Source organism: the organism of the source record quoted next, unplaced genomic scaffold (genome assembly GCF_019419815.1).
Source record: "Pyrus x bretschneideri cultivar Hongxiangsu unplaced genomic scaffold, Pyrus_bretschneideri_v1 Contig18, whole genome shotgun sequence".
In the NCBI taxonomy this organism is placed as follows: domain Eukaryota; kingdom Viridiplantae; phylum Streptophyta; class Magnoliopsida; order Rosales; family Rosaceae; genus Pyrus; species Pyrus x bretschneideri.
Window position 1 is genome coordinate 6,192,691 of NW_025999479.1, and position 71,879 is coordinate 6,264,569.

At 36.1% G+C, this 71,879-nt stretch overlaps 5 protein-coding genes and 1 long non-coding RNA gene across 8 annotated transcripts in view; all 6 read left to right on the forward strand.

Moving 5' to 3' along the window:
* LOC103934186 (lysosomal Pro-X carboxypeptidase) overlaps positions 1–1,080 on the forward strand; it is a 4,003-nt gene extending 2,923 nt beyond the window's left edge. The window contains exons 8-10 of the mRNA XM_048582014.1: positions 323–402; positions 491–540; positions 673–1,080. Coding sequence (XP_048437971.1) covers positions 323–402; positions 491–540; positions 673–812 — 270 coding nt within the window. The 3' untranslated portion in view covers positions 813–1,080. The remainder of the gene's footprint in view (positions 1–322; positions 403–490; positions 541–672) is intronic.
* On the forward strand, positions 776–2,510 carry LOC103934185 (pathogenesis-related protein PRMS-like). The gene is made up of 2 exons (XM_048582015.1): positions 776–915; positions 1,730–2,510. The coding sequence occupies exon 2, from the start codon at positions 1,809–1,811 to the stop codon at positions 2,334–2,336; it is 528 nt and encodes a 175-aa protein (XP_048437972.1). The 5' UTR covers positions 776–915; positions 1,730–1,808; the 3' UTR covers positions 2,337–2,510.
* Positions 2,511–3,476: 966 nt separating this feature from the next.
* LOC103934184 lies at positions 3,477–6,526 on the forward strand. The gene is made up of 3 exons (XR_665236.3): positions 3,477–4,396; positions 6,071–6,182; positions 6,290–6,526. It is a non-coding gene; the product is annotated as an uncharacterized LOC103934184 (long non-coding RNA).
* Positions 6,527–19,786: 13,260 nt separating this feature from the next.
* On the forward strand, positions 19,787–26,241 carry LOC103934181 (protein CROWDED NUCLEI 4-like). The gene is made up of 8 exons (XM_048582016.1): positions 19,787–20,047; positions 20,799–21,008; positions 21,092–21,345; positions 21,716–21,986; positions 22,075–22,158; positions 22,258–24,134; positions 24,265–24,570; positions 25,671–26,241. The coding sequence occupies exons 1-7, from the start codon at positions 19,835–19,837 to the stop codon at positions 24,512–24,514; spliced, it is 3,159 nt and encodes a 1,052-aa protein (XP_048437973.1). The 5' UTR covers positions 19,787–19,834; the 3' UTR covers positions 24,515–24,570; positions 25,671–26,241.
* A 6,138-nt stretch (positions 26,242–32,379) lies between these two features.
* On the forward strand, positions 32,380–37,750 carry LOC103934193 (branched-chain amino acid aminotransferase 2, chloroplastic-like). 2 transcript variants are annotated; one of them, XM_009343921.3, is made up of 10 exons: positions 32,380–32,610; positions 32,725–32,813; positions 33,094–33,271; positions 34,217–34,393; positions 34,483–34,614; positions 35,159–35,257; positions 35,727–35,843; positions 36,546–36,641; positions 36,854–36,966; positions 37,355–37,750. In XM_009343921.3, exons 1-10 carry the CDS (start codon positions 32,482–32,484, stop codon positions 37,467–37,469), a joined length of 1,245 nt encoding a protein of 414 aa, XP_009342196.1. In that variant the 5' UTR covers positions 32,380–32,481; the 3' UTR covers positions 37,470–37,750. The 2 variants fall into 2 exon arrangements, with proteins under 2 accessions (XP_009342196.1, XP_009342198.1); XM_009343923.3 differs by having other exon boundaries at positions 33,097–33,271.
* A 10,103-nt stretch (positions 37,751–47,853) lies between these two features.
* LOC103934194 (transcription factor RAX3) lies at positions 47,854–49,968 on the forward strand. Of its 2 annotated transcripts, XM_048582078.1 has the most exons (4): positions 47,854–48,134; positions 48,309–48,539; positions 48,679–48,808; positions 48,917–49,968. In XM_048582078.1, the coding sequence occupies exons 2-4, from the start codon at positions 48,404–48,406 to the stop codon at positions 49,788–49,790; spliced, it is 1,140 nt and encodes a 379-aa protein (XP_048438035.1). In that variant the 5' UTR covers positions 47,854–48,134; positions 48,309–48,403; the 3' UTR covers positions 49,791–49,968. The 2 variants fall into 2 exon arrangements, with proteins under 2 accessions (XP_048438035.1, XP_009342199.2); XM_009343924.3 differs by having other exon boundaries at positions 47,854–48,539.
* Positions 49,969–71,879: the final 21,911 nt, after the last annotated feature.

The following is a 71,879-nucleotide window of genomic DNA, read 5'->3' on the forward strand; positions in this document are numbered from 1 at the left end:
GAACACCTTGGGTACAGTTTAGATTATATTTATATTACCTATCCAAGAGCAATGATTAACTTCTGATCTGCTGTTTTTAAATTACTTGTTTTCACATTTGTTACAACAATTTTTTGAAAATCTTGATATTAGAAATTTAGAAATTTGAAGCAACTACTTCCTTGAATTTTACCCTTTACACTAGTACACCGGTGCAATGTGCGTATCTGATGTCTGAAGAATGTGGGTTGTTGCATGTACCCGTAGCTACTTAAATAGATGATTTTTATTCCTTCTCAAATTTATAGTTTGATACTGGTACTCTTGGCTATTGAATTTGAAGGATATTAAGGCCACCTTGAAAGCGTTTGGAAGCAACATCATTTTCTCCAATGGCTTATTGGATCCTTGGAGTGGTGGCAGGTAACTCTATTTTTATCTAATTTTGCAATTAGAGCCGTCGAACACTAAATATATGAGTTCTAATGTCTATGAATGATATCTATTACAGTGTCCTGCAAAATGTATCGGAAACTATCGTCGCTCTTGTTGCTGAAGAAGGTATCTTCTACACTCGACAATTGGCTTTACAAAACCATACCTGAGCACTCAGAAAAACAACAGCTTGCTCAACGCCTCTTAACTGTTCTTGCTTCTACTAACAGTACAATTCTTTTGTTTTCTGTTTCTCAGGTGCGCATCACTTAGATCTGCGTTTTTCGACGAAAGACGATCCTAAGTGGTTGATTGAGCAAAGGGAAACTGAAATTAAGCTGATAGAAGGCTGGATCGAAAAATTCTACCAAGAACGGAAAGCGGATTTTGGCATGTAGCACCGCCAATTCAACGTCCTTGAACGAGTTTGGTTTGATGATGTCCATGGAGACATGATTACAGCAGATAAACTTCCTGCAATAACAAGGTTGTATGTGCACGGTTAGTAAAACATGCGTACTCCAATAATTTCGTATGTACTTTCGTAGTGATTAGAGTATAATTTCCGAAGACATTTTAGCCAATAACCACAAACATAATCATAGGAACTGAATCGCCACATGCATTGCCTTTTTTATTCAACAGTCCAACGGATTGGCTTTTCTAGATTGAGAGCATTTTTTGGCTACACCATGTGATTCTTCATGCTAGACCTTAAAAATAGACAATTCGGAATATTGTTGTTGCAATAGACAATTCGGAATATTGTTGTTGCAATACGAATATCATTTGTTTACCGTATAAATTTTATAATAAAAATATTTCATTTTCTTAATTTTTATTTGAATATCATCCTTACGAAAAATCAATAGGAAATTGTTTTGTCATCCAAATTCATCAAATAAATGAACAGTTCATCATGAGTATGTGACTTGATAGTCACTATTGATTTGTCATATAAATTCGGATGCATAAACAATTTCCGATTCAAATGATATTTTGTAGATATGATCTTTAGATGAAAATTAAAAAATTGAAGGGTTCTGATTATGAAATCTATACGATAAAGATATGTTATTTGTACGGCGATGAGAAAAATAATGAAAAATAAAAACAAAATGAATTTCAAACAGTCCACTAATTAACTAAAACTAAGAACACGTAAATTATGTTAATTAGTTATAACACACTAAAACGTTAACGAGTATTGTTAATAAACAAATTAGCTAAACCTTTCCAATATAATATAGGAAACCCATGAAAGACCTCTTCAGAAAACAACTTAACAGTTTTCTGTTGTTTCTCAATGTAACAGTAACCCTGAGAGGCTTCTGATCAGCTTACTTATATAACTTACAAATCAAGGCCAAGAGTAGGTACAATTCCAAAGAAAAATGACATCAATGGGAAGCCGAGTAACTATTTTAGCAACTATCGTATGCATTTTCATTTGTCTTGAGGCCGCACAAGCGCGTCATCGTATTCGCCGTGCTCCAACAGCGAATCCTCATGATTTTCTGAAGGTTCACAACAATTTACGACGGAAAATTGGCCTACCGCCCTTGGTGTGGGACGAAAACCTAGCAACAGTTGCTAGGATTTACACGAAACAGAGAGCGAGCATGGACTGCAGGATGGTACACTCGACGGGGCCTTACGGGGAGAACATCTTCTGGGGCGGCGGGAATCAACCGTGGGGGGCGAGGTTTGCGGCGAAGTCGTGGTCTCACGAGAAGTTGTTCTACAATTACCAGACGGATAGTTGTAAAACCGGGCAGATGTGTGGGCATTATACGCAAATGGTGTGGAAGGACACGAAGCGTCTGGGTTGTGCACGAGAGGTTTGCAGAAATGGAGCTGGGGAGCTCATCATATGTAACTATGATCCGCCAGGAAATTGGGTTGGAGAGAAACCCTATTAGAAATTATGGGATGTGCATGCATGAACTCGTAGCACTTGGAATTGGATTATTGTTTGGATGATTAATTGATCATTACCAATAGTCTAATCACTTTATTAGAGGTCTAATGTAAATTAATTATTACAAGGGGGTTATTTCTGCTTTGCAAATTGCATATATGAGAATGTTTGTACTTGCATTGCTTGTAAAACTAAACGAGAAAAATACCAAGTAAGAAAATTATGAATCCTTGTTGCCCGTTAACCCCACACTTTACAAAACGGAAATTTAACACACATTTTTTGTCTTTGTAATTTCGTTTTTTTATTCTCATTTGATTTGTTTTAATCGAAAAATAAAAAATATACATAAGTGCATAAACTTAAGAGAAAATAGAACGATAACCACAAATGTTTTAGTAAACATTTAAAGCAATGGCCTCCACAACTGAGATAGTAGTGCCATCAAGAATAAAAGCATCCGCACCAACCGGTTTCCCCTCCTCATTCCGTAGAACAAAAGCAGCAGTCGCCATCTCCAAATGACCAAACCTTCAAAGTTAGCTTAAAAAAACCAGGAGGGGGGGAGCCAGGAGGAGGGGGAATCATCAACTTCCACAATTTTCTTCTGTAACTTATGTCTACTTACATCATGATCGTTATGGTTCTGGATCCAAGATGCCAACTTTATTGAGAACTTACCGTTAGCCGAAGATCTCCAAATAAAATAATCACTTCTATTTTGAACAAGAATAATAGTTGTTTTGTGCTGAATATGAAGAATGTCCGCAATGGCAGTCGTATGAGCATTGGTATTACTTGAAAAATAAAGATAAGGCTTATGAAAACTTGTTGTCCTGAGGCTTAGCAAACATATTTAATGTGTTCAGAACATTCCTCGTTCCCTTTGTGGTTGTCTTAGCAAACAATAAACAATCATCTGCAAACGCTAGATTTGAAATTCTAAATCCACTAGGGGATAACAGAGTTCCTACATGCGATTTAGGATTGCTTGCCAAAATATTAAAATGTCTAATTAATGATTCCATGCAAAGAATCACTACAAGAAAATATGGTAATTACGACACCTTTTTTACGACGCGTGGTGTGGCTCTCACGGTAACTACTAATTAATGATTCCATGCAAAGAATCACTACAAGAATAAGTTTCGTCGCACACACCTCTGTTGTGAATAAGTAGAAGAAAAAAAAAACACAACTACACGCTCTCATCTCCTTCTCGCTCTCCGCCTCTCTCATTCTCGTTCTCCACCTATCTCCCTCTCTTCCAAGCATAGATCCTTCTTTGCCACTCTTGCCACAACCACTAATGCTGACACACAATTGAACCCGGTAAGGATTTACTTTTCTTGTTCCTCTCTCAAATCTCCCATTTCCCTAACCCTAATATTTTTTGTCATCTCTTAGTTTTTTCTTTTTGCTGCTAGAAATTCAAATTCAACCTCATCCCTTCTCATTCGGTAGGATTATTTGAGGAATTATCTTCTAATTTGTTTTTTTCTTGGTGTTGTTTCATCATTTTTCCGCAAATTTCAGTCTTATCTATTCTCCATTAGTTCTCCCAATGTTTAGGGGTTTTTTTTTTCTTTTCTATGTTCAATTTCATCATTAATTGCTATGCTGGCTTGGTTTTGTTTATTTATTCTTTAATGCCACTGGTGACTCAATTAGCAAGAGAAGCAGAAATTTGGAGGTGGATTAATTGGAGAAGGATGAGGAAGAAAGCATTGTTGAATGCAGAGACAATAGCAGTGCTTTACTGAAGAAGCACGGCGTGGTCAGAAAAAGGTAAGATTTGTAGAGGAAAGAGGAAGAACTGTTTGGAAAGGAATGGTGAATGATGAGTAGAAGTCAGAGCAAGACGCAACAGAAAATGAAAAGCAGGTCTCTAAGAAAAGTGAGAACGGGGTGTAGTTTAAAGGTAGAAGATGAAGTGGGGCATTCTGATGACATCAATACAAGGAAAGGTTTGCGAAGATGCAAGAGAGTAGGTTATTTTCTTGGGCCATAAAGGATCATACGAAGCAGGAAGAAAGAAAAGTAAATAAGTAGTCCAAGAAAGTAAGCAATTTGTAAATTCTTGGTTTATGTCATTTTTTGTCAATGTTGTGATTTACTCGTTTTCATTAATAAGTTACAACTTAAGTTAGCATCTAAAAGATTACCGAACTGTTTGAACAATCTCTAATTGAAATGTAATGCATTATTTTACAGGTGTTATTATTTCTTGAACCTATTCTATGTAAAAACATCCCTAGAATAGTTCCTGGTAATGGCTCGAAGTCATTTCTAATCTTGAATGTAAGTAAAATGATGTGGGAAGTGCTCAATACGTGTCCTTAGGCTTAGCAAACATATTTAATGTGTTCAGAACATTCCTCGTTTGTGGTTGTCTTAGCAAACAATAAACAATCATCTGCAAACACTAGATTTGAAATTCTAAATCCACTAGGGGATAACGGAGTTCCTACATGCGATTTAGAATTGCTTGCCAAAATATTAAAATGTCTAATTAATGATTCCATGCAAAGAATCACTACAAGAAAATACGGTAATTACGACACCTTTTTTACGACGCGTGGTGCGGCTCTCACAGTAACTATTAAATTTCATTATTTTATGTGCTCTAAACTTTGGCACTATGTTGTTTGTGACAAGAATAAGTTTCGTCACACACACCTCTGTTGTGAATAAGTAGAAGAAAAAAAACACAACTGCACTCTCATCTCCTTCTCGCTCTCCGCCTCTCTTCAAAGCATAGATCCTTCTTTGCCACTCTTGCCACAACCACTAATGCTGACACACAATTGAACTAGGTAAGGATTTACTTTTCTTATTCCTCTCTCAAATCTCCCATTTCCCTAACCCTAATATTTTTTGTCATCTCTTAGCTTTTTCTTTTTGCTGCTAGAAATTCAAATTCAACCTCATCCCTTCTCATTCGGTAGGATTATTTGAGGAATTATCTTCTAATTTGTTTTTTTTCTTGGTGTTGTTTCATCATTTTTCCGCAAATTTCAGTCTTATCTATTCTCCATTAGTTCTCCCAGTGTTTAGGGTTTTTTTTTTTTCTTTTCTATGTTCAATTTCATCATTAATTGCTATGCTGGCTTGGTTTTGTTTATTTATTCTTTAATGCCACTGGTGACTCAATTAGCAAGAGAAAGAAATTTGGAGGTGGATTAATTGGAGAAGGATGAGGAAGAAAGCATTGTTGAATGCAGAGAAAATGGCAGTGCTTTAGTGAAGAAGCATGGCGTGGTCAGAAAAAGGTAAGATTTGTAGAGGAAAGAGGAAGAACTGTTTGGAAAGGAATGGTGAATGATGAGTAGAAGTCAGAGCAAGACGCAGGAGAAAATGGAAAGCATTGTGTATTTGTAGGCATGCCTTTGGCGATTAGTATCGAACCTGATACAGTTGTCAAAGGGCCATGAAAACTTGAAATGGTTTTTGATAAGTAAATCTCAACATTCTAGACCATATGATTATGTTGGTGAAGTAATTTCCCCTTGAATATGGTTTTCTGCTACGCATCTATTTGTTTGTAATGCTAAGTCCCAAAAGGAGTCTCCCCTGTTGCACTTGATGTTTACAATTTCAAAGGGCCTGGTGTGGCCCTTTCTGTGTATAATGCTGATGAGGTTTATGTTACGGCAATGGGCATCGCATAACTTTTTGTTCGTTTAGGCAAATGTGCTGATAAACTCTACTAACAAAACCCTGGTTTTTTGGTAGTCTATTCAAGTGTTTGCCAATTTGTCAATGTCGTTGGCTCTTTCCAAGAAGTGACCATTATACTTAAGCACCAAAAAAACTATTATGAAGAAATAGTGAAGTACGATGGCAGGTAAATTTACCTTTGTTGGAAGAATTATTCAACATTCAACTATCAATTCTATATCATTTGGTTCTATAAGGAAATTATTACAAATGTTGAGTTATCTGACTGCCCAGGTTTAAGTACAGATTTAAGGAGGTTTGTGACAAGAGGTGGAAGCAGAAGTTTGAAGACAATTTTACATTGTTTGTATTATCATGAGGACTTTGACGTAGGAATATAGAACTTATAAACGTTTGGACCATGTATATATGTTTCATTAATGTAAGTGAAATACATTCTTTGATATCTAAGTGTTTCTCATTTTGTGAATTATGAATTGTATTGGTATTGGATTTTATTTTAGTTTGAAATATGTAGTAACATTTCACATGAAACAATTATGGTGAAGCTATTAAAAATAATGTGATTGTGGTGTCCCATTTGACGCCCAATATATTTTTTTTAATACCTGGTGCCAATTATTTGCGACGCGTTACTTGCCGGTGCAAACCCGTAGCAAATAGTATTTGCGACGCGCTGAAAACGTCGCACATAATTGACCAACATTTACGACGCCTATGTATTGCGACGCGTCATTGGCCGTCGCAAGCTCATCTTAAAAAGGGTTGTTGCAACACTTTTTGCTGTTTTTGCAACATGTTTTGACCGTCCCAAAAGGCCTTTTTTTTGGTAGTGAAAATATAAGGTGAGAGGGGATCACCTTAACGTATTCCTTTCTTGGGGTAAAAGCAAAGTTCTAAAAAACGCTAGGCCCTAGTCGGGCGGCGAGCTAGGCGCCTAGGTGGCTAGGCGGGCGCCTTGGCGGCCTAGGCAGATTTAAGTAAATTTTTTGCATATCCTGTGAATAAGTGCATATTAACCCTTTCAAAACAGGTAGAAAATGTACAAAAGAAATATTTCTTTCAACAAATAAAGTAATTCATAATCATATGGTATACTTGAGAACAAGGCAGTGCTTGCAACCACTGAAATGTGATTTCCAATCTTATGTCCAATGAGCATTCTCAAAATTAGACACTGCTTGTAAGTATGGAAGATTAGAACTATGGAAACATTCAAGTCCAACATTAGTACATTACTATGAGTCTATGACACACATACATCTCACAAATTCTACTATCGATGAGTCAAATGTACAAATGATGCACAAACGTTTCACATAATTAACATCAATGAGTACAAATGCTGGGCATACATTTCATAGAATTAACAACAATTAGTCAAATGTTCGAATGCTACACATGCAGACATTGACAGAAAAGAAAATCGAGCTATGAAAGTTACTAGGCATCAAACTCTTCTTCACCATATCCTTCCAAGACCCTCTCCGTGTCGGACTCGAACTCAATTTCTTCATCATCTCCCTCTTCTTCTTCTGTGTCCTCATCCGATATAAAATCTTCTTCATGAAGTTCTCTTACTTCAACATTTTTAGAACTCCTCCTAGGCTCTAGGGAACTACCTACCTCCGATGTCTCTCCAATTCCCAAGCCAAGCTCAAGTTCTTCATCACCACCCTCCACAATCCATCCTTGCGCCATACTAGCTTCACTTGCAAGTAGTATGTCCACTTTGTTCTCCTTCTCTCTTTTCTTCTTATTCATAATCCTTGCATTAAATTGGACATAGACTCAATTATTTAACCTTGTTGTATCTAGTCTATTCTTTTTCTTTGTATGTATACCTTCAAAAGAACTCCAATTTCTTTCATAACCGGATGAACTTGTAGTCAATGAAAGTATCTTTATAGCCATCCTTAGCAAATTAGGCACAACATTTCCATAATTATACCACCATGCAACTAATGAAGAAAAAAACACAAATTAGTAATGAAAAATAAGTAGTAAACTCAAATTTAATAAATAAAATATAAGCATATGTGAATATTCATACCCAGACTATAGTTTTCATCATTCTCAACACATCCAAATTCGGCCAAATGTCTTCCAAATCCACCTTCTTTTACTTTATACTTGTGCATCTCAACATTTATCACTTGGTTTTGAACCTCATAGTTATCGGGGAAGAACTTCTCGACACAAGTAAGAATCCCCTCCATGACAATTGGATCATGTTGTATGCTTTGATCTTTGAAGAAATAATAAGGGTTCAAGAGGTAGCCACCCAAATGCAATGGACTATCAAGCTGCTCACAAGCTTTTTCATCAATAATTTGAAGAATTGGTTGATAGTTGGCCTCACTGTTCTTGAATATCTCTTTAATCTCCATCTTTGCTTTTTGTAGTTCTCCAACAAAAATCTCATTGATGGTTTCTTATCCCCATCCACAATTCGAAGTAGCTTGAATAAAGGTTCAAACACTTTCAAGCAAAGTGAGATCCCACTCCAAAAATATGCACTCACTACGGTAGCATATGCCGATTTCCCCTTTGTAGTCTTGACATGTTTGCATCGTTCCCATTCATCACTAGCAACCATAACCTTCAAGTCTTTTTTCTTATCCATCAAGCTTTGCAATGTGAGGAAAGAAATTGCAAATCTAGTGACTCTGGGCCTTATTATGTCCCTTTTCTTGGTATGTTTCCTCATCGATGCCAAAGTTTTATGATGTGCATAAATGAAGATAGTGAAAGTCTTTGCCTTGTCAATAACTCCTTTGAACCTAGGGAGATTACCAATCCCTTGAAGCTTGAGATTCAAAATATAAGTGGCACATGATGTCCAAAAGATATTCGGCCTCTTTTTCTTCATCATGTTTGCCGCCGCCATATTGTTAGATGCATTATCGGTTACCACTTAAATCACATTTTGAGGCCTAATTTCTTCAACACACTTGTCAACATATTCAAAGATATATTCCCTGGTGTGTGCTTCACTAGAATTCCTTAAAAGAAAGAAACATGGTGCATTCCTTGCAATTGACACATAAATTCATTATGCTTCTTCTTTTTTGGTCATTCCAAGCATCGGTCATGATTGAGCAACCATTCAAAGCCCATTCTTCTTCATGTTTCTTGAGTGACTTTTTTACTCTTTCTGCCTCTTCTTTCAATAATGGCTCCCTTAATTCGTATTAACTTAGAGGTAGCTAACCCGTGCTAAATTGACCAACCGTTTCCATCACACGCTTGAAGCTATCATTATCAAGCATGGAAAGGAATACCAGCTTCATACACCCATCGAGCCACATATTGATCCACTTGATGTGCTATTTCCTTCCAAATTGCATCATAGATGTTTTGTTGCCGAGTCTTCTTACTTCCCTCATTTGAAGAATCGGGGATTGATGGAGGATGGAAACTTATCCATAGGTCCAAGAGTGCGAGACCTTTTCCTTGACCCAATCGCTTCAATGTTTTCTTCTTCTTCTTGAATTTGTTGAAGTTGCACCCCTTCCCTCACTTCCACAATGTGCTTATCCCTTTGTTTCTTCTTATTCTTTGCTTCTTCTAATACAACTCTACATTTGGCTTTATCTTCATCCGATGACTTTGTGCATGCCGCTACATTTCCCCTTATGTTGGCTACATGTTTTAATCTATGTACTCCACCACTAATGATTTTGTTACACAACTTACATTTCACCTTATCTGAGTTTGTAGGATTTGCCAAGATCCCATATTCCCATCCCACATCTTCCGAGCTACGCTTCAACACATTTTCAGATTGGGAGGAACACGACATTGCAGTAGATGCTCTAGAAGATGAAGTACCAATCATCACACAAGAAACAATCCTAAAATTCATATAAAATAAACATTACAAACTTTTAGGTCTTAATCTCCCACAAAAAACTATCACAGTATTTTAACTTATAAGCCAACTCAGATTGTTTTGTTTTTCTATTTTGGTCAAAGCACAACGTTTTAAAGTACCAATCATCACACAAGAAACAATCCTAAAATTCATATAAAATAAACATTACAAACTTTTAGGTCTTAATCTCCCACAAAAAACTATCACAGTATTTTAACTTATAAGCCAACTCAGATTGTTTTGTTTTTCTATTTTGGTCAAAGCACAACGTTTTAAAGTGAGTAAAATGGATCATGCAATGTCAAGATCAATATCTCTATTCAGCAACAGTATAATTAAAGTAGAAAAAAGAAATACTCAACTTCTTAAGCATTCTTTAGTGTCAGAAAAGGAAGTTAAAACATAAAGGAAATGCTAAAAGACAATCAAACTTGTCAAATTCTTATTAATTATTTGCCCCACCTAATGTGCTCAGAGTAAAAAACCTCCCCAATCAAATTAAATGGACGGCCACTTAATTGCCATCATGTCAAACACTCAAACTATTTTTCAACATTTTAGTACTCTTAATAGCTGATGTAGTGTTTCAACATTGTCGGATCATAGAGACAGACCTGAATTTTTACAGAAATTTCGAACAAGAATTTCGAAAAAGTTTCATAGAATCATCTTATCTCAGTACCTTCAGAAGGATGCTCAAATCTAGATTCCAGAGTTGACAATTATTTAATTATGCTTGGAATTGGAAAGAAGGATTTGATAATTAATATATTTTTATTCACAGATAAACATAACCAAATAAAATTAGATGTAGAAGACCAAATGAGGTTACTCGATATCCAGTATCCACAGACAAACATAACCAAATTGGTTTCAAGCATCCGGAGAAAATTATGAGAATTATTAGTAGACAGATAACAGATTCCCCCTCAATCCAATTAGTTTCAAATCCAAAACTCTGTAATTTTTCCAATACCTTAACAAATTCAACATTTACATCGACCTAAATGTAAATAATATTCAATTGCAATCAGAATAGTTCTGCATTACGAGTTGAATTTGAATTACAACAATCATATTCATATGCAAGCAACAGATGATAAGCAATTAGTAGAATAACAAAAAGGTTGAATTTTTAATTCCGATCAACCAAACAACGAATTGAAAAAAAATAAGCAAGCAAATCTGTAAAACAAAAACTCACTAGAATTCCTTAAAAGAAAGAAACATGGTGCATTTCTTGCAATTGACACATAAATTCATTATGCTTCTTCTTTTTTGGTCATTCCAAGCATCGGTCATGATTGAGCAACCATTCAAAGCCCATTCTTCTTCATGTTTCTTGAGTGACTTTTTTACTCTTTCTGCCTCTTCTTTCAATAATGGCTCCCTTAATTCGTATTAACTTAGAGGTAGCTAACCCGTGCTAAATTGACCAACCGTTTCCATCACACGCTTGAAGCTATCATTATCAAGCATGGAAAGGAATACCAGCTTCATACACCCATCGAGCCACATATTGATCCACTTGATGTGCTATTTCCTTCCAAATTGCATCATAGATGTTTTGTTGCCGAGTCTTCTTACTTCCCTCATTTGAAGAATCGGGGATTGATGGAGGATGGAAACTTATCCATAGGTCCAAGAGTGCGAGGCCTTTTCCTTGACCCAATCGCTTCAATGTTTTCTTCTTCTTCTTGAATTTGTTGAAGTTGCACCCCTTCCCTCACTTCCACAATGTGCTTATCCCTTTGTTTCTTCTTATTCTTTGCTTCTTCTAATACAACTCTACATTTGGCTTTATCTTCATCCGATGACTTTGTGCATGCCGCTACATTTCCCCTTATGTTGGCTACATGTTTTAATCTATGTACTCCACCACTAATGATTTTGTTACACAACTTACATTTCACCTTATCTGAGTTTGTAGGATTTGCCAAGATCCCATATTCCCATCCCACATCTTCCGAGCTACGCTTCAACACATTTTCAAATTGGGAGGAACACGACATTGCAGTAGATGCTCCAGAAGATGAAGTACCAATCATCACACAAGAAACAATCCTAAAATTCATATAAAATAAACATTACAAACTTTTAGGTCTTAATCTCCCACAAAAAACTATCACAGTATTTTAACTTATAAGCCAACTCAGATTGTTTTGTTTTTCTATTTTGGTCAAAGCACAACATTTTAAAGTGAGTAAAATGGATCATGCAATGTCAAGATCAATATCTCTATTCAGCAACAGTATAATTAAAGTAGAAAAAAGAAATACTCAACTTCTTAAGCATTCCTTAGTGTCAGAAAAGGAAGTTAAAACATAAAGGAAATGCTAAAAGACAATCAAACTTGTCAAATTCTTATTAATTATTTGCCCCACCTAATGTGCTGAGAGTAAAAAACCTCCCCAATCAAATTAAATGGACGGCCACTTAATTGCCATCATGTCAAACACTCAAACTATTTTTCAACATTTTAGTACTCTTAATAGCTGATGTAGTGTTTCAACATTGTCGGATCATAAAAACAGACCTGAATTTTTACAGAAATTTCGAACAAGAATTTCGAAAAAGTTTCATAGAATCATCTTATCTCAGTACCTTCAGAAGGATGCTCAAATCTAGATTCCAGAGTTGACAATTCTTTAATTATGCTTGGAATTGGAAAGAAGGATTTGATAATTAATATATTTTTATTCACAGATAAACATAACCAAATAAAATTAGATGTAGAAGAGCAAATGAGGTTACTCGATATCCAGTATCCACAGACAAACATAACCAAATTGGTTTCAAGCATCTGGAGAAAATTATGAGAATTATTAGTAGACAGATAACAGATTCCCCTCAATCCAATTAGTTTCAAATCCAAAACTCTGTAATTTTTCCAATACCTTAAAAAATTCAACATTTACATCGACCTAAATGTAAATAATATTCAATTGCAATCAGAATAGTTCTGCATTACGAGTTGAATTTGAATTACAACAATCATATTCATATGCAAGCAACAGATGATAAGCAATTAGTAGAATAACAAAAAGGTTGAATTTTTAATTCCGATCAACCAAACAACGAATTGAAAAAAAATAAGCAAGCAAATCTGTAGAACAAAAACTCACTTTTTGGGGGCTTCGCTATTGACTTTAGCTGCAGAGTCAAGGGGCTTCTCCTCTTCTTCTTCGTAATTGACGAGATCCTCGAAGTCGCAGGCTCATAGGTCGTAGCCAAGCTATGGAGATTAGAGAATCAAGATGCAATGCAAAAGCAGGTGGAGACTGGAGATTGGACTGGAGACTGTGGAAACTGGGATTGGGAGAGACGATCAATGACGATGGCCCAGAAAACCTCTCGAAGTCACAGGTGAGTGCAGTGTAGTTAAGGAAGAAGAGAAGAAGTGGACGAACGACGAAGTGGCTGTCGACGAGAGTCCTTGGTTTCTGAAATTAGGGAGCTGCAGGGCACGGGAAGAAACTTAGAATCTGAATTAGAAGATAGAATAGAATAAACTTAAAAAATAAAAAATAAAAAAAATAAAAACCGCCTAGCACCACCTAGGCCGCCTAGCCAGCCTAGGTGCTGCCTAGAGCCCGACCGATTTGCAAAGAAAACACCTCGGATGGTGCCTGCCTAGCGCCTAAGCGGCCGCCTAGACCTTTTTTTAGAACACTAACTAAATGTAACCGTGAGTAGAGCCATTTATCACAATCAAGAAAGAGATAGATGAGATACATTCCATAATCAGGTTCATCCACATTTTCTCAAAACCGAATCTAAAAAGGACATACGTGAACATACCCAATGAGCTCTGAATTTCGATAATCATATGTTTTCTCCAAATCCAATTTAATCCCCATCACTCCCATCCTACCTTTCTTTGCTTTTAAAATTGGAAAACATATCATAAGCAATGAGAATATTATCATGAATAGAACTCTAGGAGCAAAAGCCCCTTAATTACCCAAAATACAAAGATCAAGAAGAAGTTCGATCTCTTAGTAATAACTTTGGTAATTATCTTATAACTAACATTACAAAGACTGATAGGCCTATAAATATTTACCAGTTCAAGGTTTTCCACTTTGGGATAAGAGCAATGTTATTGTGATTAATAAGCCTTAAGCCTGAATTCTTCTCAAATAAATCCTTAATCATTGGGACAACCGAATCTTTGATTGTATCCTGACATTCATGGAAAAACTTACACTAATTCCATCTAGACTAAGAGCTTTCAAAGCACCAATGCTTTTAAACTCCTCTTAAATTTCCTTATCCTCGACAGTCTTTAGTAATTGACCATTGTGATGATTGTAAATACAAGGGGTGATAATGTCAGCCATGGAAGCAATATTTGCTATATGTGGGGGTAGGGGGGCTATCACAAACACAATTTGAAATTTTGAACAAAATCTTGTTCTAATCAATCCCATAGTTCCACAAAAAGACCACTACTATATTTAACCTTGTCATTTCGCTTTTCTTTTTTTGGAATAGTGCCCCCGTTTGGAAATATCTTGTATTTTTACCCCTAGTTGTAGCCAATTGGCTTTGAGTTTTTGTGCCGACATGGTTTCTTCCTGTTTTAGTATTTTTAGCTCATCACTAAAGCTTCTTCTCCACATGCAGCTCTCTATCAATGATTTGATTCTTCATAATCGTTTCTTGTACCTCACTAAGAGAACTTAGGATCTTTTTCTTGTGTTCATTTAAATTACCAAACGTTATTTTATTCTAGCTTTTCACAAGATACCTAAAAATACCAGCACATGTCCTAAATTTATGAATTGGGGCAAACTCCCCATTACAACGCCATGCATTTTTAACAAAATGCTTGAACTCGGGAAAAAGAAGCCACATTGCTCCAAATTTAAAAGGGAACTTTAACGAAAAGCTTCCGGTACTGTTCACTTTAACAAAAAACCACATTTTTACACTAAAAAGTCAATCTTGGTACTATTCACTTTACCCTTTATTTTGTTCTTATCGTTAAAAATCAAAGTTTTGAAGCCCTTTTCATTAGTTTTCCTAATTTAAAAAGGGCTATTTTTAATTTCATTAATGATGTTGTAGGTTAACAGAATGTGGCCATGATTAGAACCATAAATTGGATAATTATGAAGATTGTAATTAGAGGACTTAGTTAGCCAGTAAAAGTTAGCAATACCTTGATCAAGTTTTTCATAGATTCTAGTACCGTTAGAGTGATCGTTACACCAAGCATAAGGAACTCTCATCACATTCAACGAAATGAGGTTTCCCTTATTCAAGAAGTTAATAAAATTGTTCATGTAAGTCATCGTACTTTGACAACCTCCTCTTTGTTTTTTTTTTTTTGACACATCCACAATATTATTGGAATCACCAATAAGCATAACCCACCAACCCTTTAAGTGGGATTACAACAAAACACCATATCAAAAACCCTGTCATAGAAGTTCCTTGGGATCTTATCCAAATTCATTTTAGCTTCACATAAACAAAAAAGGTACAATACTTCCTTCATGAGTCACTACATTTTGGTGATTAAGCATACAAATACCAGTAAACATATTTAGGCGAGTCAAGTTCCAGCCCTTAGTCAATTGAATCAAAACCAATAACCCTACTCAATTGTCGTTTAATACTCTCAACCATATAGAACCCTAAACACCACAAGGTACACACCTCCCACAATCAGTCAAATTGAAAGACTTATGCACAAGTAGATTGCAGACATCTAAATAACCTGCAAATCCAGAAAGGGCTCATTGCCGACGATTTTCGAAAGCTCAATGGTAGGTTCATGAATAATCCTCTTCGAACTTATGATCGGAGACCATTTAATCCCTTTATTGAACAAAGTCTTTATCTATATATAGGAGCACACACTTTGTGTGTGTGAATAATTTCTCTTAATAAGTGCATATTTTTTCTAATATTACATAATTATTGTTTTGTCCTTCTTATGTAAATATTGTGTATCAAAAGTGAGGGTAAAATTGAAAAAATAAGTATATGATTGTCATTTTATGAAGAAAAAAAAGGGTAAAATAGGAAAAATAGGGATATGATTGTCATTTTGTCAAAAGATACAAAATTACTATTTTGCCCTTCTTTTGTCAATAGTGTGTATTAAAAGTGAGGGCAAAATAGGGAAAAAAGGGGAAAAAGTTGACAATGAGGGTTCTCTTAATAGCATAGACTAGCATATGGGCACACACAAAGTGTGTGAGAAATTTTTTTTATTTTTGTTTTGAAATAGAAGGAGAGAGGAAGAGAGTGATAGAAAATGTGGGAATGGAATTTTTTTTTTTTTTAATTAGAGATATGTTAGGATTACATGTAGTTGAGGCTTTGAAAAAAAAACAGTAAAATTTGATTGTGTGAAGTTACATTTCTGCCTCATATTTCTTATTCATGTTCTATTTTAATTAAAAGGTTAAACTGGTAATTTCATAAGATTTTTGTTGACAAATGAGTATTTTATTAATTAGTAGAGATTCTCTTAATAGTATAGATAGATAAAAGGAGAAACCTAAATAGGTGAAGCATTTCAAAATGCCAAAAAAGCCCCTTTGTTTTCTTCACAATCAAACCCAAAAAAAAAAAAAAAACAGAAAATAAGGACAAACTGGTAAAAAAAACCAAAATGCATCATCCCAAAGGGTAGTTTGATAAAAGCAATTATTGAGTTGAGTTGAGATATAATCTGAAACACACTATAACACGTTCTCACTCTTTCACAACTACCACAGCACGTTCCCACTCTTTCACAACTGCCCGTGCCAGTTACAGTTTGAATCAAACTCCATTCCTCCCTCTTAGCCTGTGGCCAGCATAAAGCTCATCCATTTTCTTCCTCCATTAGTTCTTTAATCATTTCACGTATTCAAATATTATTTTTGTTTTCCTTTTTTTTTTTTTTATTTATTTGGGAAGTTTTTTTAGTCCACTAGATTCTTCTATTGCTACTCAATTCCGAGATCTGATCGTGCTTTTTTGAATTGTAGCATAAAGAGGTGATGAGGCTTTCAACCCATTTACAAAGGATCCCAATGCTATTGGGTGTTTGAGTGGTATTTTCGTTTCTATTGTCGCTGTCTTTTTTATCATATATTCTTTTGTGTTATTATTTTGGAATATTTTGTATGTTGTCACCGGATTCAGCATAACAAGGTTTGTCACACTCAAAATTGCAGGTTAGTATTCATATGTAAACAAATAAACTCCATGTTTGTCCCTTTGCAAAGCAATATTGCATAAGTTTGGATTTATTTCCAACTCAATTTTTCATAAACGGTTGTTACTCATAATTGCCCCTCATATTCATCTACCAGACTACCACACAGGAATACGAACTCATGAAGAGAACAAAGGCTTTAAATTTTTAAATCTATGCTGTTGGTTTCTTAAGTTATTTATTTTGGATTTTTACTTTTATATTTCTCTCTCCTTCCCACTCCTTCATTGTTTAGCATTCCTGGGAACTTGACACCAAGGCACCTATGTGGCAGGATCCATTATACTTCCCCGGTAGCCCACATCCCTCTCCTCTTACGAGGACATTCAAATCGAGGGCTCAATACATTAGCTTTCAGCTTGACAACAGGTCTCTGCCATCTGAAACTGTGAATAATTCCCCTTCCAAAGAGTTTCCAACCCTATAAATCCCACGGCTACATTACCATCACGTGTAATGGAATGAAGAATACCTGCTGGTGAGTGATACTTTCTTCAAGCGTACCCAATCACCAACTTCCAAGCCAAAAGTGACCTGCTTAATATTCCTTAATTTTCCTTAATTTGATATAAATAGTGCCTGCTTAATTTTCCTTAATTTTCTTGCTAATTCTTTGGTTTAATTTTCATTTCTTGATAACTTTTCACTTTTGGTTCGCAGGACGTGACATCCTCAAAGTCTTAATGATAATATCAATCATGCTTTTACTTAAAGACTTTGTAGAACATCTTTTGTTTTGTTCGGGTTTCATTCCTTTAAATTTTTTGTTAAGTTGTTATTCAATGATGAAAATAGGATTGTCATACATGTTTGGTATTCATTTCACAACTTCGCTGATGTTCACTGAACTATTTTTTTGTACATGCATCATGTTTTTTCAAGAACAAAAGTACGAAAATTTGACAAGAGGTCTGTTGTAACTGTAATTGCTGCTCATATTTATAGTCGTATGTTTTTTTGCTACCTCTGATTCCTATTACTCGATTTCTCTCCCAAAACATGTAATTATGTAATGTTGTAATACAATAACATATTTATTCTATTATTGTTTTCACTAATATGGTTATGCGGCTTATGCTTTTTCCTTTGCATATTTACGAAGAAGGATTGAGGCGCTGAGGGATCACATGAGGCTCTAGAAGTATTACTTCAATGTATTCCTAGGAAAGTAGTGAATCTCATTTCATAATTTCATTTTGGGCATAAATTTATCTTTGTAGACTATTTAATGACAAAAGTTGTTCATTGTAGCTTGAATTTGTTACAATTAAAATCAAATTCATTCACAAAGATAAATTCAGTATATACTTATAGAAGCTTTGCATTACAAAGAAATATTCAACGAGATAACCTCAAACAAATATGGGGATAAATTCCATAACTTTTATTATCATCCACCTTCTTTCATTTAGGAAGACATGTTAGCTAAAGAAACAAAGAGATTGATAATCAAGAAGTTTAACATGTAGCAGAGTTTACTATCAAGTATCAACTAACTCAACATATTTTTAGAAGCGCGTATCGCTCGTGATTAAGAAAAAAAGCCTCTCGCGCATGTGGAGAGGCTAGTTTTCTCTAAATACTCCTAATTTATTTCCTTTCCCCATTCAATCTTACGCATAAACCCTAGAGCCCCCCATTCTTTCTACTGACATTACATACTAAATTCGTGAACTCGAGGGGTTAGTATATTAGAAAGCAAACAAAGATTTAGACATTCAATTTGAGTTTTACCTTCTACGCATATATTTATTGGTTTATCAACACTATTTTAGCAGTTGATATGAGTGCTAAAAATATGATGCAGTCTCAAGTGGTGTAGGGTTACATAGAGAGAAAAATTAGTCTGTCATCAATTGTGGTGGAATATCTTCTATATATATATTTTTTTGAGTACATCAATATTTTTATATTAAGGAGAAGGAAAGTTCGGTTAAACCACATAATAGGCAATCTAATTTGGTATTGAATTCATCATCCATGTGATTCGAATCTAAGACCTCTTACTTCCAAGTGAATAGGAATATCACCAGACCGTAGTACTAAGTGACGGAATACCTTCTATATTAAATTTGTCAATTTGATTTTCAATTCATTTTTTGTCCTTTTCTACTAAATGTTGAAAATCTAGCCACTTAGTACTACGATTCAGTGATATTCTTATTCACTTGTAAGTGATAGATTTTAGATTCGATTTCTCACCAAAAATGAATTTGAACCACATTAGTGCTAGTTCATTGTGAGGCTAGTGCAGATAGTTAAAAAAGAAATTGTTGAAAATCCAAATTAAATAAGATTTTACCAAATTGATGACGTGGAAAGTTGACTCTAGTTAGCTTTTATGGAAGAGTGGGATCCCGTCTCGCACGTCGCATTCCCAAAAGTAAATTGAATTTTAATTCACAATTTGTGCCGCTAATCCGAGAATTAAAAGGCGGCTTAATTACCATACCCTCTTAAACGACGTCGCCTCTCCTATCGTACAAAAGCTCACCCAACTCAGTCCAACGAGTAAAAAGCTCACCCAACGCACAGGACAAAGGCATCCAAAAAGCACAGAGAGGAGAGAGAGGAAGAAGATAGAACTTCGAGAAAGCCAGAGAGAGAGTGAGTGAGGAGAGAGAAAGTTCAAGAAAAAGCCGAGGAGTGGGAGATCAAAAGGTGCTGAGAGAATCTAGGGTTTCGTTTCGTGGTACTGAACCGGTGATCCGACGTCGTAATGGCGTCTCCACAGTCGGAACCCTTCGGGAGGACGCCGAGTTCCGGCAGAGCTCTCTCAATAACTCCGGGCTCTAGGATTTTGCAGAGCCCTGGCCCCGTAAGTGATGAAACGATCTGGAAGCACCTTAAAGAAGCCGGCTTTGACGAAGAATCGATTAAGCGGAGGGACAAGGCGGCGCTCATCACGTATATTGCGAAGCTTGAAGCCGAGGTTGCTTTCTCAACTCTGTAAAATTTTGAATTTTGTGTTTTGAAACTTGAATTTTTGAATTCTACTCTCTAATTCCAACCTTGGGTATTTTGTTTAGTTGAATTTTTTGGATATAGTTTGTGGGAGGTGTGTATTGGCCGAATGTAGGATTTGGAACTTGACGGAATTCAAATTTTTTTAATTTTAAATAAGGAATACAATTTGCCCAAATAGGAGGTTGAGTTCAATTTTTTATATAGATGAATTTCTTGTTAGTTTCTCTGTTTGATTCGATTTGATTCTATGGCTGGTAGAGGTTGGAGATAGATAAATGAAATAGTTAAAAAAAAAAAAAACTTATATCCTTTCTAGTGAGTTTTGATTTGTCTCAGAAAATGAATATCGTAATAGAATGTGCTCGGACATGTTGGTATGTATACAATGAGTCCTGATAAGAAAACTATTCTATTTGATCCGAAGAAGAAATGACATAAGTCCGTGGCTTCTATCGATATCAATTTCTATCATTTTTTACTTGGACCACAGAAAACCATTATAATGAATGGATCAGAATTTTTTTTTTTTTTTTTTCTAGGAAAGTATGTATTCTACATTGACTCTTTTTTGTGGTATTACTTTTGGTGTTGGGGATGTTCTTTAATTTTTTTTTTTTTTTTTGAAGAGAGAAACTTGAATATGTTGTTCATATATTTTTGTGTGTGGTAGAAATTTTTCTTTTTGTTGTTTTGCTGACCAGTTTAGTTTAATTTAGATTTTCGACCACCAACACCACATGGGCCTTCTCATATTGGAAAGAAAGGAGTTGGCATCCAATTATGATCAAATTAAAGCCTCTGCCGAGACAGCTGAACTTCTGCATAAGCGTGATCAAGCTGCACATTTATCTGCTTTGGCTGATGCAAGGAAACGGGAGGAGTGCCTAAAAAAGACAGTAGGGGTCAAGGAAGAGTGTATAGCTAGTGTAAGCTTTCAACTGAGAATCTTTATGGTAACCATCTCCTTTATTTGCATGTGATGATAACATGTTCTTGCATGGAAATGTAGATTGAGAAGGCGATGCATGAGCTGCGTGCAGAATCTGCTGAAACAAAGGTTGCAGCTGACTGTAAATTGGCTGAAGCACGAAATATGGTGGAGGAGGCTCAGAAGAAATTCACTGATGCTGAGGGAAAGCTGCATGCAGCAGAATCTTTGCAAGCAGAAGCTTGTCGCTTTCACCATATAGCTGAAAGAAAGATGCAAGAAGTCGAAGCTCGTGAAGATGATCTTAGGAGGAACATTCTGGCCTTCAAGACGGAGTATGTGTTTAAGTTATTTTTAAAATAATGATTAACTTGTTCTCAATCTTAGAATCTGTCAGCTTTACCATCACCTGTCAGATAAATACACTTCAGACAAATTCTCATTTGTGGGGCTTGAATGAGGGACAAGTGAGGAAAAATGCATCAAGGGATGGATTCACTTAAAATGAATTATTAATTCAGTAGTTGTATTAAATCTTGCCATTAAATGCATTGTCCCCCACCTATCCCTCAATGTAGGTCCTTTAGGTGACTGCTGTTCAAGGCAGGCTAGCTCAATACACGATTTCTGTGTATTCTATGCATAACATCAGTAGAAATTTTTTTTTGGGACTTTATTGATTTTGATTTTCTTTTGATTTTGTAGTTGCGAAACAAAAGAGAAAGAGATAAGCCTTGAGAGACAATCTTTAAGTGAAAGGCAGAAATCCATGCAGCAAGAACAAGACAGATTACTTGATGCACAAGCTCTGCTTAACCAAAGGGAGGATTTCATATTTGGTCGATCTCAGGAACTGAATCGACTTGAAAAAGAGTTAGAAGACGTAAAAGCAAATATTGAGAAGGAGCGTAGAGCCCTAAATGATGGGAAATTGAATCTGGATCTGACTGAGGCTTCCCTTGTTAATAGAGAGGAGGTTCACATTTTTAAATTCTTTTCCCAATCCGAATGTTATTTGTTTATTGAAATCTTCACTAATGTGATTCTGTTTTGATTGATTGCAGGCTTTGACTGGAAGAGAAGCTCTTTTGAACAAAAAAGAGCAAGAGATACTTGCTTTGCAGGAAAAACTTGTGAGCAAGGAATCTGTGAGTAATTTAATAGTCTATTTCCTGTTAAATTTGTTCTGATGTTGACTTAATATCTGTTAATTCTTTCTTAACCTCAGTCTTATATGGATGGTCCAGGATGTGATTAAGAAAGCCATAGCAAGTCACGAAGCTGATTTGAGGAAAAAGAAATCTGAATTTGAAACGGAGCTGGACATCAAGCGGAAATCATTCGAAGATGAAATTGAGGCCAAGAGACGGGCTTGGGAGTTGAGGGAGGTGGATCTCAATCAACGGGATGACCTACTGCGTGAAAGGGAGCATGAATTGGAAGTTCAATTGAGGGCATTGGTGGATAGGGAGAAAGAAGTGACAGGCATGTCAAGTCTTGTTGGCGAGAAAGAAAAAACTTTAAGAGAGGCTGAGAAGGAGTTTGAGATGAATAGTGGTATTTTGCAAAGAGAAAAGGAAGAAATTATCAAAATGAAGCTAGAACTTCAAAGCTCCTTGGATTCACTTGAAGAAAAAAGGAAACAACTTGATTGTGCTAGGGAGAGGTTTGAGCTTTTGAAATCTGAAACAAGTGAGCTATCGGATCTTGAGATGAAGCTTAAAGAAGAAATAGATTTAATCAGGGCTCAAAAGCTAGAGTTGATGGCGGAGGCAGATGAATTGGCTATAGAGAAAGCCAAGTTTGAATCTGAGTGGGAATTGATTGATGAAAAGAGAGAAGAACTGCGTAAGGAAGCGGAGCGTGTATCAGAGGAGAGGTTGGCGTTCTCAAAATTTATCAAGGATGAGCATGACAACCTGAGGCGGGAGAAGGATGAAATGCGAGATCAGCACAAACGGGATGTGGAATCACTTGTTAGTGAGCGGGAGGACTTCATGAGTAAGATGGTCCATGAGCGTACTGAGTGGTTCAGTAAGATGCAGAAGGAGCGTGAAGATTTCTTACTGGAAATTGAGATACGGAAGGGAGAGTTGGAGAACTGTATAGATAAAAAACATGAAGAGTTGGAATGTTCATTGAAGGAAAAGGAGACTGCCTTTGAGCAAGAAAAGAAAAATGAAGTTCAAAATATCAGCTCCCTTAAGGAAGAAGCAGCAAAAGAGAGAGAGCAGGTTGCTCTAGAAAGGAAAAAGCTCGAGTCTGAGAGAATAGAGATAAATTTGGATCGTGAGCGAAGGGATCGTGAATGGGCAGAGCTAAATAATTCGATTGAGGAACTGAAGGTTCAGAGGGAGAAACTAAAAGAACAGAGGGAATTATTGCATGCTGATAGAGAAGAGATTCTTGGTCATATCCAACACCTGAAGGAACTGGAACATTTGAAGGCTGCTTTAGATAGTGCATCTGTGGCTGAGATGCAACAATCTAATTTGGGGCCTCGCAGCCGGAAAACTTCTAGACGATATTTGAAGCAGACAACTTCTGTACGAGACACCGATGTTAATTCACATCATGAAGTAAACGCTGCCAACATTAGCAACCCATCCATGCTAAAGACAGGGTTGTCTCCTTCCAGTTCTGCTCGTTTCTCGTGGTTAAGACGTTGCACGGAATTGTTCTCTAAAAACTCTTCTGAGAAGCAACAATTGGAATTTGAAGAAAGCCATGAGATTTCTCAGGGAAAAACAAACTTGACGGTAACTGAACAGGTAGAAACATCAAGTAAATATGATGGGCATGGGCACATGGGAAATGGCAGTTCACCTGCATTTTCCAGCAAGAGACAGAGTGCATTGGGTGGACCAACGGTTATTGTTGAAGTTCCCTTTGTTGGTGACATTGCAAATGGAACAAAGGATTCTGAAATTAAGGAAGTTGATGGTGAAAGTTGTGACCCTGTAGTCTCTGAACAAGTCTTCAAGGGAGGAAGAAAAAGAAGAGTGGACAAATCATCATCCAATGGCTGTTTTGATCCAGTACTTGAGCCTAGGCAGAATGTTAAGAAAAGGAGGCAACAGCAGGATGCCATTGTGAACTCCTCAGAACATGCCATTAGCCACTGGTATAACACTTAAACTCTTTACTGTCTTTTGCCAGTATCTCTGGTAAAAGTACCTTAATAATTCATCATTTCATCTACTTCAATTGTTTGAGAAAATTTAAACTGAGTCATGTATGTATTTTGGCTTCAGTGTTGCATCAACTCAGGAAAAAGTGCTAGAGGATCAGCATGTATCAGTGCTATCTGATCAATTTCGTGAAGGTGCTGAAGAGGGTAGTGTTTTAATAGTAGATAAAGTCACAAAGGTTACTGAAGTGATTTTTGAGGAGAGTGTAACTGGCACTCTTTCCCATGAAGACAAATTCGAGGCACAGAATTCTGTCGTGGAAACACACCATGTAAAGAATGGTGTCTTACCTTGTGACACTAGGGCTCAGTAAAAGAGATACAAGAATTGAACTTGGGGGATGCTGGACAAGTTGTTGACCACTGCCAGGTATTATTTAATTATGCCTGCTCTGATGTTTTTCCTTGCGGATGCAAAACATTAAATTCTGCTTCTTAATCATATAATGTCTTTGCATGGGATGCTTTGTGTGATAATTATGTTTGCATATATTGCAATTTGAAGTGTTTACGTTGCTAGCATCAACAGAAAGGACATGGAATTGATTGTGTCAGTTAAGTTAACAATAAGCAGGATTTTGTTGCCCCCACTGATTTGAACTTTCTTGAAGGCCTCTACTGAAATCATGATTATGTGTTTCTTATTATTTTTTGAAGTTGTGCTTTTGATTGTTTAACATCAATAATTTTTTATTTGGATTATATCAATTAATCAATTGATAGGATTGGTATAAAACCGGATTTTGGTTTATAAAAAGGTATTTTGTTCTGGTAATGCTTTGGAGTTGCTTGATATCCAGATAACATTTTTTCATTCTATGCAGTTATTATTGTTTGAGACATATTTGGATTCTTCAATGGTTCCTATAAATTTGCTGTGAAAAGTATGCATAAATTATGGGATCTGATGGAGTGTGCGGATATCTCTCAGAAGACTATCTTACTGGAAGGAATAGTTAGTTTTAATTTCTCTGTGATTGTCATTCCAGACCCCATTTCCCCAATAAAGTTTGTCGGTTACCCGTATTATGTTAAGGCACAAAATCTCTGTATTAAAGTGCGGTAATTTTGTTGTTTTGCTTGATGTCAATTATTGCTTGTGATGTTTAATCACTTTCGTTATGGCGGAAGGAAAATCTATTTTCTATAAATTTTGATTTTATAAATTCTATTGGAATCTGAGCAGAGCTGCAATTTTTGTTCCATACCATTATTTGCAGAGATATTATGCCCTGCATTGAATGGTTGTTTCCCAGCCCTCTAAAATTTAGTCTAGTTGTACTGGAGTCAAATTCATGATAGTTTATGAGTTGGCTAAAATAGTTTTAGACAAAAATCTTTGGAACTATGCAGTTCCGTTCGACCTGCGCATACCATGCATCTTCTATTTATGAAATTGTACCGCTGCTTCTGTACTCTTTATTTTCTCGCGGTTATGGCTTTGAAACTAATGAATGCGTTGATATGCAGATTCAAGAGGAAGATAACCAAAAAGAATTTGCAGTCCGAGTGAGATGATATTGGAAAAGTGTGTACAGAAGCTTAGATATGAAGAGACAAATCAGAAGGCTTACATAGTAAAAAGAGAGTAGTGGTAGAACTTTGGTTGTTGATAGTGTACTGTAGTTTGTTTCCTGGATGGTGAAATAGATGCAGACAGCGTACTTTTCGTGCCACCCCTACTGGTTATCGCTTTTTGAATTTCATTAAGGTGCGTGTAAGTAATGCGAAGTGGTTCTTGCTGATTGGATCTAGTTTGGAGTGGGACAATTTGTGAATGTTTGGTTCGTCCGGTATGATATTCGTTTCCCTTTTGTTTTCCTTTTGGTGTTGGTGCGTCAAGGGAGACGTGGAGTTTAGTGTGGCATGTCATTTGTAAGATATAGGACCTTATTTTGTTTGATGATCAAGGGATTTGTCTGGTTGTTGCTGCTACACTTCGAGAGGGCAACTATATTTTAAGTTGCAGTACCATTTGTAAACAGTATGTGATTTGCCAAGCGTTAATTAATCTTAGTTGAGTAAGTTAATTATCGTAGCAGCTAATTCTGCCGATTATCTGTATTTAATTACTTGGTTTATGACTAGGGTTTAGTTTTGGAGTTTATTTTCATGGTTTGGATAAGGACGGAACGGTCCTAGAATTATTCACAAACTCATTTTTATTTTCTATGCATTTTTTTAATTTTCGATCGTTTTTTATTGAATGATTGAAAATGATAAGAGAACGCAAATTGACAAGGCGACTATGCTTTAGAGATGGAGTTAACCAACATAGACGTTTCATTAAACATGAAAAATGGCTTACAACGCCCATCAACCATTTTGGACCCCTGTTTCCATTTACCCATTATTCTTATTGAATTTAGACAACCGGCCTATTTGCCAAATTTCTCCACTTGTTCCCCTTCCAAACCCAACCCAACCCAAGCTAAATTTTTGGGCTAAAAGCCAAATGCCAACCCAAGGCCAAATGCTCCCCAAAGAAATAGCCCAGAAACGCGTGGACTCGCCCAAAGAGAGCCCACTCTCAGCCTGATCACGCACCCAACTCGCCCCATGCAGGCTGAGGCCTTCAGCGCCTGACAGGGTGGGACCCACTGTTAGGGCCGCTATCAGCCACCATCATGAGCCTAACAGCTCGTTTTATCATCCGACGACTAGGCTTTTTGGACCGTTCGATTCCAACGGTCCAAATTCAATTTTTTTTTAAATGTAATTTTAAAATACATTGAATCCAACGGCTAAGATCGAATATAATCAAATCTAATAGTAAAAAAAAGATCTAACGGCCCAAATTTAAATCCAATGGCTAAAATAATAAAAAAAAATTATTTAACTCAAAATTCACCCAAAAACTCTACAAATACCTATGTATTTGTTCAAACATCCACATAAAACTAAAATTTCTCCTACAATTCTTCCAATTTTTCTTTCTACCATTTCTTTCCATTTCCAAATTGTTCAACATGCCAAGAGAGCATATTAGAGGTCGTAATTGGACTTGTAAAGAAATGTTGCTTTATGCTTAGCATGGGTTTTTGTTAGCAAAGATGGTGCAATTGGCACAAATCAAAATAAAAAGCTTTTGTGGAATAAAATCATTGAAAAGTTTCATGAAAACTACAACGACGGCAGGAGGGACAGTGGTGGTTTTTATGATTGGTGGAAGACTATCAACAAAGCATGCACTTTATGGAAGGGAAGCTTGGAGAAAGCCGTGGTTGGCATGGCTAGTGGAAGGAGCGCCGCATAAATTGTGAGTTTTTTTGTTGATATTTTATTTGTCTATGTACATAATATTATTTTGCAACTAATTGTTTTTTATGTATTGTTTGCATAGGGTGACAAAGCAATGGAAATTTACAAGACAAGAGTAACACCAAAAAGTCAAGTTTTTAAGTTGCAACATGCTTGGGACGTCCTTAAGGATTGTCCGAGGTGGGGAACCGATGCGGACCAACAATGGGGAAGATTATTTCAACGTGAAGCCACATCGACAAATGCTGGAGATGAAGGTGTCAATGAAGGTGTCGATGAAGGTGTCAATGTGCCCTTGGGAAGAGATAAGCAAAAGGAAGCAAAAAGAAAAGGGAAGTCCCAAGATCCGATGAGTGGACACATTGCTACCAGAATTGCAAGATTGAGCAAAACCCATAGCGCCAGCCAAGAAGAAGCAGCATGAGTGCGTTTGCAAATAAAGGAAGAAGGGGATAGGGAGCAAGATAGGTTTGAAATTAATTTCATGATGGAGGACCTCAACAAATACATTCCAGAGAGGAAGAAGTTCTTACGTGGTAAGCAAAAGGAAATATTGCGAAAGTATGCCACAATGAGTATATTTCAAGATGATGAATCATCTCAACCCTATATCCCAAGTCCACCACGAAGTCCACCACCAAGTTAAGATGGTGGATATCATTATCAAGTTTATGTAGTGTATGAATTATCGATTGTAATAAGTTTATGTGGTTTATGTGGTTTATTGATTGTCGTTTGTATTAAGTTTATGTACTTTATTAATTGTCGTGTGTATTAAATTTATGACTTATTAATTATTGTTTCTATTAATCTAGATTCCTTCAATATTTATTGTACTTATTATTCCACACTTTGATGTAGAATAGAAGCCTTCAATAATTCAACCTCCATTCAATAATTTATTCAACGTACTAAACAAAAGACTTTGCACAAGAAGACACTTAAATTTATTACTAGAAAATACCAATATAGTACACTTAAAATTATTACATAAAATAACAACATAGCACACTTCAATTTAACACAAGAACACATTAAAATATCAACATCATCAACGTTCACCTTCTCGGCGCCATACATGCTCAACCAAATCCTTGCGGAGTGTGTCATGATCTTGAGGAGCTTGAATTCTATTTAAATGTCTTATATGCTCACTCAATGTGACCCTATCCTGTCGGGTCTCATATATGGTTGCAGCGAGATATTCAACATCTCTTGCCATAGCTCTTACATGTGTTGGTTGGTCATCATCCACATCTTCGTCTGAATCTTCTTCAATTTTGATATACTCATTTTCCACAATCATGTTGTACAAAATTATGCACGTCATCATGATTGAATGGAGGTATTCGGTACGCCAAAGTCGTGCATGCCCTCTAACAATGGCACATCGAGCTTGTAGGATCCCGAACGCTCTCTCCACATTCTTCCTATAAGACTCTTGCCTCTACGAAACTTTTGACAAAGGAAGAACAACTAGGATAAATACCATCAATTAAGTAGTAACCTGGCTCATACTTATTACCATTTATCTTGTACCGAAATTCTGCTGCCTCATCCATTAACAACATCATCGAACAGAAGAGTAGACCAAAGAACATTGATATCATTGTTTGATCCAGGAGCGCCGAAGAATGCATGCCAAATCTAAGTGTCGTAAAGAACATTGATATCGTTGTTTGATCCAGGAGCGCCGAAGAATGCATGCCAAATCTAAGTGTCGTAAAACGCCACAGCCTCGAGCACGATGATTGGCTTGTTATGACGACCTTTGAATTGGCTAGCCCAAGTAGTAAGACAATTATTCCACTCCCAATGCATACAATCGAGACTTCCTATCATGCCAAGGAAGCCTCTTTTGTCTTCCTTGCATAGAAGCCTCTTCAAGTTTTCATGATTTGGCTTGCGAAGGTATGTGGCTCCATACATGGCTTCAATTGCCTTACATAAGCGCTTAAGGTTCTCAATAGCAGTAGTTTCTGCAAATTAGCAGTACTTGTCAGTTGAGTCTGCAGAGCACCCATTAGCTAGCATCCGAAAAGCATATGTGAGCTTCTGATGAGGTGATAGACTTTTTCAGCCTACGACATCTATCTTCCTTGCAAAGTAGTGGTCATGATTGACAGCTGCGTTCAAGATGCTTTCAAAAAAGCTCTATTCTCATCCAAAACCGCCTTCGAAAATCATGAGCAGGAAATCTTGGACGCTCGATGAAATAATCTTTCATCATTTGGTCAAGACACTCTTCTCTATCACGCTGCACAAATGAACGCCCTGTGACAGAACCACAATAGCTAGATTCGGCATGGTGCTCATATTGCATAAACGAGTTTGCAAGTTTAGCTTTTGCGTTGATCATTTCTGCATCCTCAATGTCAAGGCTTGCTTGGTATTGTGTCATCTACATTGCACTGCCACGCCTTGTTCTATCACCCATTGATGAGATATTGAGGATTTTTAGGAAACAATAACACTTTGAAAGTTGAAAGATTGGTGAATATAGAGGATGATTGAAGGTTGAAAGGTTGTGTGATCAACTGATATTCAACCTGTGTTTATATAGAAGATGATTGAAGGTTTCAATTTCATGTGTGTAGGTTTATGTTTCATGCGTTTCATGTGTTTTGTAGGTATTTTGTATGTGTTTCGTGTGTGTCCTGTGTTTCACATGTGTTCTGTGTGTGCTTCATCTTTATCATGTGTTTTGTATGTATTTTGTATGTGTTTCGTGTGTGTCATGTGTTTTGCATGTGTTCTGTGTGTGCTTCATCTCTATCATGTGTTTTGTATGTGTTTCACATGTGTTCTGTGTGTCTTGAGTATTTTATGTATTTTGTGTTTATACATCTTTATCATGATTTTCATATTCTTCCATAGTGTTTCATGAGTTTCATATATCGATTTAGTAATTTTTCAATATTTATCGAAATTTAAATATTATTAGATTAAAATGTTCATAAAATTAATTTACAATAGTCTACATAATTTTTTTTTAAAAGTAAATTTAAGAAAAAAATTAGCCTAAGTTCATTCTTTAATAATCATGGGCTAAAATTTTAGGCCAGAAGGGTTGGAGCAGAAAAACTGTTTTTGGGCTAAAAAATTTGGCTTTTAGCCCAAGGGTTGGAGATGATCTTAGGGTTCCTTAGATTTTGGCTCTTACTATTTTTAGAATTTAGGGCTAAAGTCATATTTAGTTTACTCATGTGATGAGAGAGAGAGAGAGAGAGAGATGTAAAGTCATTCTTGAGGATTTAAGCTAATTGTATAATAGCTATTTATAATGATTGTTTTGGTCGAAGAGCCATTTATATTGATTTGAAACGAACTTATAACGTTTTACTTACAAGTGGTGAAAATTTTTGCTAAATCATAGTGCAAGTGATTGAATCATGAGTATGAGTTGGTGGAGCAATTTATCAGCTTATTTTGATTATTTATATTATGACTGGTTTACTAATACGTAATTAGAATGAGATGAATTGAATTGAGGATGAGTTGTAATTCGAATGAGTCAGAACTGGTTTCCTATTGAAGTTGTTTGCTAAAGTGTTTTGGATTTGGAGAATGAATCGTAATTAATTTCATATAAGTTTTTACTAATCTACTTGAATTAGAACTGAAACTAATATGCTTACTAAAATACTCGCCCTAAATTAACAATTTTATTTACTAATTAATATAAAAAAATCAAATACACTTTTCTACCAATATTAAAAATACTACAATGTACATTAAAACCTTTTTTTAGAATTTTAATTATTCCAATATTTTTATTTTAAATGTGACATCCTACATCGCCCAGGGGAGTGATTCTTATATGTATATTCCTATCTCTACCTAGCACAATGCCTTTTGGGAGCTCACTAGCTTCGGGTTCCATCAGAACTCCGAAGTTAAGCGAGAAGGAGGCTAGAGCAATCCCATGATGGGTGACCTACTGGGAAGTTGCTCGTGAGTTCCCAAAAATAAAACTGTGAGGGAATGGTAAGCCCAAAGCGGACAATATCGTGCTACGGTGGTGAAGCGGGCCCGAGAGGTGATTCGCCCTGGGCTGGGATATGACAATTTGGTATCAAAGCCTAACCCTGGCCGCGTGTGTGCCGACGAGGACGTCGGGCCCTTAAGGGGGGTGGATTGTGACATCCCTCATCGCCCAGGGGAGTGATCCTTATATGTATATTCCTATCTTTACCTAGCACGAGACTTTTTGGGAGCTCACTGACTTCGGGTTCCGTCGGAACTCCGAAGTTAAGCGAGAAGGGGGCTAGAGCATTCTCATGATGGGTGACCCACTGGGAAGTTGCTCGTGAGTTCCCAAAAACCAAACCGTGAGGGAATAGTAAGCTCAAAACGAACAATATTGTGCTACGGTGGTGAAGCGGGCCCGGAAGATGATCCATCACGGACCGGGATGTGACATTAAAAGAACTTTCATTCTTATTATTTTATTTTATATATTTAAGAGTAAAAAAACTCATAAAAAAAGAATTTTACATATTCCTTTTAAGGGAAACATAAAGCGGTTGACACCTTTTATGCTCTCCACCCATTTCTTCAACTTTATTTTTCATGGACATCATCAGCTCCAACCCCAATGTCCACCTCAAGTTTATTTTCCTTGACACCCCAAGCATCCCTCCCTCTCAAAGAAAATGCAAAGTAATGACACTTATAAGAGATAAAATTTTCATCCGAAAAATATTACGGATAGATAAAATTTTATAAATAAGTTTATAATAGTTTATGAATTTTTAATAGAAATTTTAAACCAATTAATAATCAAGTTATTTGACTATACCTAATAATCGGTGACTCACGAAATTAGATTTATATCACGTTTTCTATTGAGGAAAAACCTCACACTCTGACTCAGCTTCCGCTCTCTCTCTAGTATTCAAATCGACAGAGACGGAGGCGAGAGATAGAGAGAGAAAAGGAAGAGAGAGAGCGAGGGTTCCAGTGTTTGTTCAGAGAGAGAGGAGGAGAGAGAGAGAGCTTTAGAGGTTGAGAGAGAGAAATGGAGAGCAGCGCCGTCCTTGGAGGTCTTCAGCTAAATTACCTTATTTGCCCCTCCCGCAAACCTTCTTCTTCTCTTCCCATCCGCCCCTTCTCCTTCACCTCCCATTCCTGTCCTCTCTCCCTCAAGGTACCCTCCTTCATCCTCCACTTTTTAATCTCAAATATATATACATACATATTGCTTTTATTTTAATTTTGATTTCGTTTTCAAATTGGGTTTTGCTCACTGTTTGTTTTGCAGCTCCAGAAGCAGCTTCCTTTGACTTCTCATGGAGCTTCCGCCGCCTCCTCTCCCATTCGCCCATATGCCACATTGTCCGATACATTCGTGTAAATCCTCTTCATTTCCATTTGGGTTTCTTTTAAATTTTGATATCGTTGTGAAAATGGTGAATTTGATTGATTTTTAACTCGTTGTTTGCTTTGATTATGTTGTTGTATCAAACTTTACATTAGTTAATCCCTGCTTTTAGATTTGATTGGATCCTTTTACGTAGTTTTGATTTGGTTAATGTGTTCTGTTTTACTTAGTTTTGATTTTGTTGTCCAATTCGTTTTTCGGGTTTATGTGATTAGATTTGCTATGTTTACATGTTATTGTTGGGCTCAGCAGTGAAACAAGCGAATTAGCTGGCATCGAATGGGACAACCTCGGCTTTGCGTTTCTTTCTACCGACTACATGTATGTTATGAAATGTGCTCAAGGCGGAAGCTTTTCCAAAGGTGAATTACAGCGTTTTGGGAACATCGAATTGAGCCCCTCAGCCGGAGTCTTGAATTATGGGCAGGTTAAATACTTAAAACTTTGCACCCTAATGCTATTTTTATTCAATATAAAGTTTTGTACTTTTGGATTCTTACTTTCATAGTAAATTATGGGTGCAAAACTTCAATGGGGGTTTCGGAGTTTATAATAGTCCATTGATGTGCCTACTATTGCACGAGATCTGTGTGCGATGTCTAAACATTGTTTGTTTGTTTGTTTTTTTTTTTTCTGATTTGGAGCATATATGATTATGTATACATTCTCTGTTTAATAGTGTACTGGCGTGGCGATCCATCGTTTCCTCATGTAGTTTTATTCGTTTATGACAGGGTTTATAACCCTAGGCTGTAGAAATTCCATGTAGGATTTATGTTTTAGGGTTTCACTCTCTTATTTGGATGTTAGCCCAAAGTTCGAGAGTTATACCCTTACACCTAAGCCCTAAATATGCACATTTTTAGTGTGTTCACTGTTTGAACTGCGCCATACGTTATGATGTTTCCTGTTTTAATTTTTATTTTTGACGCTTTGCATATAGAGTTGGATGAGCTATTAAAATGAATTAAATATAGCTTGTTTGCTATACAGCACACTTTGAACAAGTATCATATTCTGCACCAGTTTAGATGTTCTCTTAATTATTTTGGAGTTTGAGATAAATAGGAGTCTGAATCTTAAGGTATCAGGTTTAAATCTTAAGGTATTACCATGAACATGCTGAGCCTTGTAGCGCAGTCTTGTAGCTAAGCAAGGCATTAAAGTGATTGGTTTCATATATGGAGGATAACTCAAGAGGGTGAGATTCGTTATCTCCTCATGTTGAGGGCACACCCACCTCAAATAGGTGGTGATCCCAGAAACTTGAGGAATGCAGTTAAACTGAAAGAAAAGTTAGGGAAATAATTTAGTCGGACTTCTTGAATATTGACTAATCTCACTTTAATCTTTCTTTTGTTTATCTCTTTAGGGACTTTTTGAAGGTTTGAAAGCCTACAGGAAAGAAGATGGTACAATACTCTTGTTTCGTCCCGAGGAAAATGCATTGCGGATGAGGTTGGGTGCAGAGCGGATGTGTATGCCATCACCAACCGTCGAACAGTTTGTCGAAGCTGTAAAGGCTACTGTTTTAGCAAATAAACGTTGGGTAATATAAGCAGTCCTGTGATAAGAAATTTTCATTTTGAATGTTAGTATATGTAATGTTGTTCATGAGTTGTCAATCTCTCGTTTCAGGTTCCCCCTCCAGGCAAAGGTTCCCTATATATCAGGCCATTGCTAATGGGAAGTGGTGCTGTTCTTGGTCTTGCACCTGCTCCTGAGTACACATTTCTTATTTATGTTTCACCCGTTGGAAACTATTTTAAGGTTTGTTGTTGTACTTGCATATTGCTACAAGGTGGAAAATGCCATGTCACTGGCCTTGGTTTTCAGGAATTTTATTCTAATTGATTTTGTTATACCAAGTTTAATATTGGCATTCTATTTTCACACGTAATGCAATTTGCTAACTAACGATTTATCTGAATTTAAAGAAAATTCAATATTGCTGATTGATTGTACAATATGATGTAGTCATGATTGGTACGAGCGTTTTGAAATCTTTTTAGTGAGTCATGGTCGTGAATACTGCAATTTACATTTAAGGTTTTATCATAGTGTTTGGTGCTTGAATGTATGATTCAATTAATTATAGGACAACACTTCTTGCTATTTTCATTGGGTATGCGGTTTTTTCTCATTAATTTTAGCTTCAACGTTCTTGTCTTATTCCATTTTTTTAATGTAAATGGTAGTTGTTTTTATGTGGTTTTACCCTTTTGTAATTTTTTTGTCCTCTAATTCTTTGCTAGTTTTGTTGCATTTCTACCTACAAATATTCAGTGTCTTATATCTATATATCTGGTGGCAGGAAGGCGTTGCACCAATAAATTTGATTGTCGAACATGAATTGCATCGTGCAACTCCCGGTGGTACTGGAGGGGTCAAGACTATAGGGAATTATGCCGCTGTAAGCTAGTGCTTCTCTTATTCTTTAGTTCTTAATTACCTGAATCTTGGCCAAATTCATCTTTGCAAATTATTAGTTGTCTGCTTCTAGAACTATGGTCTGGCTTTTCTTGGTGTGAGGTTATAAAACTGTGACCTAATGTTTCCCTGTGCATATGGTTCTTCTTTAGTGCGTCAAGAACTAAAAGCAACAACCCTTTTACTTTCATAGATGTTAATTGCAAAGTGATCACTTACACTTTTATTCTCTCTTTAAATATGAGGCTCCGGCTGTATCCATCAATGAAAATCAAATATTTATTCTTTAGTGAATTAAGTCAAATGACTGAATAAAGAGTCATTCCAACCATTTTCCTGCGGTTTAGTGCTTCTAAATGTTTATCATTTTACTTTGTTAAACTTAAAAGTTAAAACTATAGTATGTAGCTGCTGACCTGTTAAACTTCTAATGTTAAATCGTTTATCTGTAGGTTTTGAAGGCACAGTCTGCCGCAAAAGCAAAAGGCTATTCAGATGTTTTATACCTCGACTGTGTTCACAAAAGATATCTAGAGGAGGTTTCCTCGTGCAATATTTTTGTTGTGAAGGTAATGTGACTGGAATTTAGTGGGTGCACGTCTTATTTGATTTGTTATTATTATTTACACAATATGTTACTATTGATTATTGGCTGCCTAGATATTTCCCTACTCTATGTGCTATGTTTTCATTGTGTTTGTGAGTTCACAAAATGGCATGCTGAATAAAACCATCCACCTGCACTTGCTGCAATCTGGATCCTCATGCCACCACTAGTACAAATGCAGCAGTATGCCAGTATCCAAGCCCGAACTTTTTTTTTTAAGAACCTTACCAAATATCTGTATCACTTGGCATGTCTGATAACCTTAAGCACTGAAATCGACTTATAGAATTGCAACCTTTCCTGAATACCATTACCATTACAATGGATGCTGTAGCATTGCATCATTGCTGTGTCTCATAATCAAAGAAGAATTTTTTACCCCCTTTAGGTTCTGGGACAAGTTCTAGTGTAATTCAATGCAGCCTAGTGCTTTCAAGATTAGCCAATTGGTGTCTAATATGATTATTAATGAATTTGCTTATTTGGAGATGGTCTGTTGTTTGCTCTCCCATATTCAAGTACATTCTTTTTGTGGAACTTAATGTTTGTTGCAACAAAGGCCCCTGCATCTTGCTTGTCATTTGTACTTTCATTAAGCATATGTGTCTTACGTTTTCGTTTGAGGTGGTCGCACCTAATTTATCCATGTTTATTGTTTTCCTAGGATAATGTTATCTCTACTCCTGCAATAAAAGGGACAATCTTACCTGGCATTACTCGAAAGAGTATAATTGATGTTGCTCGTAGTGAAGGATTGCAGGTACGTATATGGTACTTATCAATCGGTATGATAGTAATGTATGATCAGAGAGTTGGGGATGGGGAAGACATTTCTTGGTGTTCATTTGTTATTGACCTTTTATTTTTGGTGTTTAGATAGTGCAAGGCATACACTACTAGTTATGGAGCTAAAATAATAGCTTGATGTTTTATTCAATAACTTCATTACTGAATTCATCTTGTAATGTGCAGGTTGAGGAGCGCCAAGTGGCAGTGGAGGATTTACTTGATGCTGATGAAGTCTTTTGTACCGGAACAGCTGTGGTTGTATCACCTGTTGGCAGCATAACGTATCTTGGAAAAAGGTAAGTTTTGTTTGTCTAGCAAAAGTTTCAGAGAAAGAAAACAATTTTTTTCATTTTCTTTGTTGGCCTGCAAAGCAAGTTTTTCTTTGTCCATCAACAAAACGGTAAAAAAGTGTTAACATTTTGAAATGTTTCCTCAAAATGGGAAGCGGAGATTTCTTCTTTGGCTTTTTCTTGTTTGCGGGTGAAGAAATTAACGTAATCTTTGATTATGTCATCCTCTTATAAGTGGAAAATTGCCCTCTAAATTAAACTCTGGCTGAAAGTAGATTCCGTGTAAAATGTGTCTTCAGTAGCACTCCTGCTTATAAAAATAGAAGATTGGGTTTAGGTGGGATCATCCATACCACATTCAAAGAAACATAATTGTGAACTTTTTCTTGTGCAGGGTTTGTTATGGAGATGGTTTTGGAGCTGTGTCGGAAAAGCTCTACTCTGTGCTTACCAGATTACAGATGGGTCTTTCCGAGGACAAGATGGATTGGACTGTTGAGCTAAGGTAAAGCATACTGAAGTGAATTCAACTCAGCAATCTCGCTATAGGTGCTGCAAACCAGTCAGTCCCAGTTATATCTTGCTTGGTTCTGTTATTTTCTTATTTCCTAAGTTTGTAGAAAGTTGGTTCTTGAACCGGTATTTGGCGTTTCGTTAGAATTTCTTGTGTGCGTCACTAACCTCAATATCTACATATTGGTTTTTGTTGTGTGCTGGTAAATTCAGCATCGAAAGATAATAAACTGCCGCATTATGGTAAGTCTAGATTTCTACATGGAAATTACTTCAATTACTATCTTTCATTAAGTTAGTTTAATTATTCCGTTGTTCATTTTTCCAATTGTGAGAGCTAAATTAGTTCCAGTCACGGAAGTAACAATGGCTGCTACCTGAGGCACCAACGCTTCTGCTGTAGAGGTGTCCCATGATGGTGCCTCTAAGCGCAAGGCATTGGCGGCACCTTGGAAGGGCATGGCGGAGGGGTAGGAAACTAGAGGGCTTCTCTAAAAGTTTCTACCCCAGGTCTTATTCAGTGGTATAAATTAACGAGCATTTGCCAAAACCATAAAACCAGAACTCTCATAGTGACCAAAATTTTCCTTTTTAACAAGCGAGTATTTGAGACGGGAATCGATCTCATGATTTTGGATGAAGAATTAATGCTCTAATTACTTGAGTTACGAGCTCCTTGCAACTTTGTCTGAACTTCAGAACAACGACCGCCTTTTAAACCGTTGCTTCGGATGATTGTCTTAGTGTATCCAAACTGGATCCTAATTCTTTTGTGTTGACATTGGTTTTTTTTTTTCAGGACACGTTCAATGTCTTAGATTCTTTAGATATAATTTGACAGAGCCCTAACATTTTGCAGTCGCGGACACCTTGCTCTAGCTTGGGGCCGGTGGTAGCCCCTTTCCTACTCTTTCTCCCGCCAGTCTCTTGCTCCCCTCACTCGTGTGGCTCGTCTCTCCACCCCTTAACCCCTTCACACCTCACCTCCCTTCCTCCTCCGTTCTCCATGGCTGCGCCCACGAGGCCCTCTAATCATAACCTGCGTGGCCCTCTAATCGTAACCTGCGTCTGCCCGTTCCTATTCTCTTTTCCACCATTTTGCGAACAACCTTCTAAGTTGGACGGAGTAATCTTCTCAAACGCTCCTGTGCCTTAGAACTGGACTAGATCCATGGCTGTGGGTCAGATTTGCGGTTGTGGTTGGTCGGATCTACCTCTTATTACCCAATTTCCATGGTGTTTGAGCGCTAATCAGCCAACCCGTGGTTGTCCCGCCTTACTTGGCCAAATCTGTAGCTTTGTTGTCCTTGTGAAGGAGACGAGTTGATTGGTGGTCCTTTCTCGGATTAGGTAGTTTTTTTTTTTTTCTTTCCAAATTTTGAGCTTTATTTATGTTGTGTTTGTGCCGCATAGTGGGGTTGTGTAGCTCCGGCCACCTGTTGTGGCCTCGTTGTCTAAGTTGTGACTGTGATCGTCTAAAAAGATAACATCCCTCTAACTATCAATAGAAATCTCAAAAGATATTATTTGTGTATTTTCATGTCGCCCCATTCAATCGAAGCCAATTCTCAGGAGTGTCCACAATTAACACTTTACGTGTTCCGTTATGCTATGCACTACAAGAACAAATGTAGCTAGCTCCTTTTCCTTGACTTTGGATCTTAGCATCCTAGATTTGGAGTTTTCTTAAGGTTGGTAAAGCAAAATGTGCTACCCTAGCCCATTGAGTGCTCTACCTTGAGCTATTCATATCATATGCTCTATTGCCGTTGCATCATAAGATGGTTCTTAATCTCTAAAGTTAAGGTTAAACCAAGGATCGTGCAATATTATTGCATGTGACATGCCAAGATCAAAAGCGTAGCGTAAATGAGTTTCCTCGTGATTATTGACCATCCTTCTTCCTAAATTACTATGAAGTGATTTTTCCACATATATTCACCTTCCCCTCTTTTTAATTCGAGCTTTTAATATTATATTTGTTTGATCCAATGACGAAAAAGAAAGAACGTGGAAGATGTTAAAAAGGATTTTCATAAATCAGTCCCGTTACAGGGAAAATTCAACTCAATTAGTCAAAACGATGGCTTCTGCAAAATTTGTTATTTTGGAAAACACCATATATTGGAGTCCTTTTCAACTCCAGCAATCTGCTGTATTTGTCGTTTTTGCACGAGTCAAATTGCTTTCCAGTTTCCACTGAATGGAAGATTTTAGCGTCCCCAGACCTAACACAATCTCCGGGTTATCGACATGCAAAAGCTAAAACACTAACCTTCAAAAGTAAATGCTAAAATATACGTAAAGTTTATCTGCATCTTTGTCTTATCTATTTTTTCAATGCCTCTGCACCCTCTCTTCCTCCTCCCCGAAAGAACAAGGAAGAAACCGCGTTGCTGCCTTCGTTTTTTTAATGGAAAGTAAAGCAAGGCAAAGTTGAGCAGACCAATATGATTTTCGTAAGAGAAAGGTTCAATTGCTTTCTTCTTAGAAAGTTTTTTGTTGCAGTCAATTATGGGAATGCTTCCCTCCTCCGATCCCCCTTGTCACAACACTCACAAAGCATTCCAGATCTGTCGCTGTCCGGCGTTGTCGTCATTACAGAAATTATGATCGCACAGATTTTTTCTCAAATTTTTTTCTATTTTTACTGTTCAAGTTTGTATTTAGAAGATGCTATTTATTAGTAGACTGCAACAAAGTCGGTGTCATGCGTTGGAAATTTTCACAAAACACAAGGGGGGAACTACTTTTGAATTTCTTTTTTATACAAAGTGGATCATAAATACTCTTAACCACTTAAGTTACAAGCCCTTTACATTTTTTTTATTTTATTAAATTATAAGAAAACTTTCGGATATAATTAACTAGGGATGCTGTACCCAAAAATATACAGTTCCCAAGCTTAGTATCAGTGTAACGCATATCATAAAATCATATGTAATAGTTAAACTGTAGTTTTCGTGTTTCAAAAAAAATTAAATCTGTTTCTAGCCCCTTGTGCGGATCAGTATTCATCCTTCCTTTGAAGTGATAAAATCCTTGCATATATAGAAAGTTCAACTTCTAGAAGTCCATTTTTAGATTAACTTTCCATGCATGGGCAATTAGCAGGGTCAATGTGTGATCAGTGCAGTCTAAGGCTGTCGGTCTTCAGAATCCAAAGTTTTATAGACACTTCATCGGATGAGTACCCAAGTTTTATCTATTTGGTTGTGAGTTTTAAAGACAAGTGTTGAACAATTATTGGACCACCTAATAAGTCAGTAAAAATTGAGTACTGACACCTTACCCAAGTATTACCCAAGTATTGACCCATCACTTCTCTTCGGTCTTTATCTTTCTTCTCCATTTCTTTGTTTACCCATTTCCCCTCTTTTTTATCTCTTCTAACCCCACCCTTTTTTGTGGTTTATTAACCCATTTCTCTTCTTGTTTTTTTCCCCTTTTTCTTTTTTTTTTATATCTTTTAAGACACCTATCGTATTTATCTTAAACTCTCATATTATTTATAAATATTGTATTACTTTTTAAAAACAATGTAAATATTGTTTAACGCTTATTTTCGATAATTTAAATCCATCTAGGCTCCTGTCTAGATCTCGCCTAGGCACCTAGGTGCTATGTCCCAGTCCGCTGTTTGACTATCGCCTAACATTTTTTAGGTTATCCTAGCCAATTTAAGCTTCTTACATTGGCTTTGATATTATTGCTTACAGCCGTTTTGATGGAGAGATTATTTTCTGTTATGAATATTGACTCAAAACTTTGCACTCTTCAATGTGAAGGCAACTGCTTCGATTGAACCTTATACTCTTTTGAATTTCGCCCCTCTCCTCGGCAAATCCTGACTTTGCCATTGCTCCAACTACTGAATTGAGGATTTCTAGGTTACTTTTTAGATATTCATATCTTCTTCCACTTCTATTCGTCGTTTTATTTACAATATGATTTAATTATATGAAAAAAAAGAATAATACTTTGGTTTAGAGGCAAGAAGATACATGCATGGCGTCTAAACTCCAAATTAAATTTTTAGTGGACTACAGTAGACAGTACTTCTAGAAACAAATTAAACGAGAAAAAACAGGACAATCCATGTTTATAATAGAATTTAGGAGAAATTAGATTCTCTTCCCTCTTTTTACTATTTCATTGATTAAAACCTTATTCCATTTCAATTTTTTATCAAGGTCCTTAGGTTTTAATAAATGTCATTAATTATTTCAATAAATAAAATATTTTTTTATTTCTAAATATATTTATTTAGTGTTAGAAATGTTACATTTGAAATATTTATTTTTATGACTAAATTTTTTTTGATATATATTTTTTTAGTTTGTACCCATTTTCAATTGCAACCCTTTTTAAATTTGTACCAATTCTATTTTCATCTCTAATTTGTACCCATATATTAATTTCTTTTTATGCCCATATTTTTTAAAGCTTTATTTGTATTATTTGTACCCATTTTTATTTTTGCTAAGTGCACCCATGCTAATTATATGTATTTATTTTATGTTTTAAAATCTATCATTAGTTATTTTGTAAAATGTGTTAATAATTATGTGGGTACATTATTTTTTTGCTATAATTTTATGAAGAACAATATTACTCCAATATTTATTTTTAAGTATTTATTATATTTTAAAAATATTATTTGAATTTTTTTAAATTTCATAATTTGTGGGACATTAAATGTATAAATGCATAAGTAAAGTCCCTTAAATGATGTTAAGGACCTCGATCAATATATGTAACTAAACAAGGTTTTAATGTAATAATTAGGTTGATCAGAGATTAGAACCAAAATGACCCTAGAATTTATTCTCAGACTAAATTGATATTCTCCTATATATATAGAATTCTCTCTCTCAGTGCAAAGTCCAATGGTGGGAACCTTATATGCATTCACTTCCATTAGAAGCAAACCAATTTCAAAGCAGTATTAGAGCACAAATTAAAATCCCCTTCATTCGTCCAAGGAGAAAACAAGGTGTTTTAAAACAATACTAGCTAAAAATCAGAGTATGCTAAACATATGAGCAAACGGACTACAAAATTACGAATATTATTTAACTAACTAAAAATAAAGAAATGTTACAAAATTTCTAAGAAAGCAACATAACCTGAAGAGATTACATCTTTCTAGACTTATTTCTACATGAGTTACGTACATCTTATTTACTAACCCTAATTCTAATAGGCAAGGAACCCAAACCCTCATCCTACAAATAAACTCCCAAATAATAATAAACTAAAAAACCTAACTAATTAACTTTTCCAGCAATACTTGTGTTCTTGCATATATAGGTGCACCTCCTTGTAGACCAACTAAAATGAATACTGTATTCAAATCCTATAGTAAAGTCCTAACTGTAACATCCTACATCGTCCAGGAGAGTGGATCCTATAAGCCTTATATGTATATTTCCATCTCTACCTAGCACGAGGCCTTTTGAGAGCTCACTGGCTTCGGGTTCCATGGGAACTCCGAAGTTAAGTGAGTAGCACGCGAGAGCATTCCCAGGATGGGTGACCCACTGGGAAGTTCTGCTCGCGTGAGTTCCCAGAAACAAAACTGTGAGGGCATGGTCGGGGCCCAAAGTGAACAATATCGTGCTACAGTGGAGTTGAGCCCGGGATGTGGTGGGTGCCCAGACCGGGATGTGACACTAATTATAATAGTTTATTTTCTTTTTCGCCATTCAAATATCATATTTGTACATAATCAATTGAAGCATTTAGTCATCCATATGTAGTGCATATCCTAACCTTACTACTTGTTCGGGAAATAAGGTTAATTCCACTCGATTGTTGGTGGCAAATAATTAAGTTTCTAATTTGTGGTTGCCAAATTAGTTGATTATATTGCAGCAATTCATGAAAGTTAGCTCACACATGAAGAACAGTTTTGTTTCCATTTCTTGAATGTACTTGTGCTGTATTGCTTTGGTTTGGTTAGAAAAATTCCTCGAGAAGGAAGTGGCCTTGAGCTGTATTGCGCTTTGAACCCTGTCAAAATAACCTTTCACGCTAGTAGGTCTAGGATCAGACACAGAAAAAAGAAGATATCAAAAAGTTGAATAAGAAACCATGAGAGAGAGAGAGAGAGAGAGGGTCAGTTTACTTGGCCTAACAAGAAGACCGTTTCCACTTTCCACAGAGAGAGAGAGAGAGAGAGAGAGAGAGTCAGTTTACTTGGCCTAACATGAAGACCGTTCCCTTCATTTTATCAAAATGTTCTTCCTTCAAATTCAACCTTACTTTATTACTAGCTACCTTTTTCTTTCATTATAAACCCGATTCCTAAACTTTATGTATTATTTTCCTTCCAAAAACTTTCGTGGACTTGTTGGGACCACTTGAGTAATTCTAAACTACGTATATAGCGACAACAAATCACAATAAAAAAGAAAATCAAGGCAAATCTTAGCATCATAAAAAATCAACCACCATTTTGTACAAGCCCACCTTTGACTTTTACCCTTTCATACTGAGTCAATTCAGCCAATACTTTCTTCCTTGGTGTCCATTTTCCCATTTTCTATGTTCTTTCCCTTCAATAATTAAGCTGGCCCTCTCATGAAGAACATTAAAGATAATTTTATAATAAAAAGAATGATACTGATCGATTGTCGTGATGTGAATTTTCTTTCAGATTCAACCAAAAAAAAAAATCTTTCAATTTATTGCATAATAAATTTAAACTCTCTCCCTTATATATATGTAAATTAGTGTAAAATATCGATTACGAGAATTAAAAAAACTCTATAATGGATACAACGAGAAACGAGATAGATAGGATCGATCATCATCAAATCCTAAAACATAAGCGGAAGAGCATACTGCCGGAATACAACAAAAAATACTAAAATCTCTATAAAGTTTAATTGATAATAAATATGAATGAATGTTGAAATACAACCATTATATAGTCTTGGCTCCAAAAGAAAATTAAAATATGAAATAATAAAATTATAAACACTTCCTAAAATATAATAAATACGGCATAAGTGTTTATAGTGGAATGGTCACAAGACCTATAATCCAGAAACTTAGTGCAAGTTTTTGGAAAACAAGTCTTGGGACTAAATCTCAGACATTTGTTAACACCGAACCTTGTTCTTTTTTTATTTCCTCTTGTGGAGCTACCTAAAAGTCTAGAACATTAACTTTCAAGACATGACAACAACAAATAGTATTCGAATTTTTAATTTTTCAATCACTTTTTGTCTTTAGACCTTGCTTCCTCATTTTAATTTTATTGCATCTAAAATAACTCAAATTTGATGCTACATCATAATGAATTTTCACTTAGTGCTATAATCTTGCCGTATTCCTGATCTTCATTTAAAAGTTAGGTTTTAGATTTGACTCTTATAGTTAGCGAATTTGATATTAAATTATTATATTTAACTCACTTTATCAAAATCATGAAAAAAAAAAGACTCCACAATAAATTATAATCAGAACGATAAACGACATACAAGAAGGTCTATATGTGATATAATAAAATTGACAGTGGAATTCCTGTACGTGACTGGTGGCTGAATGCTAATATAAACAAGTACGCTTGTCTTGTAAAGTCTTTGTCATATTTATTATGCCAAATGGGTCCAAAAATGGCATGTGTCATTAGCATAATTGGCTGCTTTATAAACTACAATGGTACATCAGTGTTCAATTAATTAATTAAACCCTTGTTATATCTTGTTTTGTCATCTATAAAAAGCTACCCATTATTGGTGTCAAGTTTGTTCTGTGGTGTATGTGAGAAGTTTTTGAAAGTGTAGTGCTATTTATATACATATTTTTATTTTTCACATGTTTTTTTTAATTTTTAGCTATCAGATTGAACAAATTGAAGAAGATTAACGACAAAAAATTAACAAAAGTGTGTAGAAGATAAAAATAAATGTATGAATAACACTATTCTTCTTGAAATCTTTGTAGGCAATATTGTCACACGACTGATATATAACCCCGTTGTCATATCTTATTATCACATCACAGTTTCTGATTTAATCTCATGGTAATGGTAATTTCACGGTGATTTAGTTCTTCTATTGGTGGTGTTTTTCGTTCACCTACCATAACGAAAAACCTTTCCATTATATTCCACACAATGGTAATACCTGTGGCGGCCCGGACTTTTTGATCTTTCAAAATATCTATATATAAAAGGAATGGAAAAGTGAATAGTGATTTTGGTGTCATCAAGCTTCAACGACAAGATTTGGACAAAAATGCCTCCAAAGATGAAAAATTCAAAGGCATCTCAAAATAATGCATCAAATAAGGCATGAACATTTTTGTCATTTTAATATTATTTCTTTAATAATTAATTTTTTTGTGCTTTTTTTTTAATTAGTGCTTCACAATATGCTAGCAATAATATAATTCAATTTCTCTATTTTTAAACACGTTCAAAACATCTGAAGAGGCTTGTAATGCCGGTTATAAAAAAAGGTCTTTCATGGATAATAATGTGAATAAATTAGTTGTCAATATCTATATATAAAGAGAATGGAAAAGTGAATAGTGATTTTGGTGTCACCAAGCATCAACAACAATATTTGGACAAAAATGCTCCCAAGACAAAAGAATTCAAAGGCATCTCAAAATAATGCATCAAATAAGGCAGAGGCATTTTCATCATTTTAACATTATTTTTTTAATAATTAATTTTTTTTGTGCTTTTGTTTTTTAATTAGTGCCTCACAATATGTTAGTAATAATGTGATTCAATTTCTCTATTTTAAAAAACGTTCAAAACATCTGAAGATACGTATAATACTGGTTATATAAAAAGGTTTTTCGCGGATAATAATGTGATTAAATTAGTTATCAAATGATTTTTCTTTTAACAAATGATATTATCTACACTCAGGGGGAGGGGGATGGACTTAGCCTCACAATGGGCTAGTAATAATGTAATTCAATCAATTGTTATTAAATATTATTTTCTCTATTTTTAATATAAATTCTATAGAGATCGATTTTATTATGTGAATTTAACTGCTTTAATTGATTTATGAGAGCTTTCTTTTAGCATGATCTAAGATTATTCATTTATTCAATATTTGACTTTCCTTTTATCAATTCACGCTAAATACATTTAAAACGTATAAATTATGCGTAACACGTCATGATTCAAAAAATACTTTCTACACGCGCTCACCCGCGTGCATGAAGGCTAGTGTACATAATGGGAAAATGAGTCGAGTATAATACACTTTTAATTTCTTAACCTCTTACTACTACAAAGTTTATAAGAAAAGGTTATCATATTTTCTGACAACATTAGCAACAGTTTCAGTTGATTTATTTTTTAACATGTAGTAACAATAATTGGTGCAATAATCTACGCGTCAAATAAATTATAGCTAAATAGTTTGATTTTTTTTTCCAGACTTTAAGAATATAAGATGTTTATTTTGTTAAATTATAAATTTAAATCATTGATCACACTTCATTTTTTCATGCATATGTTGTCCATACTTACGAACTTACGGTCTAGAAATATTTATTTGATGCTAACGTGTAAATATGAAAAGAAATATTATATACAGGATGCAAGAAGTTAGAAAAGAGTGCCAATAAATAATGCTAGCCAAGAAAGAATTCCCCACTTGTGTTGCACTAGAAGCCGCCGGTAGTCCAATTGAGAATGTCATGTAGTCTAATCCAAGGAGTAACCTCTGCTCCCTCATCTTACAGGACTCATCCCATTTCTTTACCTTCTATGTTATCCAAGTGAGCCGAATACATAATACTTCATACAGAGTTTTCCCTTTTCAAGTAAATAAAATATATTTTGGTTGTTTGTTCCCATATTAGATGGAGTACACAATTTTCTTATATCAAGTATATAGCGACTGTTACTGCTTCATCCACCATGGCGGGCTGACATATAGTGGTGTGTTCCTTCACAAGAAATTGTCCCTAATTAACACCTCAAAACCCTCTTGGTATTTTCATCGAAAACCAACCCCAACGACTCCAAAACCAGAGAAAGGGACTTGCAATAGTCATCTAAGTAAATATATTATTTAAGCAGTAATTCTACATTTACTATATTTTACATAATACATTTGTATCACCTGTCTATTAGAGGTATGGCCACTAACATACGTGGGTTTCATTTCTATTAAAAGTAAAATTGTAGTGTAAAAATATGGTAAGAGTAGCATTTTTGCTATATAAGTCATAGACTCTACCTATATAGATAAACCTTTTTTATCTTCAAAACAAAAGTTTAAATAATGGAAAAATACCTTAACTCATGCTTAAAATAAGATCCTGACTAGCTATAGAATTTTTATGTGTGCATGAAACACTGTCAAATGGTGTTTTCATTTCACACGTTCCTTGTGTTGCATATCAAGACCATGATAATGGCTGCCTGGACGAATTATTCTTAACTTCTTACTAAAGGCTTGAGGAACCATTCACGGTCATGAACCAGTGGAAAAGTTCAAACCAAGCTGATGTTTGCTTCAACTCTTTAAAGCTTCTAGTCGCGTCACTTATTTTTTGATCGTCGTCATCATCCACTATCTTACGTTTCTGAGAGAGAGAGAGAGAGAGAGAGAGAGACAATGAGATGAAACTCTGGTCTCCTGTTCTGGCATTTCCAATTCTCCAATATTCTATAGGTAAAGGCTCACCCTTTTTTCAATTCAACTTTTTGAATTTCTGTGACCCTTTCCATGTCCCCAGCCATCTCCTCAGCTCTCCAGCTATTATACTCTCTCTCTTTCTCTCTTACATATATTATATTAACATTATCATAAACTTTCTGAAATTATCATCAATTGGTAATCATAAAGGGGGAGCTAACTGATACATATATAGCTGAACCAAGGCTCATCACAACATAACCCACACATCCGGAAAAAAAAAAAACCAGGTTAACGCAAAAGCCATGGGCAGAGCTCCTTGCTGTGACAAAGCCAACGTTAAGAAAGGCCCTTGGTCACCTGAAGAAGATGCTACACTCAAGGCTTATATCGAGAAGCATGGCACCGGCGGCAACTGGATTACCTTGCCTCAGAAGATAGGTCAGAAATTAATCACTTCAGATCCTCCTCATCCCAGTTAATTAACAAAATTATTGATCATGATCCAACCTATGTGTTTAATTATTAGCTGATCACTTTTCATCAATACTGTTGTACTACTTTTCATGATCAACGACAGGCCTTAGAAGGTGCGGCAAAAGCTGTCGACTTAGATGGTTGAATTATCTTCGGCCGAATATCAAGCACGGCGGGTTCTCCGAGGAAGAAGATAACATCATTTGCAGCCTCTACATGAGTATTGGAAGCAGGTATATTTTTAACAATTTCAAGGCTATATATCTTAGTTTTTAATGCTCTTCAATTTGGAAGTTTATCACTTTACGAATTTTAAGTAGTACCTTTTATTTTTTGGACAGGTGGTCTGTCATTGCAGCCCAGTTACCAGGGCGAACGGACAACGATATTAAGAACTACTGGAACACAAGGCTGAAGAAAAAGCTCTTGGGCAAGCAGCGTAAACAACAGGAGGCTCAGCAGAGTCGCCGCGCTGCCATCTTTAAGCAAGAGATGATCAAAAGATCAGAAAATAACGCAAATTTTATTAATATCTCAGCTGGGTTTTTCAACCAGAACCCTTATAACTGGCCAGAGCTACCAGTAGTGCCAGTGGCTAATTATCAAACACATGACCTTCAACTCATGCAGGATGACGCTTCCATTAAGACCATGCTCATCAATCTTGGAGGAAGATTTTCCCATGATTCTGACACTAGCACCACAAGTTTTCAGTACCCGGTCGATATTTCGTCCACCTCGTCATCAGATCACCAATTCTATCAGAGCTCCATTGATGTTCTTGCTTCTACTTCAGCAGCCAACAGTAATAACTATTCTCAATTTCCAAGCACAAACTTTGATGCTAGTAACGGTACTGGGGGTTCAAGTAGTCCAACCATATTTCATGGGCTCGACGATCAGAATAACAATCTACAGGCTGATCATCTTCACCAGCTAACTGAATTGGAGGTTTACGACAACAGTTTTGCTCATCAGCATCAGCAACTGGGTGGTTTTTATTATCAAGCCTCCGAGGAGACGTTGAACAACGGTAGCAGTGCAGGGACCAGTACTGCTTCTGCAGAGAGTGAAATTAGTTGGGAAGACATAAACTCACTGGTTTATAGTACTCAAATGGTTGCAGACTATGAAACCTGCTGCCAACAAGCAGTAGTAGTACCACAAGATCAACATTCTTTTTTGGCAGAGGCAACCTACTTTGGCCTCAAATAACACCAATAATGCATGGTAATTGGGGTTAACGGGTTGTAAATTGATTTGGTGTCTGAATTCAGTAGAATTTCTTTCGTTTGCAATCATACTTTGATCCACCTCTCTCTTAATTATTATTTTTTTTGGTAATTCAACGATGATCCAACTGGGTGCTAGTGGAACCCAATGCCTACTGACCTCTGGTTGTACCACTAAGCCAACAAGTTACAAGGGGATCGATGATCTATTTCTCAAATTTTTTATTTATGACTTATAAGCTTCAATTTCTCTCCCAGTTCAAATTTGAAATACTTGTGGGCGATGTTGCTTGTTGTGTTTAACTAATTTAGGAACTTGAAGTCTTGAACATAGAACAATGTGGTTCTGTTCACCTGCATGGCAATAAGATCAGTTGGGATACCATGTCTATTCTATTGACTACTCTGATATGCAGGTGCAGTTTGAGCAACTTTATGATTTAATTCTTAGTTACAACTTTTACATGGTAAAAATGTACTAGACTACTAGTACTTCTCTTCCCTTCTCTTCATTCCTGTCACATTGGTTCAATTCCATGTGGCAGAAGGTACCTCGGAACCCTCCATCACAATAAAGTCAGTGCTTTTGACATTTTGGCCATAACTGGCTCGACTCTAGCATGCAGGGAATCACAATGTGGCTGCATTCCTTTATAATTTTCTTCATGTCTTCAATGGTGACGAGCTGTAAAAACACATTTTCTAGTCCATTTTATGTGTATTTCCAACTAGAAAGTGGAAATATATACCTATTTTGTTGCAGTTCTAATTTCATTAGGACTGTAATTTTGTAAATCTTACTAAATTATGTATAGGATTCTATGAGATCTTTCCTTGTTGTATTTGTATTACTTGAAGAGTAAGATTCTCTCTTCCTTATCACTATCAACAGAGGCACAAAAAAGACACCACAAAATTCCTAGACTCTCTTTATTCTCTCTCCCCGCCGCCAGCCCTCTCTTTCTCTTTCGTTCAGTAAAATAGACTTACAACATGATATCAGCACGCTCATGTTGCTGCTCTAAGGAATGGAAGGATTTTGGAGAAGGATCTTCGACAACCCAAAGCTTCTATCGTTTCCATTCAATCAAGTAACTTCCCAAACACATAATCAATATTTTATAAGCCTTGATAACATGAAAATATTTACCATGATTCATGAACTTCAAATTTATTTTGCTTTATATAATGCTTATATTGCTCTATTATATATTTTGTTCATGAATACACAATATTTTTTTTTTTTTATATATGTTGTTCATGCATATGTAATATTATATTGTATTATTCAATATTGCTGGGGTGAAGTGTCAAGCCGTCAAGCTGTGCCGCACGAGCAATTTTTCGGTGTACCCGGCACACCAAATTTTTTTGGTGTACCCTCACTCATAATGGTGAGGGTACACCAAAAAAATTTGGTGCACCCTCACTTTTTGTACACCAAAAAAATTTTAATGAGTGAGGGTACACCAAAAAAATTTGGTGTACCCGGTACACCTAAAAATTTTCCGTGCCGCACACGGAACCAAGCCACTCCTGTTCCAAAACTCAAAAACGACGTCGTTTTGCGTCATCTCTATCATCGCCCATTTGGGCTCGCCCGTAGTCAATCCACGACCTCCTTTATGAAACATCGTCGTCTTCGACGACATACATCGAGATTCAAGTCAAATCTCATCGTGATTTGTGGGATTCACTTCAATTATCATTGGTTTTGGACCCAACCGTCACGAACTAACCCTCGATGCCGTCTTTTAAGACGTTGCTGACCTTCGAGACCAATGGGCCGCACCTGCATATGCCACTTCTGTTTAAGAATATTGTCACTAGAGGCAGCGCCATTGATCTTCTCCAGCTAAACCCACACCCATCTTTGATGGGCTTTCTGTCAAGCAACCTGCAACCCTATTGGGCTAGTTGCTCACTCGGCCGACCCTTGGCTACTGTTGGGGCCCTTTTTTCTAAGCCCAAACCCTTTATGGGCGTTCTTCTCTGCTTCAGCCCGCACCCAGCTTTTGCTGGGGTGCCTATCCTTACGGGCTATAAGCTCAACTCTAGGGTTCCCATTGGCCCTCAGCAACCGGGCCCAAATAGGGGTCTGAACTACTATATCTTCTTGCTTCCACTCTCGATCTCTATTTGGATCCGGCCTATTAGATTAATTAAGTGACTTGCAGTATATAAGTTCGACAAAAAACATATTCTTGACCATCAACCCATTTTTTATGAATTACGATCCAATATCTTATACACGTATCTTGTGTTCCCGAAGTTTCTCACATATGCATGATGCAATGCAAACTGAATACCTAACTGAAGAAGATCCACGCACTGTTTGGCTCGCTTTGATCACTAGAAAGATATCTTCTTGCATAACGTAAGACATGATTGGCAGCATTTACGCTTCTAGGACTTCAAGTTTTTGAATGAATTAGACCTGACGATCGTGTTGTGTTTGTGTCTTTTTTGTGACATGCCTGATATCATAACGAATCATGTCGTGTCAAACCCCTTAAAACAAATGGGTAATATGACTCGATCCATTAAAATTAACAGGTACTGTGACCCGACCTGTTACACATTAAAAATATATTTTTTATTTTAATATATAATCAAATGAAAAACGTCATACCAAATTAGTATCTACATACCACTTTGTCCTTAAATTAATATCTACATACACTAAATCCTAAAGCCTAATGTTCCAAATTACGATGTAACCATCGTCAAAGTATAGAGGTTGCAATCACAAGCGTTGGCATAATTTTTCACTTTTTTGCACTTGTAAATGAATTATTTACACATTTTGTACTCCATCTAAAAACACTGTTCACAAGAGTTTGTAGAGTTTAAAAATCCAAAAACGATGTACCCATCGTCAAAGCGTAGAGGATGCGATCACGAGTGTTTGCATATTTGTTTCACATTTTTCACACTTGGATGTACTTTGGAATCAGAATGAGATGTTAGTTGACAATGCATTTGCATACACATTAGCTATTGATATCATGCTGAGCGATGAGAAACCGTGTTCCATTGATAAATGTCAAAATATAACTGATTGGTTAAACTGGAAACAAGCAGTTCAAGTTGAACTTGATTCGCTTGTGAAACATAGTGTTTGTGCCAATAGTTCCTATACCTCTACATGTGAAGCCTATTTGGCTACAGGTGAGTTTCATAAGAAAACATTATGAGAAGAATGAGATAGTGATCTAAGGCATACCTCATGGGGCAAGACTTTTCTCAACGCCTTGGGATATATTACCAAGAGACGTATTTCCCCATAATGGACGTCATAATGTTTTGTTACCTTATTAGTTTAGTAGTTTTTGAAAAACTGAATATATTAATTATATAGATGTGGTAACTGCCTACCTCTATAGGGATCTTGATACGAAAATCTACATGAAAGTTCCCAAAAGACTTACATTGGCTGGATCAAATAGTTTTAGACTACAAAACACCCTCTTGATTAGATTGAGACGTTCACTCTACGGATTTAAACAATTCGGGTGGATGTATTATAACTGTTTGAGTAAGTGTTTGATTAGTCAGGGATATATGAGTAATGAACTATGCCCTTGCGAGTTTATCAAGAAGTCACATTCCAAATTTTCAATAGTTATAGTTTATGTTGATTTCTTATTGTGATAGTTGAAGTCAAGCAGATTCGTTCTCAGGACAACCTTGCCAACATTTTCACGAAGTCACTGTTAAAGTCTACTTTCCAGAAGCTTGTTCAAGGAATTAGTATGCATAAATTATCTGATTTTTTAATGCTTGTAATTCTTATTTGGAAGTTTGTCAAACTCATGGGGAGCATCCAAAAATGTACTTACTTGGCCCTAAAGTACTAATTTTCTCTTAGATTAGGAGCATTTCTTCCATTGGGGTTTTGCTACCTAACGAGGTTTTAACGAGGCACCTATCCTGAGCTGGTCGTATCGTTGTGTGCATTTTACTTGCGTCCTGAAAACGTTTAATTTTGATTCTATGAGATATTTTTGAAGAAAGTTGAGGTTCCATGACACACCCCAACCTAAATCAAGACGTGCTAGCCGTCAAGTGGCCGGGATGTGACATTCTAGTTCCACCATGATACCAATTGGCAATATGGGAGTAAGCCAACTTACTTATAAGCCCATGCATGGTCCCTCTTCCCATCAATGTGGGATTCATTCTCAACACGTCCTCTCAAATGTGGAGAATTTTCAAGCGTAACACGTGGACAATACAACTCGAGTGACGTGGAGCATGTGTAAGCATTGGGCTTCACACGTGGGAAAACCTACTTTGATACCATGAAGAAAGTTGAGGTTCCACCATAAAACCAATTGGCAATATGAGGAGTATGCCAGCTTACTTATAAACCCACACAAGGTCCCTCATCCCATCAATGTGAGATTCATTCTCAACAATTTCCTTGTTTTATTTGAACTACTTGGAGAGCTAGATTCTCTCTTTCTTATCACTATAAATAAAGGCATAAAGGGGTGAGAATTCGTACCACAAAATTTTCAAACTCTCTCTATTCTCCCTCTATACAGCCGACTCTCCCTCTCTCTCTCTCTCTCTAACTAAAATGGGCCAACAACAATATCATATTTATTTGGCTGATAAAAGAAAAAGAAAAACTCATACAACATATACATAATGTTGTTCCCTTGCTATTGTCCACAAATTTTGTGAATCATATACCTTTTCAATAAGTAAATAGTAGCCCTATTATAACTCATACAATTGTGTTTCAATAGTACATGATTACGATTACTTGTAGATACAATAACTTTCTTTTTCATCTACAAGAGGAGAATTCGAATTTGAGACCTCATCCAAAAATTGAGAAGAGTGGTACTCCAAATAACTTTTCTCTTTGTTGATGTCAAATTTAATTTCTATGACAATAGCAAAAGTAGAGACTGGTACTTCCATTTGTACTTACTAAAATTTTCATGTGCATAATGATTTCAAAAATCTTGACATCTACTACTTGAAGTTAATTATTTTTCACCCTAACACACCGGAAGATTTTCGATCTATCAAGATAGAAATGGAACTTTCAGGTCCTACATTTTGTTGGATGCAACTGCATTCCTATTGTTGGAAAAACTCAAGACCTCAAGGATTCAACAATACTACATTTTTATATAGTGTGTCAGTTGTTTCTTGAGAGAGTAGAATCCAGTGAAATCAAGTGTGCCTATCAACCAAATGTTGCTTTCTCTACAATATTCAGAACATAATATTTGAGAAGTATTTGCAACTAAGTGATCTTTATTATAACTTTGTCCTTGTGAGTTAGTTTGTAATTAGACATGTAGCTCTGATTTATTTCATACAAATGAGAATCATGAAGTATAATGAGAGAGCGTCTTTTATGTGAAGTACATAAGTTTATGCAAAGAGGATGTCAAAAATATGCACAATGTTGTGGCCCATAATTAGTAGAGAGGTGTGGCAAAAGGAAGAGAGAGAGAATGGAGAATAGGCTTGAGGAATTGTGTGTTGATTCCCTAGTCCTTGTACCTTTATTTATAGTAATTAGGAGGAGAGAAACTTGCTCTCCAAGTAATACAAAGTATATTATGAAAGATCTTCTAGATCCCAAAGGATTCCTACTTTATCTCTACTTAAGTTTTACACAATCACATATTGATAAGAACATATGTCACAACACTCCCCCTTGAGTGTGCATCAAGTAGATGGCGCATCAGATCTTCAGGCAAATGTAGAAGCAGTTGATGAAGTCGTCTCGTCTAATCGGCACAAGTAACGAATGCGAGTCTTTAAACAAACGAAAGAATGCATGGGTAGTAAAACTCAAAAAACCTCATATTGGCAAGACCCAAGGTGGGATAAAAAGCTCATAGTTAAATGAGAAAAGTGAGAAGTTGCATTAAGTCAAAACTATACATTTTCTGGACGCAAGTAGAAGAGCTCACAAGGGTATGATCAACCCAGGATGGGTGCCTCGTTAAAACCTAGTTAGGTAGCAAAACCCAATGGGAAAAATGCTCCTAATCATAGGGAAAAAGAGTACATTAAGATCAAGTGAGTATTCTTTTGGATACTCCCCCTGAGTTTGACAAAACTTCCAAATCAAACTACAAGCATCACAAATGAGAAAGTTACGCATACCAATTCCTTATACGAGCTTCTAGAAGGTAGACTTCGGTAGTGACGTCTTGTAAAGGTCTGCAAGGTTGTAAGGGATCATACTACTTGACTTCAATCTTTTGATGCTCATGTTGATGTAGACACAATATGCTTGGTGTTGACTTGTTGGATGTATCATGATTTGGTCGATACATATGGCATTATCTTCATGGATCGTCGTTGGGACTCAATGATGGATGAAAAACACAAGGATTTTGAATATGCTGAACAAGAGTTCTTAACCATATCTCTGACGCGATGAGATACAGTGAGTCTTAAAACGATTCAAAGGTTTCGCATCAAAAGGTCTATCTGGTTGACCTCCAAGATATTACGGTGTTCCTTAATGGTAAAGACATAACCATTCGAGAACGTACCTTGTGCGATCAGACAGATGGTTTGATTTAGCAAATCCCACAAGGTAGGCATCATTCCGAAGATCAAATGGGTGTGATCTATTCTAAGATACATTGGGATAGATAAGCCCAAATCTGTAGTAACGGAAAAATGTCTTTAACACCAAATTTGGTGGTGGCCTGTAGGCGTATTGCTGTTTTATGCCAAAAGATTATCAGCACATAAGATGTCCAATCTAGTGCGTTTGAGCTAAGTACAACAAACGCCAATGGTACTTAGATATGGCTACCTCACGTTCCAATATGGAACCTTATGCTCCATACCATCCGTAAAGGTCTTATTTGCATCTAGCATACAGACAATCAGGGTATACTTAGACATAACACATTCTGGGTTTAGTTCGAGTTGTGGACCAGAATACCATCATAATTAGCTCGAAACTTCAAGTCGAGGTAATGCCAAGTTCTCCAAAGATCATTCATCTTATAGTCCGATGTGCGAGTTAATTTTCTTAACTCTAGCAATTTCGGATTTTGTACACGCAGGGGCATATATCCCTAACTGATCAAATATTCACTTAGACGGCTATACCACAACTGCTCGGATAGTTTTGCATCCGTAACGTGAAGGCCTTTTGAAGAACCAAGAAGGCATTCTTATGGTCTAGAACTATTTGAATCAATACATGTAAGTCCTTTGGAAACTCCATGTAGGTTCGTATCACGATCCCAGAGATACTACAACCACATTTGTAATGCTACAATCAATCACATGGCGTATGAGAGAAACCTTGTGCCACAAGGCGTCATATTGCACTATTTCATTCTTCTTATTTGTCATCAATTGATTATTTTAGTTGACCAATCAGTTCTACGTCGATATTAATCAACGGAACGCGGTTCATTATCATCGCTTTTCATTTACGTCGGTAGTTACCATATAAATGAAACATCATCTATGATAATCTCATTCCAATTCCATATCTCATCCAAACTAGTATATAGGACCAAGAGCTTCAAGTCTCGGGAGTAATCCGAATTTAATCTCATGAGATGAAAAGGTTTGAGACAGCGATAGAGGGGCAGATTCGTTTGTGCCATATTCCTCCAATTTTGGGAAAGTGAATCCTCGAACCGAGTAATCTACCATGCTTCTGGCGTAGGACAAATTGATTGGCTAGCAACCAATGTACAATATGTCGGGTTCGAATTTGGTAACCAACTGACACACGCTTTATAAGGTTGGGTCATGACGAGCCTTAGGATGACCAACATGGTTGCTTGCAATATTGCATGGCCCCAAGCAGAGATCGGGAACTTTGGTATGTATGACCAATCGATCGCACATTCATTTGAAGGCGTTTAATGAATGCTTCTGCTGGGTCGTTCTAGGTATAAACATAGGGCTGGATGTTCAACTTCCAAAAACCCAACCGACATGCAATATCCATCGAAAGTTAAAGTTTTCGATGTAAGTTCTCCAACTTATCAAATCAAATAAATTTGATCAGATGAGCCCTGAGCTTGTTAATTTGAGCCACCAGTGTGGAGAATGCAACTTGTGGACAACAACTACACGTGTGACAAACGTGTAGAAGCATCAACCAATACTATAAAGTATCTAAATGGTCCGTATGGTGGTTGAATTTTTCCACAAATGTCTAATTTGAATCCTTTGTAGAAAAGATGGAGGGTGCTAAGGTATAATACATGTCCAGGTGTGATGTCTTTACTTCGGGTAAGAGGATGCCCAAAGCAACACATCACAGATCATCCTAGGTATTCCAAATGTACATCCATAGCGAAGATTCCTTTGGAATCGCGGGCTTCTGACTGGCCACTTAGTGGGCCTGAATGGGTGTAATCCACTCATTAAGTTCCATCTTCTCTAGAATATGCATTTTGGCTATATTCGTAGGAAGTGCAATATGGTAATATGTTAAGGAATTTTACTCCATTTTTCTACATTGGTTTCAATATGGTAATAATACTCTCGAATATCCTTAAAGCTCAAAAAGGCGTTCTTCCAGAATGAGTGAGTATAAGGCTTCCCTTTTATGGTAAAATTAGTACCATTGGACAATATAGGGCAGTGCCATGTCCCACAATCAGGTTGGATAAGCCTGAAATGTTGTCAGGGGATGATTAAGTATGAAGTTAGCATAAAACCAACCAGCTAACTTCCTCATAAAACATACCTAAGCATGAGTTAATTGTAGTCACATGTGGTAATTTTTGTTAAGTAACTCTTTATTCGAGAACAATAGTGACATCCAAACACCAATCTTAAATCCAAGAATAAAATAAATTATTCACAAAATAAACCAAAAAGACAAGAGGGTTCGGCCAATAGGCATTCCATGTCAAATTTCGCTCTTCCAAATGTGTTAGGTGGAGCAAAATTAGTCTCACAGATTAACTACGAGAATGGTACTCCTAAACAACATTGGTAGAAGCACTCAAAAGTGCATAACCAATGATTTATTCCGTCAAAACGGAGTTAGATTCTGCATGGTTGAGGTTCATGAATACTATCCTTTATTCTTAAAGTTTTTAGGTGCCAGAGATCATTCTTCGAGCGTGATACTACCTCTGGACAGGCCTGATTCTACCATATGTTGTAAAACAAACTTGAAAGTGGGATTGTGAAAGAGAGACGGACCTATATTTAGGTTTGGTAGGCCTTTGCCGAAGTAGAGCACTATTGTTTGGTGCATCCATGCCGAAGCATAACACCTTTATTCGGTAGACTCCAAGCGAAATTGGGTCTATACCGTTCACTAGCTCCCAGCCAAATTCTGGGGTACCTTTCTCTCATAAGTGTAGTAGTAATTAGATCTGAGAATTTGGTGAACTTTCGTTTTATATACTGCTACTTCAGGAGCAATTTAGATATAGAAGGACTAGAAAGATTTTCTTCCAGTCAAAATTCGATCGAATGTAAACTTCAAAATTGCACCTATTCATGGACGTCAAGGTTTCAATCATGTTTTGCTTCAGGCAAGAACTTATCTTCGCATGATTGGAAATAGTCCATAACAAGTTAAAGAGCCATGGAGTCCTCAATAGTGAGGTACTTCCATTTGATATGCTTAAGGCATAAATCTTCAAATAAAGACTAATCGTAGTCAAGCGCGGTGTCACGTCTTGTATCCACATAAAGTAGTTTCTTTGTCGAAACTTCCAAATCAGTGAAATCGAACTTTTTACAATTCAACAATACGCTGAATGGTGGAAACAAGAATGTGATTGATGTTTTAGGAAATAAAATTTCCATAAACATCAAAGTTAGAACATTCAAGTTCTAAGACATGGTTTGGTTTAAACGGATTTAAGCATGGAGATCTTCGGGTCTCAACATGAGTGTTGCTTGTTAAGAAACTTCAGGTTTCGATAACACTTTTCCGAAACTTCGGGTTCAGAAGTATGAACTTTAGGTTCATAAAACCTGCAAACAAACGCAATATATACAAGACAAAAATATATAAAGCAAAAAAAAAAAAAAAAAAAAACATATATATTATTGTGAGTAGCTTCAAGACCCTTTGTGTGAAAGTTTAGGGAAACGGCCCTACAAGTTTGGAGCTTCAAGTCCAAAACTTTTATTTTAATTGGCTAGGCTGCGGGCCAGCGAGAAGAAAGAATAGGGTTAATAGAACCCAGGCTCAAATATGGGCTAAGAAAGAAATAAAAACCAAATCCCGATTTATAGGGTTTAGGGTTTCATATGGGCTAAGTAAATAGGCCCAAAAGAAAAAAAAACTCTTTTTTTTTTTTTAATTTTATTTTTTCACAAATTGGACAGCAGGTCCAACTGGAAAAAAAAAGGCTGAAAGCCCAAACAAATGGAGAATGAGCCCAAGCCTATAATGGGCTGTTTGGCAAGCTGCTGATGCAGCAGGTTTAAGAAAAACGAAATGAGCCTTGAGGTCCTAAGCCCAAAAACTGGGCTTGTTTGTTGGGTGTGGGCCAAGAGAAGTAAAGGCCCAAGGCCTTTTATGCGAGATTTGAGCCCATCTGCGATGGGTGTAGGGTTTCGTCGGGAAACAATGGAGATCGACGACGTCACAGGGGACGGCGGTGAGCATGGATCACAGAGGTCGAAGCCGTTGCCGTGGAATCTAAAAAAAAATGAGACGGCTTGGGAGGATCCAGGAATCGCAATGGGTGTCTAAAAAAAAAATAAAAATTCAATGAAGTGTTTCGACCGGGAAAATCGACGGTGGTGGTCAACTTCTGGCATCACCATTGTTGGTGATGAGTGCGGCTGCAGGCACAGTCCTCGATTTTGTTGAGGCGCAGAGGGTTAGAGGAAGAAGACGTTGTAAACGACGTCGTTCTTGCTGGGGCCAGGAGCTATGTGGCTCAACTGGGCTTGGCACAGTTGTGGGCTGCAAGCCATGGTTTTTACACAGGCCAGCGCGAGCTTGGTGCTCAAGCACTGGGCTCTCACAGATTAGGCCAAGTCTAAAGTAGACTAGGGCATCTAGGTCCATTACGAGTTCTAGGGTTTCAACATCTTTTTGTTTTTTCTTTCCTTTTTCTTCGTTATTCACACGTATTCAATTCACATAATAGCAAAATTATGGATATAATGCATAAGCAATTTATGTAGAATCTAAAATTTGTAAATCGTAAAGTTGGGTCATGCATTATGGTGAAGGTTCATGCGATCAAGGCTGAAAAAATATCGAGATAAAAACCATTGTTTTAGAAGAACCTAGATGGCGTGACGAATATTGTGAACAGGTTTGTAGGAGTTCTTTCTTCAATTTTGGCTTTCATCTTCAAGCTTGTATCACGTTCAACATAAGAAGAAAAATAAATTGAATTAATAAAAGTATATGAATTCAATAAAATCAAAATTGAATCACTTAAAATAATTGAAACGTAATACTCTCCTGATTGAAGACAAATAAATTCTCTTTATCACAACATGAAGAGTGTGCTGAAAACATGTTATAGTCTATATTTAGTAGAGAGGTGAGGCAATGGGAAGATAGACAATGGAGAATAGGCTTGAGGAATTGTGTCTAGTCCTTTTGCCTTTATTTATAGTAATTAGGATGAGAGAAACATGCTCTCCAAGTAATACAAAGTATATTAGGAAATATCTTCTAGATCCCAATGGATTCCTACTTTATCTCTACTTAGGATTTACACAATCACATATTGATAAGAACATATGTCACAACACACAACAGATTAATTTGACTTTTTAACTAAAATAGTCTATGAAATTTGACATAACTATTTTTATTGAATATGTCTATTATCAATTATTTTAGTCATTCCGTGAAAAATCTCCGTTAAATAATGATAAAATAACAAAAATATTCTTAATTGTTGTAAATCATTTTAGTTTTATTAAATTAAGAGTATTTATGTCATTTTTGTCTTTATTTAACATTATTTTTTACGAAATCACCAAAATAATTGATGGTGGACAAACTCGCTTAGAAACTGAAGTGAGAAGTAACGTCAATTTTAAAAACTATTTTGGATATAAAAAAAAAACCGATTAATTTTGTAGAGAGATTGAGAGATGATCGGGTTTGTCCTATGCTCCGCAAGTTAAAAGGAGATAAAGGCATACCGCGCTAACAGCAAGTTAAACAAGATCGACAAAGTCATGAACAGCTAGCCAAAGCTCAAGTCAAGCTCGCAGTGTTTGCCAACTCAACCAGTACTAATCTTTTCAGCATAAAGAGTGTCCGTTGATAATGTGAAAGTATGAATATTGCCTTACAAGCACAAACTTCTATTTATATATATTAACGCTTGGTTGACATGCATTATACTACGAAAAATAGAAAATTGAAATTAATTTTATTAAATCTCGAATTTCATAGATCTCAAGTATACTAGTCAGACATCAGTATAACATATAAGCACATATATCATTTCATAAAATTGAATTTATTATAGAGTCTTACCCACTAAAATTCTAGCTAATGTACTTTAAGTCCTTATTAAATAAAATAAATAAATGAAAACAATAAAAGCTAGAAATAATGTCTCCTAAAATCCAATAAATAGCATTTACATGGTTTTGATTTTTAAAATCGTTGCAGTCTCATCTTCTTATTGTAATGCATATGTCTTGGCGTAGTTAAATAGAGTCTTGCTTCACTGAAATTAGTCTAGATATCGAAAAGCTCGTTTTCCCCTTCTTTTTCACATAACTCCAGTATTGAATGTTTATAAATTAAAACATTAGAATTTAGTGCATTTAACCCATCTAGATATATAAATTCCAAAGGAGATATATGATAAAAATATTACTACATCAAATATCCCCTAACAAACAAAAGACAAGTACTCGACAAAAACAAATTAATAGCTAATTTCTAAATTTTAATTTATAGATAACACCAACTGTGAGATAACTTTCAAGAAATAAACAATAATAGTTTAAGACATTATCCAAGAGTTAACTAAATTTGAATCAAATCAACTTGGAATGTAATGTTTATAATAGTTATGCCAATGCAATTCTGAACTTCTTAAAATTATTTTATGCAAACAAGTGACCTCATTAGGCATACATACACTCATTCACACATATTTACGACTTAATGTAATACGCTTAAGTAATTTCATTAAACATGCTGCTATATGTTTGCTTATCCAACTAACTCAATATCAATATCAATGAATTTCTTAGATCAAAACGTCTTTCACAGAAATCAATGAACTTGAATACGATATAGAAATGTAACCTGGACTAAATCTAATAACAGCCACAACTTTTGAACTCGAATCTAAGAACCCACCGATTAGTGACATCGGTAATTATGAAAAACTCATGATGATGAGGGAAGACCAAGGAACTTTCCTTATGTACTTCAGTAAAAAAAGGTTGGGTATTTGTAACACAAGTTTGTGTAAGCAGTGACGTCAATAGAAGATAAATAGTGTGGACTGCTAGTAATGGGCTGCTTCATATATACACACACCATGCACACTGCAACTTCTATGCATAATGTCAAAAGGGTCTGCTCTCTGCTGTCCTTCACAAAAATAAATGAATAAATAATAAAACAAATTGATGAAAGGGGGGTTATGCATAATTCTACACAATATACAAAGGAAACTATTATATGCTCCAACAAATTTAAAATGAAAACTACCATATGCTCCTACAAGTCTAAAATGAATATATGAGCAAGCACTACGTTTCTCTTTCCTCTTCTTTTTTGGTAATCCTAGCTATTGATGGAACGACGGTTTATATGTAAAATGATCATTTGAGACTGAATTAGACGACGATTTTGAAACATGCAAGACGACGACTTTATCCACCGTCATCCAAATTCCCACTCATTTATTTTCTGCTTCTCCTTCATGCCAATTCTATTCTCTTCGTCTTGTCAAGAAGTATGGTTATCATTTTTGAATCACTCGATTTCGTTGAGTATTGAAGAAGTTATGAACGTTTAAAATTTACCCAGTTTCCGGCGAGTTTTCCATTTTTCCTGCGAACCAATCAACTTTCAGGCTATTTTCTGGCCATCTCCAGCAATCATTGGGCTTCCAAATAGGTATAATCTTGTTCTACACTTTCTTATCTTCATTTTGATATATTATGGGTCGAATTTGGTTAAGAATCGATTGAGTTACGAAGTTTTGAAAATTGTCCAAAGTGTTTTTTAACGGAATGACCAAAATCATGGATCGTGGACAATCTCAGAGAGCATTTCTATTGATTTTGAATCTTATGAACTATTTCTATTGACCATGCAAATCTCATGAACTATTTCGTATAATAACCCTTATTTAGTGTATTGACACTCACTAACATGAGAAAATAATTGTTTTTATTAACGTCAAACTGTTTTCATCTTTAAAGTTACCAATGCCAATAATTCCTCGTGAAAATCAATGTGTCCATTATTGGAGAAGACGTTTGAAAAAAAATTGATAATTGAATCAGCTGTTGTAGTTGAGAAAGAGGGGTGATGGGATGGGAATAGTGTATATGGTCCATGTGGTAAAGAGACTCGATCCTCTCTGGATTCATTCCTCTTAATCTATTAAATCAAGAGATTCGGGGCATTAAAATTTGATTCAACGACTACAAATAAGGGTTCATTTTAAAAGTAATAATAATTTTAACCGTTAAATCAAATTTTAATAGCCCGATTCTCTAATTTGGTGGATTATAAGGAAGAGATCTGGAGAAGATCTCTTTCCATCTATGTGTATCATAAAAGTTACAATTCATTTTTGAGAAATGCTAAGAAAAAACTCTCTCAAAGTGAGATTTTTTTATAGATTTTTTGCTACCTCATCAATTTAATATTAATTCTTGTATCAATATTATAAAATACAGGAGCATTTTTAACTCATCACCATAAACTATGGTATATGCTCACAACCCCATTCATCATCGTTAGATGAGTTTGAATTTCAAGATTCGTATAGTGGATAGACACAAATATCAAAATTCAAACTTATCTAAAGGTGATAAATAGGATGATAGGCAATACCACCACTTAAAGATGATGAGCAAAAATTCAGTCAATACGATAGTATGCAAAAAAAAAAATATAAGGTGTTAAAGAGTTTACAGAGAGTCATATTTTTAGAGAGTGTCTTTAACATTTCTCTTCATTTTTTGATCCACTTGATAAGCTAACTTTTATATCAATCAACAATTGGCCTTAAAAAAAAAAGTGTTAATGATTATTTGTAACTGTTATTAGTACTATAAAAATTTCACTTTGCACTCTTTTATCTTTTACTTTTATGATATTTGTGAATTTTTCTCCGAACTTGTAAGGAGCTACCAATTTTTCCATGAACTTTAATTTTAGCCAATTACCTGCTGAACTTTTATAATTGGCCAGTATCCGCTTAAACTTTAATTTTAGCCGATTATCCTTCTGGACTTTTATGATTGGCCAATTTCTACCCTAGCGTTATATTATAGAATTTTTTTCATCCATTTGGTCACATGCACAGCACATGGCAATTGTCTGAGGGTAAAAAGGTAATTTTATCCCTAATGTGAAAAACATATTTTTTTTTCTTCTTCTTCTCCTCTTCTGTTAGTTCACTCCGTACACTTTTTATTTGAATTTTATCCCTAATATGGACATCTATGAATCTTCTCCATGGCCTTGCTTTTCAGCAACATGTGGGGGATGTGATGCCATTTCATTAGTCTTCCTTGTGACTTGATTCACATGACTCTCATTTCATCTATTTCAATTCAAGACCCAAGTTCAAATAATAAAGGTAATTACCCAACTCAACAAAGAAACTGGCCAATTATAAACGTTCAGGGTATCAATTAGAATTAAAGTTTAGGGCAATCGGCTCAAATAAAGTTCATGGGGGTAATTGGCTAAGATTAAAATTGAGGGGGTAATCAGGAAACTTAAAGTTCAGAGGAAAATTTGCAGTTCTTTACAAGTTCGCATGGCGTGAATCGATGAATATCTCTAATCCAAAGGTTTTATTTGTTGTCTTTTTATCTAAGGGTTACGATCAAGACACCGATTTGTTGGACAAATATTCCCTCAAAGATCATGTATGCTAAAAATCATCCAAATTTAAATGATAGTCATTTTAGTGTATATAGGGTCAGAGGACACATATTTTGACATACATTTTGTCCAACATTTTGTAAGGCCCACTTCGTAATGTATTTTAACAGTCCAACCGTCTATCTTTTAGGTTTCCCAAAGATTATGTCCATAAAACATCACCCAAATCTAAAGCCTTATGACCGTTGGATTAAATGATAGTAGTTTTAGTGTTTCTCTTATACGAATGTGGTCATGTGCATTGGTTGTACATGACTCGGTAACGACATAAACAACAATATTGTAGCCAAATATCAATGTTTTATTAACAACGATATATTTACATATCAATTTCAAAGATCCTCCATATCAACAATATGTCAATGTCTATAAAATATCGATGAAATATCTATTGAAAATGTACATTGTTAATATGAATTAATATTCAGTAGCAATATTGTCGTTCATGCTAAGATGATTTTTACCACCTGCAAAAGTAGAAATAAAAACACTTAAAAATACTTGCAAGAGAACAAGGTAATTGCAGTATAAACGACTCAAGCAAAATAGTTCTCCTCAGGAATTGAATGAATATTGTGTATTTAAACTAATTCTTAATTAACCATTTAAATAAAATTTTGAAAATTTTGATTCTATGACTTAAAATAATAAAAATAAATTTAATAAATACAATTTAAAGGATTCGGCAAAGGTAAAATAATTAAAACGAAAAGGTTTTTGAAAATCAAATTGTAAAAGCACCAAGGTTTTGCCGTCACCTTAATAATTTCACGTAGTTCTTCCAATTAGGGCTGGGCACGTGCCAGGCCAGGCCCAATTTTGAAGAGATTGGACTAGACTTGGGTTTAAAAGAAACAGGCTGGGCCGGGCCGGGTACAACAAATTTTAATACAAGAACCCGACCTAACTCGACCTTTTTGAAACGAGCCGATTCAGGCCAGGTCTACGAGTCCATTTTCTGGTCAGGAACGACCTCATTAAGGTCGTTTTCCTCACCACAGAAGGGGACCAAGCTCCCTCATTTGTCCCAATCTATCTTGCTTATCTTTCCCAATCCTATATCGAGGTCTCTGTCTCTTGACTTCAATCGATGACAATGATGCAAGGCTCCAGATTAGAATATGACTCAGATCGACGATAGTGCAAGGTTCTAGATCGGTTCAACAGAGATCTGACGTAGTCAACGCAATTAGCGCAATCGATTCGAGGGTTGGGAAGGAGTAAAGAATGAGGAATGGGTAGTGCCGTCAAGGAAGAGATAACGCCTGAACCAGAGATCTCGATGCCGGTGATAGGGTGGTGGTTGTTGCTGCGGCAGTGATGGGATGACGATGGATCAGTGGTCTGGGTTTTCGGTGATATTATCGAGGGAAATAGAGATGAGAATGAAAGATGAGATGAGTGTCAAAACTGTGGGACTCGAGAGGGAGGAAGGCTAGGAGGAGGACAATCAAGAAGATGGGTTGTCGTGGTGGTCGCCAAACTCGTGACGGCGGTGATGTTCTGGTGGTGGAGAAGATGATTGACGAAAACGGAGAGTGTGGGTGGAAAGGAAGAGGCGCAAGAGAGACTCAGGTTTGATTGAGACCTAGGGTAAAAACTGATAGTTAAGATTGGATGATATTGTACTTTGCAATCTCGTCTGTCCATTACAATTATAAATGGGCCGGTCCGGGGCCTCGTTTTTAACATATCTGGACTCAGCCCGCCCCTAAAATGACATCGCCCCTCCCCACCCCACCCTGTTTTCCCTCTTAAAAAATTGGAATCGACTCGTACCTGCCCCAAGCTTGGATTACTCGCCCTGACCTGTTATTCCTATACCCGTTTGCCTACCCCTACTTCCAATTACTTATGACTTACTCATTGATATTTTGAAAGTTAGGTTTTCCTAATTTATGCTCTACTTGGATCCCTAATATACAACATATATTAAACATGCAAGGCTCATTAAGTTTTATGAAAACCCTTTGAAAAACCATGCATCCCTTAAGATGTGGTATTCATTCTAAGTGAAATTACAATTATTAACCACAAGAAGCCTTTGCCAATTTCAGGGACAACCCTACAACCAAAATTGCATCAAATTACTTTGCTAAATATCCTAATGGTGATCAAGCATTAAGACAAATAGATAGTTTCAAACTCAGTGATTAATAATTTAAAATATGCATGCATAAAATCATAAGTAAGTTTAAAAGAAACTACTATTCTTGCTAAGACTCATGGCCTTGCCATAGCAAAAGGGATTAGTTACACACAATCATAACAAAAAATATTATGAAGAACATAGATAGAAAATACATTGTAAATAAACTTGAATTGTCAAAAGCTCTCTAAGTTGAATTCTCTAAGATAGCGTTTGGTACACAGACGCGATGAAACGGAATGGGACGGGACGGGACGGGATGGAACAGTGGTTCCATGTTATGTTTGGTATGCGCAGGATAGAACAGGAGAGTTGTTCTGTTCTGCGTTTGGTGCGCAGGACGGAGAACGGAACCAAAATATTAAAATGACTAACTTACCCCTGTTCCGTCTGTTGTTTGGTAAACTTGGGACGGGACGGAACAATTTTTTTTTTCTTCTTGCTGCTGCTTACCTAGTATATATTTTGCACACTATACTTGGACTTTCATGTGTTCATATATTCATATTGTGTATAACAGAAAACAAGAGACATTTGTACTTTATGTTGCTCCTATAATTAATTTAGTGGGATAATACGTCAATTAATTTGAAGTGATTTAAAAAAATAATAGGGTGAGAGCATTCCATTGGCTTGTCACATGAAATGCTTTCAATATGTATAGTATAAGTTGAGCTATGAGACAATTGAAATGTAAATTGTCATCACATTGAAATGCATTCCATTGAGTTGAAATGCTTTCATCTCTTCGTCATCACATTGAAATGCAAATTGTGTCAAACAATATGTATAGTATAAGTTGAGCTATGAGACAATTGGATGTCTATTGCAATGGTTGTCATGCAAAGATGAAAAATATATAAGTTTAATAATAATATCTTGCTAAAGCAATAAATATGAAATATCCAGAACTTAAGTCTGAAATCCCAAATTAAACATTCGCCCTGACTTAAGAAAAAAAAGAAATATAATATCTTACTAAACCCCAGAAGTTGATATAGTTCATATCATACTAAACCCCCTAATGCTCAGAGGCCATCCATAAACATCTTAATGAAATCTGCCTTGTGTGAGTCATCCAAGTTACACCAAATACGCATTAGATCAGTATCTTTCACTAACTTCATTGAAATTTTTAGCACCTGATCGTATGGGAGACCCATAACCTGAAGCCCAGAAGGTAACCTGGCTTTCACTTCTTCGAAAGTAAAACTTTCACCTAAATTCTTCATTTCAGTAATTGCTTTATTCCAACCTTCATGGATAACAGCTACAATATTTGCATCGACATCATTTTTATTCAATTTCCTCTTCCTAATAGGTTGAGATGCACTGGATGTATCAACAGAAAGAGATGGGGTAGGTAAAGTCGGAGGCATCTCGAAGGTCTCATCGCAATCCTCATTTTCCAACCCCATGTTTTCAATTGCATCTGTTGCTGATTCAGCCATACTACCAGTGGCTTAGTCTCTCCTAAACACCGTACACAAGCGTGGATACAACATAAATGGCTTATTTGGTTTGCAAGATGCATTAGGATGTTTCTACAATAAGAACCCAAAAATATCGAAGTTATGACTTTTAAAGCAACCAATTGAAAAAGAATAAGAAACAAAATGTACCTTCACCCACAGCTGTAGTACATCATCACTATCCATAACAACACATTTTTTTCTCGTCATCCCAACCAAGTCCACTGGTATTCATCATGTCATATGCAGAGGAATACTTTTCTTCCAGACGCTTCAGCTTGTTTTGTATATGCTTCGGCTCCATATTAATGCCTGGAATCATCTCCTTCATCTTGGTGGCAACCATTACACCTTAAAATTTCCAGTCTCACACCTAACACCATCATCAACCATCTCCTCGAGGATGGTAAGCAGTACATTCTCCTTATGATCAATCCAATTACGTGAGGTGGCCATATAATCTATCAAAGAAGCCATAATATTACATATGTAAAACAAAGAAACATATTGTTAGTGGAGCAAACATGATGCAATTAAGTTAATATATGCCTACAGCTTTTAACAAAGCTAAATTACTTCCTATTGGAAAAGGTAATCCAATGAACAATATATATGATCAATTAAGAAGCAAATTCTTTCATGTCTCTCTTTCTCGATTTTCTTTCATGTCTCTCTTTCTTTCTATCCCTTCATTCTCGTCTTTTTATCTCTCCTCTCCATGACTCTTTTATCTCTCTTTCTCTCCTCCATCAAACCTAAGTAAACAATTTGACGAATCAACACCATCCAAACCAAAAAAATAAAAAAATAAAAAAATGAAAAACATATCAAGGTGATGCTTCTTTAAAAACCACTAAATCAGTGCTCCCAAACTAAAGCAAAACCAAAAAGCAAGCTGAAAAAAGGATGTAACAGATTCAATAACAAACAATAACAAACATCTACATTGAGTCCAATTTCAACAACTCATTCCAGCAAATAAAAAACAATAACAAACATCTCAATAGTCTTGATATTACGAATTTTCAAGCCAATTACAACATCTACATTGAGTCCAAATCTCAATAAAAGACAATTACAACAACTACCATGTCAACCAATTTTCAAGCTCTCTTTCCTCTCCACTCATCATATATTTCTCTTGCAAGATCATCCCTCCATTGAGTCCATGTCTGGCTTGACTCAACAGCTTTAATGTAGGCTAATACTTCTCGTAAATCTTCCCCAATAGGCAATTCATCAAATGCAAGCCTTGCATTTTCCTCAGGATCAACCGCCATATACATTCTGATAAAATTATGAAGTAAACTACATGCGGTGATCATTCATCCATAAATCTTGATTGGATAGTAGGAGGGACTTCGCAACATAGCCCATAGTCTTTTGAGGAGGCCAAAACATCTCTCAATGACATTCCTAGCACTTGAATGTTTCATATTAAAATATTCTTCATGATTCCTAGGTGCAAGTGAATTGTCTTCCCACTCTTGCAAATGGTATCTAGTGCCTCTATAGGGTGCCAAAAAGCCCTCACCATTCGTATATCCGGAATCAACCAAGTAGTATGTACCTATATTAGTTGATAATAAATTTTAGTTGTTGGCCAACAAAGGTAAAGAAGAATACTAGGTACTTGTCTATCTTACCGGTCGGGACCTTGAGGCCATAAGCTCTAGTAACAGCGTCACTAAGAACTCTCGAATCGGTAGTTGATCCCTCCCAACCGAATAACACATATACAAATTTGAGGTCATGTGTGCATACGCCTAACACATTAGTTGCTATATGACCCTTCCTTGTTCTATATCTTGGTCTATCAACATTAGGCACAGTGATCCCTATGTATGTTCCATCTAGCGCTCCTAAGCAACCCTAGACAAAAGAAAAACTTATATTAATTAGCAACTACAAATAATTATGTTATTAATGCCTTTACTATGATGCTTACCTTAAAACATTTCCATATGGATTATGTACAATCCTCTGGGATAGGGGTTGGTTTTGCAAACAACACGTCCTGCAAACTAAGAAACGCACACAATACTCTATGGATATACCGACTAATAGTTTCACTAGATCTAACAAATCTAACTTGCATTGACCTATTTTTATTGTGTTGGGCTAATATGTTAACAAAAGTAGCTACTTGCTCCTCTATTGTAACATGACCATCATCTACCAATCCACCATGAGTTTGTAGTAAATCACATAAAACTGCAAATGCATTCCTATCCATTCGTAGCTCCCACAAACAGTTAGTATCACTCAATCGCGTGATACGATTTATTTCCTCCCTCCTAAGATGAAGTCTAACAAATGTTCTCTGTTCTAAACTAGATCTTTCCCGTTGTCTCCTTTGTTGTTGTCTATACCTTAACAATT

Coding starts and splice junctions, on each gene's coding strand:
- LOC103934185 (XM_048582015.1), top strand. CDS start 1,809: ATGACATCAATGGGAAGCCGAGTAACTATTTTAGCAACTATCGTATGC.
- LOC103934181 (XM_048582016.1), top strand. CDS start 19,835: ATGGCGTCTCCACAGTCGGAACCCTTCGGGAGGACGCCGAGTTCCGGC. Junction 21,009..21,091: donor AGGAAGAGTGTATAGCTAGT/GTAAGCTTTCAA, acceptor ATGGAAATGTAG/ATTGAGAAGGCGATGCATGA. Junction 21,987..22,074: donor CCCTTGTTAATAGAGAGGAG/GTTCACATTTTT, acceptor GATTGATTGCAG/GCTTTGACTGGAAGAGAAGC.
- LOC103934193 (XM_009343921.3), top strand. CDS start 32,482: ATGGAGAGCAGCGCCGTCCTTGGAGGTCTTCAGCTAAATTACCTTATT. Junction 34,394..34,482: donor TTTTAGCAAATAAACGTTGG/GTAATATAAGCA, acceptor CTCTCGTTTCAG/GTTCCCCCTCCAGGCAAAGG. Junction 34,615..35,158: donor CCGTTGGAAACTATTTTAAG/GTTTGTTGTTGT, acceptor ATCTGGTGGCAG/GAAGGCGTTGCACCAATAAA.
- LOC103934194 (XM_009343924.3), top strand. CDS start 48,404: ATGGGCAGAGCTCCTTGCTGTGACAAAGCCAACGTTAAGAAAGGCCCT. Junction 48,540..48,678: donor TACCTTGCCTCAGAAGATAG/GTCAGAAATTAA, acceptor GATCAACGACAG/GCCTTAGAAGGTGCGGCAAA. Junction 48,809..48,916: donor TACATGAGTATTGGAAGCAG/GTATATTTTTAA, acceptor TTTTTTGGACAG/GTGGTCTGTCATTGCAGCCC.